This window comes from Ylistrum balloti, unplaced genomic scaffold (assembly GCF_031769215.1).
Source record: "Ylistrum balloti isolate Yb309-2 unplaced genomic scaffold, AGI_CSIRO_Ybal_v1 Utg370614, whole genome shotgun sequence".
NCBI lineage: Eukaryota > Metazoa > Mollusca > Bivalvia > Pectinida > Pectinidae > Ylistrum > Ylistrum balloti.
The window spans coordinates 823,052-895,140 of NW_026782377.1; the positions used below are offsets into that span (position 1 = coordinate 823,052).

The 72,089-nt window shown below is 33.8% G+C and overlaps 5 protein-coding genes across 5 annotated transcripts in view; 2 read left to right on the top strand and 3 right to left on the bottom strand.

Moving 5' to 3' along the window:
• Positions 1–11,422: 11,422 nt before the first annotated feature.
• Positions 11,423–13,646, bottom strand: LOC132557037 (uncharacterized). The gene is made up of 3 exons (XM_060221502.1): positions 13,453–13,646; positions 12,839–12,909; positions 11,423–12,334 (listed from the first exon to the last, which is right to left on the bottom strand). Exons 1-3 carry the CDS (start codon positions 13,644–13,646, stop codon positions 11,970–11,972), a joined length of 630 nt encoding a protein of 209 aa, XP_060077485.1. The 3' UTR covers positions 11,423–11,969.
• Positions 13,647–17,224: 3,578 nt separating this feature from the next.
• On the top strand, positions 17,225–27,917 carry LOC132557036 (uncharacterized). Its single transcript, XM_060221501.1, has 10 exons — positions 17,225–17,336; positions 18,571–18,714; positions 19,276–19,359; positions 19,709–19,788; positions 21,661–21,714; positions 22,316–22,408; positions 23,963–24,084; positions 25,198–25,288; positions 25,778–25,867; positions 26,453–27,917. The coding sequence occupies exons 1-10, from the start codon at positions 17,325–17,327 to the stop codon at positions 26,514–26,516; spliced, it is 834 nt and encodes a 277-aa protein (XP_060077484.1). The 5' UTR covers positions 17,225–17,324; the 3' UTR covers positions 26,517–27,917.
• An 8,091-nt stretch (positions 27,918–36,008) lies between these two features.
• Positions 36,009–41,481, top strand: LOC132557039 (tetraspanin-11-like). Its single transcript, XM_060221504.1, has 8 exons — positions 36,009–36,155; positions 37,341–37,541; positions 38,211–38,285; positions 38,649–38,765; positions 39,414–39,507; positions 40,039–40,190; positions 40,992–41,075; positions 41,403–41,481. The coding sequence occupies exons 1-8, from the start codon at positions 36,009–36,011 to the stop codon at positions 41,457–41,459; spliced, it is 927 nt and encodes a 308-aa protein (XP_060077487.1). The 3' UTR covers positions 41,460–41,481.
• Positions 41,482–48,115: 6,634 nt separating this feature from the next.
• Positions 48,116–59,381, bottom strand: LOC132557033 (peroxisomal biogenesis factor 3-like). Its single transcript, XM_060221498.1, has 13 exons — positions 59,197–59,381; positions 57,530–57,614; positions 57,081–57,127; positions 56,658–56,739; positions 56,192–56,235; positions 55,798–55,919; positions 55,546–55,621; positions 54,037–54,091; positions 53,054–53,216; positions 51,972–52,039; positions 51,402–51,509; positions 50,969–51,065; positions 48,116–49,995 (listed from the first exon to the last, which is right to left on the bottom strand). The coding sequence occupies exons 1-13, from the start codon at positions 59,267–59,269 to the stop codon at positions 49,894–49,896; spliced, it is 1,122 nt and encodes a 373-aa protein (XP_060077481.1). The 5' UTR covers positions 59,270–59,381; the 3' UTR covers positions 48,116–49,893.
• Positions 59,382–70,975: 11,594 nt separating this feature from the next.
• Positions 70,976–72,089, bottom strand: part of LOC132557035 (cAMP-specific 3',5'-cyclic phosphodiesterase 4C-like) — a 99,514-nt gene continuing 98,400 nt past the window's right edge. Inside the window, exon 14 of the mRNA XM_060221500.1 lies at positions 70,976–72,089. This exon is cut by the window's right edge and continues 1,663 nt beyond it. The gene's annotated coding sequence lies outside the window, so the exon portion shown is untranslated.

Below are 72,089 nucleotides of genomic sequence, written 5' to 3' on the forward strand. Positions count from 1 at the left end.
GTTACAAAGGTAAAAAAATAACAACAATTTGTTGGCTACCTTCCCTTAACATTCCCACCAAATTTTAGCTCAATGGCACAAGTCTAACAGGAGAAAAAGTTTAAAATATGTTGTTCAAGATGATAGCAATGGCGACCATCTTGGATATGGATTTGTTTGATCTTTGTATGTTCTTTGAAAGTTGGATCTTTTCCCTTCATTTCTCTTCTCTTCCCTGTTTTAACTCTTAATGATAAGACATTTCAACATTCCTTTGCAGAAATAAATGATAATCTTTACCTGCCAAATACAAAATGGCCACCTGGAAGCCATTTTGTTTATTGAATCAGCCCCAAAATCACACGGGCACAACTAGGGACCAAGGGGAACCTACATATGCAATTTGAGAAAGATCCATCCAGGACTTCTCAAGAAATAGCGATAACAAAAATTGTTTACAGACAGACAGACGAGGGACTATGGATGCAGAGCGATTTGAATAGACCACCATTTGATGATCTGAAGAAGAAATTGATGGATTTTTTAAAGTTTCAGTGTAATATTGTGTAGGGGTTGCTTCCCTGTACATATCAACACCTATACTGAGACCAAATGGAGTGGGCTCAAATTCACTGGAATCTTTGTTGTTATATAAAGTAATTACCAACAATGTCATATCAATATATCTATTCATTAACACAAAAATCATTTTTGCATCAGAACTTGCACTGTAAAATGTTCAAAATAAATATTATTTAAGCCAAAAATATAATTTAAAGTTTTATTTGCTACAAACACATATAGTGTATATACCTTAATTATTCAATAAAGATATATCAATGTCTTACATCCTGATAAAGCCATTTTATATAAAAACAGTGTCGGTAGATAAATAGGGCACTGAATGAGAGTCTTAAAGGCACTAAATGGTTAGATATTCGTTTCATAAGTGATATAAAGCATTATAACATTTAAATATGTTAAACGTTGTGTACTTTTTGTTGATTTTTATAACTTAAAAGTTTGCATAACCATTTTATCAACAACATCAAAAAATCAAAATAAAAGAGGAGCGACCGAGCACTAATTCATATCATTATCATTCAGAGAGTGTAAGCAACGTCTTTGCACATGAAGTTTTAGATTCAGATTGGTTCAAATTCATTTATTTCGCTGTGTCACGTGTATATTATGAAACAAGAGGTCATTTTACGAAATAATAATTGAAACATAGCTAGCAAATTAAGTTTTGGCTAATTACATAATTATACATAGTAAGAAATTATATCAAAACAGCGAGATAAAGCAAGGCTCCAAAAGGTCACGTGATAAACTCAGCTATCTCCGATCAAAACAGTGATGGGTGGTAGACAGAACAGCATGTAGACTAGCGTTAGTTTTAAGCTGATCATCTTTATTAATCTCTCAGAAAGTGTCATAATTTTGTGTAGAGTCTAATTTTAAGTATTACAATGTCCGAAATAAAATGCATGGGGAAAAATACGAAATCTAACCATTTAGTCCCTTTTCAATGCAACTGTAGTGAAATGTCAAATATGTTGACACCATAAACTACATTCTCCTTATCAAATAATATGGGCATAAGCCAGTTTCAGTCCAAAGAAGTAAATCAGTCTCAATGAGTGATTGAAATCTTAAAGTCATGATTATTTCGGAACAATAAACTTTGTATGTGTTTTCAATAGGCCTAACGTTAGCTGGCATATCCTAAACGTTTGTGTGTTTCAATGGACCCTAACGTTAGTTGGCATATCTGATATGATTTGAAACCATGGCCATCATAAGTCGTGTAAGAAGTTGTTGGCTTTCCATCATATTTCCAAAATATTCCACATACATATCGACATTAATTAAAAATCGAGTATACCTAATAGGCTAGATTTCGCTAATTGGTATTAACCAGACAACCACGTGGCCCGGCTGCGATTTGGGATTATCGTTTTCAGCTAATCTGAAAAATTTTAATGTATCACTGACCAGAAACTTACCTTTTTTGTCACTTTCTAGGACAAACTGCAACTAGTCACTACAGTTGCATTGAATTTGTTTCCGAAACTGCCGCTTTCTTGACTTTTTCGTCGTTTCGAGATAATTCAACCATGCAGGTGCCCACAGGGTGAAATGTTCGGAACACCTCTACATTTTACCATACCATATTGCAAGGAACAACAATGTGAGAGATGAACAAAAGAAGAACAGAACCGTTTTCCTCTATAAATTATATGTAGTTTTTTTTATAGAAATAAAACATAAACAATCAACTTGTTACTATACATCTATTGTTTTGAAAACATCTTGAACTGTCGTTTTTATACTAATAGTGCTGTACTTTCTAGCTTATTCTATCACAGTTCCTTATTTCTTGCGCTCATATATTTTCATTTTTGAAGACTATAAGTAGTCTCTAAAATAAATTGTCGGGTGTTCAAGCGTGTTTATGCATTGCCATTTGAAAGGTACGTTATGTAAAACTTAATTACTTTGTGTAAATATTGCGTTCAAATTTTCGGCATCCAAAGCCGTTGCGGGATGGCAGCCTTTCAGTAATTTCACCTGTTAAATACACAGGGCAAATGCTTGAAAATTGTAACTATCTTTGAATGACATGAATGCACAGAAGTATTCATAAAGGTTATTACTGACAGCACAAATAAATGCAATGTGACAACCTGTCAACAACAAAGAGAAATTTACATCAGGTGTCAGTAGCACCATAACCAGAATGCCTATCCACGAGGTAACCAATCAATTTATGTAAATAAGGTCTCGAGATTTCGTCATTTACGTGAACGGACATTCATGTTTCGGATTTTCTAGGTAGATATGTCGGTATTTCTTTGCCTCACATCGGGCACATAGCTATTTGTAGAGACATTGCACTCAAAGGAAACTTAAAAGAAACATTCTGCTTGCAATCAAAGCAGGATATTTTTCCTGAAGAAATGTGCATGATCCGGAAATGGTCATCATCGTTATTTGAAAATTAAGGTTAATCGTCAACGTTTTATAACATGATTTTGCAGAATTTAAAACATTTCGAACTTATTAGTATATTCGTTTTACAAAATCAGCGTTTTCCATATACACGGGTATCTGGTGTGTGAGGAATCAAGTTTCCGCCTCTCGTGTTCTTATCAAATCAGTAAAATCGACTAAAATCTTCACAATTCCTGGTAACTGATTAAAGTTATTGCTGTTTCGTAGCTTTGTCGGTGCAAAATGAAGCATTTCAAACGCTTTTTGGTAACGACTGACTAGGAAATAAAACAACTTTTATCGCTTTCTGTTTGACACTATCGATTTTTTAAGCTTCCATAGGTTCATAGCACCAGGCGTTTGTTTTATCTTATAAGTGTCGTGATATGGTATTCATAGTCGTTTATATTTGCCGCGAAAATCCCTGTCATTTACAAAGACCATATATGACATAACGAGACAGTTCAATGGTTATGCTAATGGCAAAATTCGCACGGCAGATGTCACTTAACGTAACATAAATCACACTTCTTTCAAAACAATTTACTATACCAAATGTAATTAATTATCGGAATTCTCAGTGATAAAAATTATAATAGAGAATCACATCAAAACAGCTCCGAAGTTGTCTGCTGAAATGCTCGAATACACATTTAAACTTAAGATGTAAAGAGTTTGTGGAAAACCTAACCATTCTTCAATTTTCTCTTGCATGATGTTAGGTTTATTTTAGTCTCTGCTTTCATTATGACTTGGGTAACTGTTGAAATACAGCTAATTTTTTTTCATTGCTGGTCTCATGAAATCCATGTCATCATGCACCATAATGTTTGATATAAGAAATTTAAAACTGACACTTTGCATCTTTCCAAGTGAAAATACTAAGTTACAAATTATGTAAACTTGCTATCTGATACCGTGATATTTCATACAGGGACTGGATATTGTAGTTCGCCAAAGGCGATTACTACAACTTCATCGTGTGAACTGGCAGTATTAGTTTACGAAGGGAGATAACTACAACTTCATCACAGGAGCTGGTTGTATTAGTTTACAAAGGGAGATAACTACAACTTCATCACAGGAGCTGGTTGTATTAGTTTACAAAGGTAGAACTACAACTTCATCACAGGAGCTGGTTGTATTAGTTTACAAAGGGAGATAACTACAACTTCATCACAGGAGCTGGTTGTATTAGTTTACAAAGGTAGTACTACAACTTCGTCACAGGAGCTGGTTGTATTAGTTTACAAAGGGAGATAACTACAAATTCATCACAGGAGCTGGCTGTATTAGTTTACAAAGGTAGTACTACAACTTCATCACAGGAGCTGGCTGTATTAGTTCACAAAGGGAGATAACTACAACTTCGTCACAGGAGGTGACTATTAGTTTACATCGGGAGATGACTACAACTTCATCACAGGAGCTGGTTGTATTAGCTTACAGGGAGATAACTACAACTTCATCACAGGAGCTGGTTGTATTAGTTTACAAAGGTAGTACTACAACTTCATCACAGGAGCTGGTTGTATTAGTTCACAAAGGGAGATAACAACAACTTCGTCACAGGAGGTGACTATTAGTTTACATAGGGAGATGACTACAACTTCCTCACAGGAGCTGGTTGTATTAGTTTACAGGGAGATAACTACAACTTCCTCACAAGAGCTGGCTGTGTTAGTTTACGAAGGGAGACGACTTAAACTTCGTCACAAGAGCTGGCTGTATTAGTTTACGAAGGGAGACGACTTAAACTTCGTCACAGGAGCTGGCTGTATTAGTTTACAAAGGGAGATAACTACAACTTCATCACAGGAGGTGACTATTAGTTTACATAGGGAGATGACTACAACTTCCTCACAAGAGCTGGCTGTGTTAGTTTACGAAGGGAGACGACTTAAACTTCGTCACAAGAGCTGGCTGTATAAGTTTACGAAGGGAGACGACTAAAACTTTGTCACAGGAGCTGGCTGTATTAGTTAATGAATAGAGATGACAACTTCATGACAGGAGCTGGTTGTATTAGTTTACAAAGGGAGATAATTTAAACTTCTTCACAGTGGCTGGTTGTATTAGTTTACAAATGGAGATGTCTACGACTTCATCGCAGGAGTTGGTTTTATTAGTTTACAATAGAGGTACTGGTCTCACCACAGTAGAGGTACTGGTCACACTACAATAGAGGTACTGGTCACACTACAATAGAGGTAATGGTCACACGACAATAGAGGTACTGATCACACTACAATAGAGGTAATGGACACACCACTGGTCACACCACATTAGAGGTACTGGTCATACTACAATAGAGGTACTGGTCACACTTCAATAGAGGTACTGGTCACACCACTGGTCACACTACAATAGAATTACTGATCACACTACAATAGAGGTACTGGTCACACCACTGGTCACACTACAATAGAGGTATTGGTCACACCACAATAGAGTTACTGATCACACTACAATAGAGGTAATGGTCACACCACTGGTCACACCACATTAGAGGTACTGGTCATACTACAATAGAGGTACTGGTCACACTTCAATAGAGGTAATGGTCACACTGCTGGTCACATTACAATAGAATTACTGATCACACTACAATAGAGGTACTGGTCACACCACTGGTCACACTACAATAGAGGTATTGGTCACACCACAATAGAGTTACTGGTCACACTACAATAGAGGTACTGGTCACACCACTGGTCACACTACAATAGAGGTAATGGTCACACCACAATAGAGTTACTGGTCACACTATAATAGAGGTACTGGTCACACCACTGGTCACACTACAATAGAGGTATTGGTCATACCACAATAGAGTTACTGGTCACACTATAATAGAGGTACAGGTCACACTACAATAGAGATAATGGTCGCACTACAATATAGGTACTGGTCACACCACTGGTCACACCACAATAGAGTTACTGATCACACTACAATAGAGGTAATGGTCACACCACTGGTCACACCACATTAGAGGTACTGGTCATACTACAATAGAGGTACTGGTCACACTTCAATAGAGGTAATGGTCACACTGCTGGTCACATTACAATAGAATTACTGATCACACTACAATAGAGGTACTGGTCACACCACTGGTCACACTACAATAGAGGTATTGGTCACACCACAATAGAGTTACTGGTCACACTACAATAGAGGTACTGGTCACACCACTGATCACACTACAATAGAGGTATTGGTCATACCACAATAGAGTTACTGGTCACACTATAATAGAGGTACAGGTCACACTACAATAGAGATAATGGTCGCACTACAATATAGGTACTGGTCACACCACTGGTCACACCACAATAGAGTTACTGATCACACTACAATAGAATTACTGGTAACACTATAATACAGGTACTGATCACACTTCAATAGAGATACTGGTCACACTACAATAGAGGTAATGGTCACACTACAATAGAGGTACTGGTCACACTACAATAGAGGTACTGGTCACACTACAATAGAGGTAATGGTCACACTACAATAGAGGTACTGATCACACTACAATAGAGGTACTGGTCACACCACTGGTCACACTACAATAGAGGTATTGGTCACACTACAATAGAGGTACTGGTCACACCACTGGTCACACCACATTAGAGGTACTGGTCACACTACAATAGAGGTACTGGTCATACTACAGTGGATGTACTGGTCACACTACAATAGAGGTACTGGTCACACTTCAGTAGAGTTACTGGTCAAAATGATGTCATCCTAGTATATATGAGCTGCGATATACTGTTTGGCTAGAGAGAACTTCTCTTCAGCTCAAATATCAAGCCTTGAGGTCCTGGGTTCAAATCATAAATGACATTTTTTGCAAAGATATATATAGATATTAGTCTGAATTCTGTCCTACCCCTGTGTGGTATATTGGTTTCTGATACATATACCATGCATGGGCACCCATCTGTTCTCTCTCACACATCACAAAACTAAATGTGACAGTGCATGATTAGCATTACTTTCAAGTCATATCATAATGTCAGATTATGTCGTCAGACATGTAAAATTGTTCTTTCGCTTTTTTTACTACGCTCTAGTGTGGAATGTCTCAATCTTTATGAATCATTTATCTTTTAAGGAACAAAGTAATAAGGATAGTCGAAGGGAAGCAACTCCTATCACAGTCAATGCAGAGATTGTCACTAGTGTTTACATTTTATCCAGGGGACATAGTAAGATTCACGAGAGCTGTACATGTATATATGAATTTTTTGTTGTGAGCTTAGACATCTTAATTAAGTGACAAGGTAAAATACCATTCAATTTTCACATATCAGACACAAAATCTCAAAGTTTGATATTTTTAATTAATTTCCCTGAATAAATAATTCCACAATTTACATACAAATGTATAATAGACATCCCATTTCAGTCAATTGTAATTTCAAGCAATTTCTCTTCCATAATTACACATAAAAACTTCAATCATTATGATTTATTTCATTTAAACACATGAACATTATTCCAATAAAGAAATTGACCACAAAAATAAAATCAATAAACACAATGTAATGATCAATGTTCATGCATAATCTAAATCAAATATCACCCATTAACCCTGTTCAATTTTATCAATAAATCTAAATCAAATATCACCCATTAACCCTGTTCAATTTTATCAATAAATCTAAATCAAATATCACCCATTAACCCTGTTCAATTTTATCTATGAATCTAAATAAAATATCACCCATTAACCCTGTTCAATTTTATCAATAAATCTAAATCAAATATCACCCATTAACCCTGTTCAATTTTATCTATGAATCTAAATAAAATATCACCCATTAACCCTGTTCAATTTTATCAATAAATCTAAATCAAATATCACCCATTAACCCTGTTCAATTTTATCAATAAATCTAAATCAAATATCACCCATTAACCCTGTTCAATTTTATCTATGAATCTAAATAAAATATCACCCATTAACCCTGTTCAATTTTATCTATGAATCTAAATCAAATATCACCCATTAACCCTGTTCAATTTTATCTATGAACCTAAATAAAATATCACCCATTAACCCTGTTCAATTTTATCTATGAATCTAAATAAATTATCACCCATTAACCCTGTTCAATTTTATTTTATCAAATATCACCCATTAACCCTGTTCAATTTTATCTAAATCTAAATAAAATATCACCCATTAACCCTGTTCAATTTTATCTATGAATCTAAATAAAATATCATTAACCCTGTTCAATGAATCTAAATCAAATATCACCCATTAACCCTGTTCAATTTTATCTATGAATCTAAATAAAATATCACCCATTAACCCTGTTCAATTTTATCTATGAATCTAAATAAAATATCACCCATTAACCCTGTTCAATTTTATCTATGAATCTAAATAAAATATCACCCATTAACCCTGTTCAATTTTATCTATGAATCTAAATCAAATATCACCCATTAACCCTGTTCAATTTTATCTATGAATCTAAATAAAATATCACCCATTAACCCTGTTCAATTTTATCTATGAATCTAAATAAAATATCACCCATTAACCCTGTTCAATTTTATCTATGAATCTAAATCAAATATCACCCATTAACCCTGTTCCTGAATCTAAATCAAATATCACCCATTAATCTAAATAAAATATCACCCATTAACCCTGTTCAATTTTATCTATGAATCTAAATAAAATATCACCCATTAACCCTGTTCAATTTTTCAATTAAATCAAATATCACCCATTAACCCTGTTCAATTTTATCTATGAATCTAAATAAAATATCACCCATTAACCCTGTTCAATTTTATCTATAAATCAAGTAGTTTGATGATATTGTCTAATAAGCAAAAAGGATTATTTAAAACCAAACATGTTACATCAATTGTCTGTACATGTACATGAAGAACAAAGTGTTGTGTACCTTTATGATCATAAACCCCATAGCACACTTTGTATGTTGTTTTCCATAACATTAAAAACACAGTTATTGCAGCTGGGAAGCCAGTTTTACACTTATATATAGCAAACAGATCCGACACCTGGCACCTGTACACTATGAAATACGCACCAAGAAACTTAGGGAGTTTTATGACTTGTCAGTAGTGCTATTGGCGTGGTAGAATTAATTGAAAATCTGACCTTCAAAACCTTCTAAAACTTCATTGCAAGGTGGTGTTAATAGGGAAGCTTACAATACAAAGACATACAAATACAACAAAAGGAAAATATTTTTTTAGTTTTTTTATCACACTTACAGAAATTATAGCCTTTAGGTTTAAATCACATAGGATTTCAGTAAGAAAAGAAAAAACTATTGAGTAAGGAAAACTACTAACCTAAATCACAAATAATCTGATGCCTGTCAGCCAAACCTAGTGACTTATGATCTGATGCCTGTCAGCCAAACCTAGTGACTTATAATCTGATGCCTGTCAGCCAAACCTAGTGACTTATAATCTGATGCCTGTCAGCCAAACCTAGTGACTTATGATCTGATGCCTGTCAGCCAAACCTAGTGACTTATGATCCTATGCCTGTCAGTCAAACCTGATGACATATAATCTGATGCCTGTCAGCCAAACATGATGACATATAATATGATGCCTGTCAGCCAAACCTGATGACATATAATCTGATGTCTGTCAGCCAAACTAGGTGACTTATAATATGATGCCTGTCAGCCAAACCTGATGACATATAATATGATGCCTGTCAGCCAAACTAGGTGACTTATAATATGATGTCTGTCAGCCAAACCTGATGACATATAATATGATGCCTGTCAGCCAAATTAGGTGACATATAATATGATGCCTGTCAGCCAAACCTGATGACAGATAATTTCAGCAAAACTAGGTGACATATAATCTGATGCCTGTCAGCCAAACTAGGTGGCTTATAATATGATGCCTGTCAGCCAAACCTGATGACATATAATATGATGCCTGTCAGCCAAACTAGGTGACATATAATATGATGCCTGTCAGCCAAACTAGGTGACTTATAATATGATGCCTGTCAGCCAAACCTGATGACATATAATATGATGCCTGTCAGCCAAACTAGGTGACATATAATATGATGCCTGTCAGCCAAACCAGATTACATATAATATGATGCATGTCAGTCAAACCTGATGACCATAATATAATGCCTGTAAGCCACACTTGATGACATATAATATGATGCCTGTCAGTCAAACCTGATGACATATAATCTGATGCATGTCAGTCATACCTGATGACCATAATATGATGCCTGTAAGCCACATTTGATGACATATAATCTGATGCCTGTCAGTCAAACCTGATGACATATAATCTGATGCCTGTCAGCCAAACTTGATGACAGATAATCTGATGCCTGTCAGCCAAACTAGGTGACTTATAATCTGATGCCTGTCAGTCAAACCTGATGACATATAATCTGATGCCTGTCAGCCAAACTTGATGACAGATAATCTGATGCTTGTCAGCCAAACTAGGTGACATATAATAAGATGCCTGTCAGCCAAACCTGATGACATATAATCTGATGCCTGTCAGCCAAACCTGATGACAAATACTTTCAGCCAAACTAGGTGATATATAATATGATGTCTGTCAGCCAAACCAGATTACATATAATCTGATGCATGTCAGTCAAACCTGATGACAGATACTTTCAGCCAAACTAGGTGACATATAATATGATGCCTGTCAGCCAAACCAGATTACATATAATCTGATGCATGTCAGTCAAACCTGATGACCATAATATGATGCCTGTAAGCCAAACCAGATGACATATAATCTGATGCATGTCAGTCAAACCTGATGACATATAATATGATGCCTGTCAGCCAAACTTGATGACAGATAATCTGATGCATATCAGTCAAACCTGATGACATATAATCTGATGCCTGTCAGCCAAACTAGGTGACTTATAATCTGATGCCTGTCAGCCAAACCTGATGACTTATAATATGATGCCTGTCAGTCAAACCTGATGACTTATAATCTGATTGATGCCTGACAGTCAAACCTGATGACTTATAATCTGATGCCTGTCAGCCAAACTTGATGACAGATAATCTGATGCCTGTCTGCCAAACTAGGTGACATACAATCTGATGCCTGTCAGCCAAACCTGATGACTTATAATATGATGCCTGTCAGCCAAACCAGATGACATATAACATGATGCCTGTCAGTCAAACCTGATGACATATAACATGATGCCTGTCAGCCAAACCAGATGACATATAATATGATGCCTGTCAGCCAAACCAGATGACATATAATATGATGCCTGTCAGTCAAACCTGATGACTTATAATATGATGCCTGTCAGCCAAACCAGATGACATATAATATGATGACTCTCAGTCAAACCTGATGACTTATAATCTGATGCCTGTCAGCCAAACTAGGTGACATACAATCTGATGCCTGTCAGCCAAACCTGATGACTTATAATCTGATGCCTGTCAGCCAAACCAGATGACATATAACATGATGCCTGTCAGTCAAACCTGATGACATATAACATGATGCCTGTCAGCCAAACCAGATGACATATAATATGATGCCTGTCAGCCAAACCAGATGACATATAATATGATGCCTGTCAGTCAAACCTGATGACTTATAATATGATGCCTGTCAGCCAAACCAGATGACATATAATATGATGACTCTCAGTCAAACCTGATGACTTATAATCTGATGCCTGTCAGCCAAACTTGATGACAGATAATCTGATGCCTGTCAGCCAAACTAGGTGACATACAATCTGATGCCTGTCAGCCAAACCTGATGACTTATAATCTGATGCCTGTCAGCCAAACCAGAAAATGCCGAGATAATTAGTCAGTCTCCATAAATTCTAAACACTGTCAATATTAAATGTATGGCATGCTACTTTTACACTCTATCATACAATTAGATTTTCAATTTTGACTAAATCACAATCCTCGAAAACACAAAACTTATTTCTCCCATGGTTTTTTCAGTCTCTCCATTTCCGGTGGATTTGGATCTATATCTAATGGTTTGATATCTAAATCCTCAACTCCTGGTAGTTTCAATCCTTTTTCAATCATTTCTGCAATTTCACTAAAATCTAATACAGAATTTGAAGTGATATCCAAATTATCTCCCTTATGTGATGCTGACTTTGATTTATCTATATCATTCTCATCACCATCTTTACAATCAAGATTGCGAAGTTCAACCGTGTCCAACTGTGAGTCATTTTTAGAAGATTTTGTGTCAATTTTCACAAGATTGTCATTCTTTGAATCAGAGTGTAATTCCAATGAATTTTCTTCGTTTTCTATTTTAGAATCCTCATCTGAAGTAAGAAAAGGAAACAAAATTATACATAAATCATGCTTTAGAATCAACCTAGAATTAGCATTGTTCAAATCTATAAGCCGTCTTTATTTTACAACAATAGTGAAACAAGTTACTGTGTATTTGCTTATAGCAATCATGCTTGTTAACCTAGATGAAGTATTCTGAATTATTCTAACATTCTATCAACTTTCTTATATCATCATGAGTCAATGAACATCAAAACTTCTGCCCCACTTTCAATCCACTTACAGCACGCATGTGAAATGACAACTTCTTTTCACAATTACTTGGTCACCGATTTTCCTCACTTTATAAAGAGCCAGAGTTCTGATAATCAACTCCTGACCAAGTGTATTACCACTTCACAATGTGGTCACCCTATTAGTGAAATACAACTTAATTGAAAATTTAATAGTTGTATTCATAGTCATGAAAAGTTACATGTATATTGTATATCATTAAAACTTTTCTTTTGTGATTTTAAATAATAATGACTTACCATTGTGTTTGATGTTGGAATGCTCCATCAGCCACTGATCATAACCTTCTTTCGTGACCTTTTCATACAGCCTGAAGCATCCACAACAACAAATAACATAAAATGATTACTTATCTATAACTCTACACCAAAAACAAAACACAAAAAATGCATAACACACTAAAGGTTCATGTATCTGTACGAAAAAAAAACCAGCCCACATAAAAAATATTATAAATCTGTACAAAACAACGAGATAGGGTATGAGTTGAAATCTAGAGATGTAAGTCACAGACATGTAACCCCAACTCTCACATAATAAAAACAATGTCCAACTAATATGTCCTTCTATCTACCATAAATACTTTTTTTCTACAGAAAACATGCTGACATCAAAAAACTGCTGCAAACTTTGTACAGAATTAGCTGATGTAGTATATGTTAAGGTGTAAAACAAACACAATCTGGGCAACATTTCAGTGTCGGATTTAAATTTAATGAAAAATAAAACAAAAATATGGTTTACCTACATGAGATATATGTATGGACTCATCAAACCACCACATCATTTTTTCTATTTTTTTCATTTACATAGGACATCTGTTGATAATTGAAATGATAATTTAATTTCTTACTTTGAGTAAAAGAAAAGTTTTGCTTTCAGACATTCAGCTTCCCTTCTTTCATCTGGAACTGCTGTTACAATTCTACTCCAACCTGCCTGAAATTTCATGTCATCTTGAAAATCAAATGTATGGAACTTCTGGTAAATATTGTCTCCTTCCTCTTTGGCATTAGTTTGTTCTGCGGCTTGTGATTGGTGTGTCATTTTGCAATCATTTCACAAGTATGCTACCTACAATATAAGCATACAACATGCAGATCTAGACATAGAGATTTATCTGACACATTTTGGCACCAATATCACCTGTTCTCAATCAATTTTCTTTCACATTATTTTGTGAAACTTGTTAACACAACGTGAATTTGAGAATTTCCCTTCTTTCTTAAGTTGGTCTTTTTTAGTCTTGTGATTTCCTATCAGATTCAGAGAATATAAGAAGAACGGTGTTTGTTCACTGAGCTGTGAAGCCATCAACATACCTTCTTCTAACTGATGTTAACTTTTTATCTAATCTAACCTACCTTTGCCCGATCAAATGTCGTAGTTAGTGTAGACCTTTACAATGACCAGCCTGGTCAGGGCTAGTTTATCGATCAGTGAGAAGTAAATTTTATTTTTTGTAACAAAAATCATAGTAATGTAATAGTGAACTAAAACCAGTATCACAAAACTTAAATGTACATGAATCAGGCGTGGAATTACTCCACCTTAAATACGGCTTTCCTCGTATTTCAGGCTGACAGAGGTGTGCAAAATAGGGTGATGTTTCAATTGTAAATAGTTTCAACATACATCTTGTTTTGTAAATATCAAATGTTAACAGTAATTATTTAGAGCTATTTTCAAGACACTAATTATTTACCTTTGGATAAAAGTGGTACATAAACACACCAAGGCTCGTAAACTTGAATTTCATAGCTAGGCCCTTGTAGCATTACATATATATATTACGTTAAGCATTTGTGCTACTGCCTTTGATTTGCGACAAACTTACCATCGTCTCCGGTCAAAGTGAAAGTAATGGGAAATGGGCCGACCATACTTCCGTTGTTATTAGCCAATGACTAAACGTTTTACAGACGTTACACTAAATGCAACAAATTCCACTTTCTGTATTGAACAAGCTAGTTTGCGTAGCATAAGAAGGGAGGTAACTCCGGTAGATTAGAATTGGACGGAAGGTTCACTTCATCATAATTGAATACAAACAAAAAATCGACAAGGTAATTTGACTGTAATGAAAACAATCTTACGAGTAGAATAACATTTTAGTATTATTCAAGTCATAACTTACGTGGACAGACGTGTGTTAGACATTTCGTCTCGAAGTTGGTTCGCGCCATGGCGCTTCGCACCCACATCAGACGGTTCGCACCAAAATAAAAATTTATAGATGACGTTTCGCCCGCAACTAAAAATTACTGGCATCAATTGTGGAGAGAAAATACATGTTTGCTCCGAATTCTTAAATAAAACAGTATATGCTAAAATAATGTTTTAGAGACGAACATAATTTGAGATTTTTAAAATGTACGAGTCTGCCTGTTTACTGACGAGGTCGGTATTGCCTTTCGAGAGCCTAAAAGTACAGGTTGAAGCCACCTTTCCCGGAAGCCATCTGCATATTTTTCGCTGACTTTTTGAAAGTGTAAAACCATGTTATCTTTTCATGTACCGTAGTATTGATGAAGAAATATTACTGTTAATGATGTGGACACACGACACACGCCCGTTCTTGCGGCACGCGCAACATCGAGCCGTTGTTTTCTTAATTTACTTCAAAATAACGTTTAACAATATTAAAAAAAAACTGTTGAATAAGTTATTTTATATGTTGTAGTGAACAAGTTTATTTATGAAAATTCATAAAATCCCAACGCTGTCATATCCGTTGAAGTTTGGAACCACAAAATTGCTGCAAAATATGATCAAAAGAAAGATTTACACGCAGATTCCTGAACAAGTACAAAGAGAATAAGATCATGTGTTCCAGAATAGTACACGTCTTCTGCTTCATCGCCGGTGACGACACCCGCCCTATAAACCTTGGTTAATCCAAGTAAGTAATGTCACATTCAACAAGATATACAATAACGGAACAAACAGGCAAACTAACCAGCATCAAATACACCCAGCTTCATATTGCACATAGGATCACAACGGCGACCAAAAAATCCCCAATAAATTTCATCAACCTGCATCTTTTAAAACTCTGTGTTACGAGTGTGTTCGTCAGTTGACGACTTCTTGCACGAAAATCGTGATAATGGGAATAGACCCTTGAATATCGAATCAACTGTGACATGTAAATACCATAGGTTGAAGATGCATGGATTTGTTATCCTGAATTGGGAAAATTCATAAGAGGGAAATTAAAATCACCACTTTTATCATATAGCTTGGTTGAAAGTTGTCCACGTTAGTTTCGTTGTAGACCCGAAATTATTGGTCATAAAATTTGTGTAAATCAAAAATTTCCTCTGACGTCTGACATGTGATTGCCACGCTAAAAAATGCTCAAAATGCTATCAATTCAAAAATACTATACTGCTTATTCCAACCTAACACCACAATGTTATAGACGAAATTTATTTCTGAACACCGGTCTTAAGATCAACAACACTGTCATGGTAACAAACTACTTACAATTATGCAAATTCCAACTCGGAATTCCTTCACAACATGACCACGTGTAAACACTCAGATAATTTCACCACCTCTAAATCTAGTTTTTGATGTGTTGACTGCCTAGATACTTAAATCCAACACAATGCAAAAATATTTTTCTGAAAAAATATGAAACCCCACATTGTCCGCTTCCTAATACACTTCTTGTGATAATGCCTAAATCAATGTACTAAACTTATACGGTTAACCTCAGCTAATTCCGCAGGTACTCTTTATTGTATGGCTGTGGTTTCGGAATCAGCCGCATTGTGACGAGTGCGCTAAATCCATAAATGTGACGTATGTATATACCTAATACATACATATATGTAGGATCTTTATGAGATTTCATAAAACAAGTTTTAGAAGTTTACAATCTGATTGAAAACCAGACCTGCCATTCCACTCCATCTGCGTTCCTGTCAGAGTGGAATGAAATGTATGTTTTAATCAGATTGCGAAGTTTATGTTTTTGTGTCGAGACGAATTTAATAAAATTCCACAGGAAATAGAATCAAATTTAAGATTCAATTTCATCTCATATTTTGAAAAAAATTAAAGACGCATTGTGGCCGACAAAATCAAACTGAAGCAATCATTTTGTTAGGCAATATTCAATTAATGATGTAACGTCATTATTGACTGGCGCTGCAAATGACGTCTTATGGTATATAACGTTAATGATACAAATGTAAAATACTACACGGGAGAGAATTCATTTGATACCAGGCCGATTATATTATCAAAGTATTTTGTTTTTCTGTCCCGAGCCAATGCTGATTTTTTTCATTATTGTCGACACGTTGACTATGTATGATATTTGTCGAAAAATATAGAAAATTTGGAATTAACAACTGTGTTAACCTAAGTTTGACGTTACGTTGATTTAGACTAGATGACGTCTAAATAATTGCTTTCGCTAATGAGTTAAAAATTCAACGCGTACAATTAATCATTTTTATGCTTTAACTATACCTAAATATATCTTACTGTTTGTCTTAATCGAAAACAATAATTGTCTGTACATACAGTAATTATCTTCAACTCTGTTAACGACAGGTAAAATAACTAGATCGAGATCTACTCGAATTGGATTTTCACGGTACATGCCATACAGGTCGTGCTTAGTAAAATATTGCAGGACCAATCAAAACTCTCGTAACATATTCGCTCTGTTGAAGGAAAAGTCGACTATTTACAAGTGGGCAGTACATCATGACATTTCAGGTAGGTAATGATAGACTCGAATGACTGTTTGTTTATAACAAAAATGACAACGCATATGTTTATTTGCTTTGATAACTTATTTACTTTATTTAATTTTCATTTTTTTGTTTTACCCGTTTAAATAGTTATCGGGCATTAGTGATTTATGTAAGACTAAGAGTTCGTGCTACGAATTCGACGTTCACCAGGAGCAGAAAATGGAAGTCTATTTATTTGACTATTATTTCTAATTTGATTTTAAATTTTATGGTGTTCATTACATCAAGTGCATCAAAAGTTTTATCTGACACAACGACAAAAGATTTATTTTTGTGAAGATGATGCGTTAAAGTTGGTAGTCTACCTAAGCACATACATGTAGTGCTTACAAAATGGATTAGAATTTCCATTTAGTATGATCTGATAATTTATTACAATGAAGGCATTCATATTTAAGGATTCAAGATACTTGTACTATATGTCAGTGGTTTGCCGCTGTGTCTTTATGTGTGGGTATTTTTTTTAAAAATTTTGATCATATCTTGAAAAGATAAATAAAATGTGAAGTTTGGAACCAACGATGGGGTGCCAAGAGGTTACTTTTGAGGTTCCAAGCTGTGGGTGTGGATACCATAGGTATGCAGGGTGGTTGTATGTGGAGAATAAGATATGAAGTACAACCTCAACACATTGTGTTCAATACATAGTGGTGATTAACAGGTTTCACATCTTTAGTGATGCTTCATCAGAGTCGTCATTTACATTGAAGTAGTTGGTTAAAGTACAGTTCAGGCATTTAATGAGTTTAGAAATAGATCTAACAATTGACGCTATAAATAAAACAATATAGAAAACAGTTTAAAATAAATGAAACTTGAATATCTAAAAGTCATTGTTTTAAACAAGCTTGGATGTAGGATTCTTATGAATGAGTGTATGGAATTATAGTCTATATAGAAAGTAAAACTAGTGATGATTGAGATTAAACAGTCATTTAAATATGCTGTATACAAGGTTTCCAGTGTGAGGTTTTGTACTGGGGAACTTGTCAATGTCGAAGGTGTCCGAGCTGTCTGATACTCTAGGTGGCTCTGCTGGGCTGATCAATTCACTCTGTGTGTAGTATGGAGTGGGGTCTTCTTGGAGAAGATAAACTAGAAAAAAAGTAATGACAAACATTCAGTTCTGTTTGTGATCTTTCTGTAGTATTTATTTGGAACTACAGTTATATTTTCATTAAAATCTATTGTTGTAGGGAATCCCTTGGATACTCTATGAAGACGACAGCACACGATTCTGGGTCCATTATGGTCTTGTCATTCTAGGATTTGTGTTAGCAACCATTACAGCAATAGTCCAGTGGAGAAATCCAGCACCTTACGGCAAACATGAAAATAATGTATGTTGGTATACTAACAAGTCATGTTTAGTTATCATGGCAACTAGCACCAGTCCCTGGCACATTGGTCCTAGATATCATGATGTCTTAAGATCTAAGTGGCCTAAAGTTGCCAATGATTTTATTAAAATGTCATGAATGTCATATTCTTAAAATATGTTAAACAACAAGCTATTTCCAATAACTTGAAAAACACCAATCTGTCTGCATATGTCACAAACACATTTTTCAGTAACCTTCTCACAAACACATTTTTCAGTAACCTTCTCACAAACACATTTTTCATGTTTATACTCCATGGGATCCTTAGATTTCTGAGATAGATTTGGAGACAGAAACAAAGATATTAAGTGTGGCCATGTATAATGAGTTTGAAAACTGACTGTTGATATTTGTATCACCAGTTCAAAATATTTTAAAAGATTTATATATGTCTGTGTACATATTTTCATAGAGATTCAAGATCTGCCTTTATCATAATGAACTCCAGGGTGCAACAAACAGAAATTGCTTTACCTACCTCTGTTCACGTTATTATTTTTTTTTTAATTTTGAGCACAGGAGTTGAACTGGGGTCCACAGATTCCACAGCGCTTGGGACACATTCTGTCTGATGCCACTCCTGGTGTTGTACTTTTCTTGTTGGTAAGTTGCTCATCTGTAATGAAGAAGTACAAGACTAGGAGTGTCCTTTCAGTCACTCACAGTCATTGTCACATTTTCAGAAGTATGAAACTCTCCTGTACTTCTACTTTATTTATTAATTTCCATACTTACCACATATAATATGACATCAGTTATGTTTCTAATACAAAGTACTGTAATAGATTCACATTTTTATGATGGGTTTGGTTGTAGAGAAACCATTGTCAATATTTAAAATATGTGATAATTAATTAATTGCTTTATCATTTAGTGTGTTCTTCAGACTTAATGACCCATATTAAAAATCACCTTCTGTATAAATAATATGATTTTTGTATAATTTTTTCAGGTGTTCTTTCTGTATGGAGATTCCAGACACTACACCAACTATGTGTTTTTAGCTCTATTTCTTTGTCACTATATCCAACGGTAAGTATGTATATTCATTACTTTATTATTGTACCTAGGTACACAATGCAAGCTACAATTATTTGTTAAAAAAAAAAAAAATATATCCACGGACGTCCAGTTAAGATACTTTCGATGGTTAGTTTCCCTTGGATAAAAATTCTTGTAAAACTTCCTAATGGCAGATTTTTCTTTTTGGTTTTTTTTGGGTTTTTTTTGTTCATCAAACATTTTTCTACATTATTTATATAAAACCTTGTCCATACTGTTTGTATGGATCTGGTTTAGGAAGGTTACATTGGTGTCATGGCTTTAATTATATGAAAGGTCAATTTGGTTTTTTTTTTATGAAATAAGTCTCCAGATATTAAAAAACAAAACCTATCTCCCCCTTACCCCCTCCCACCTCCACCTAAATCACAGAAAAAGTATAGATTCTTCCAATTTAGATGTCAGCAGATATTAAGAAACTGGAATACATTGAGAGAATCAACATTCTAATGGTATCAATAGTCAGGAAGATTTATTTAATATTACATATTTTTAAGATGATAACATTAACATTGTAGCACTGTGGTATGACTACTGGATGTGTACCACAGGGTATGCTGTAGAGATAGTCTCACAATCTGGTGAACAGAAGTCTAGGAATAATAGATCTGTGATTACCATTGTAGTTGTGTTTTTGTTATTGTCAAAGAAATTGTCTACATGTTTCCACCACTAGGCAGTTATCATGAGGACAATTTTATATACATAAAGTTTACACTTCAGTAAGATTTTATGGTAAGTAACAGAACCTTTTAGACTAAAAATGAGTCAATAATTAATTTGATTGGAATTTGTCATATACAGAGTAGATTATTATGTCTGGTTTGTTAGAATAATTATTGTTTATATCAAGACATAGAGTATTCTCTAAGTTATGGGCTGAAGAATTCTAAAGATAATTTGGTGCTTTTGGGTAAGATACATAATTAAATGCATGTACAGTAATAATGACAGTTTCTGGTGTCTTCATCTAATGTCCTTCATCATATGACGGTCTTCATCATCTAATGGTCTTCATCATGTGATGGTCTTCACCATATGATGGTCTTCATCATGTAATGGTCTTCATAAGATGATGGTTTTTTTAACATCTGATGGTCTTAATCATCTTGTGTGGTCAGATAGCAGCAGTAATGCAATTGCCTTTTACCTAGCTGTCTGGAGTTTGATTCCCGGAATGGACATGAAAAGATAAGGGGACAGACCAGTGGGATTTCCCTGGTTACTCCATTTCCCTCCTACACTAAGACACCCTTCTTGTGGTTTGAGGTCTACATCTGGATTTCCCTGCATTTTCGCATATTTTCCTGGAGGGCTGACTAGTCTAAATTTTTTTGTTTTTGTTTTTTATTTCCTGTTGATGACAGCATAGTGGTCAAAACATGTAGGCAATCTCTTTGCCAATTATAAAAACAAAAGTGCAATAGATATTAGGAAAATTTAATTCATGGAATCTTGTAGTCATTATATAAATATTAAAAATGTGTTATAGGAATCAAATTTGATTTTTTGATGTGATGGAAGCTCAATTAAGAAGGAAGAAATTTGCCCAAAACAGAATCATTGCTGAACTACCAAAATAAAAAAAATAATTGTTTTACAAAACATTGATCTGTAGTAGTACTCCTGCTTTAAGGAACTAAAAGTTCAAGATATGACCTCTTAATTCCAATTCAAAATATTGCTGATATTTCTGTTCAGTTTATGTTGGACAGATTTTATTTTAACACAATTTTGTTAAGATTATTAGATATCCTATGTTTAACTGCTGCTGGAAGTAACTTGGATTTTAGGACTCAATCTTTGGAATATTTTCATCATGTATGATCGTGTTTTTTTCAGTGGCATCATACACCCACTAATAATGAACTACCGCAGTGCCAAGGTGCCCATTGGGTAAGTCACTAAATTCACACAAAAGCAGCCATTTGAAATTTGGTCATGAGTTTTATGTACCCTGGTAATTGCTGAGATTTTATAGTATATTTTTATGCACTTTTCATTTATGTGCAACAGATGTTAAAGCTGAAAAAGCTACCATGGAGCCAGTACTATTTGGTAAGATCAAAGTGTGATGTAATTATCAATTCTCTTATTACAAAAACATGTTTTGTGAATATTACAGAAACAGTATCATTGGAATGTTGTGTTCTGTGATTTTTGATTTGTCAAAAAACAAGATATATTTTGATAGCATATAGAGTACAAGAAGGCATGACTAACTAGTGACTACTTAAATGCTTACCTTACATTATCTTAATGTCATCAAATTATATACAAGTCCTTTTCAGTTGACACTATATGTTATCGTAATGTATCCATATGATGTAAGGTGGTTTATACTAGATTGACCAGAATTGGTAATAGAATGAAATCTTTCAGACTTTAGTCATACTCATCTAAACACATTCCGTAGGTATGATATATATACATTTTTATAAGTTTTAATGAATATAAAAAATATGACATACCGGTTAAATGTATTTCCTCTTGACAGGATAACACTTGGAGGATTTTTCCCAAATTGCATTTATCACTTCATCAATGCTGATTTTGTTGGATCAGCAGTTTTCAACACAAATTACTTCTAGTAAGTATTTAGCATAAATTGAAGAAAAGATCAGTTTTACTTATTTCATCTCTTCAAATAACATGTTTCTTTATCTTTATGCATCCACAATACTCCATGGGTTACAATCACTTTTGCTGTCTGTACCCTTGGAACATGTCATGGCAAAACTGAAGGCACAAGCCTGATATACTCCTTTTGAAGACTACAAAAAGCACCCAACTGCAAAGCCATTACAATATACCGTTATGTGACCCTAAGATTCATTTGATGTACATCAAAGAATCAATCTACCTTTTTGTCTTGTCCACAAGATGTCGCGCATGGAACCTTCAATTTTGCCATGACAAGTTCCATGGGTGCAGAGAGCGAAAGTGATTGTAACTCCTGGAGTATCGAGGACGGACCTTAAGTAATTCATGTTATGTGTTGTCATGTATTTGCTTATTCAAAAAAGGGTTTCCCTGGATGTACAAGGGAGATCAATCTCATTAGGTGTCTGACTGATGTGTACGTTTCATGAAATGATTTTGACCTGTCTTGTTGAAGATTTCACCTGTGACGTTAACCTCCAAGATACATATTGATTTTGTAGATATTTACAAGGTGTATGTGAACAGCTCTCGTTTCAAAAAATAAATAGCAATCAATGCTGATATGTATAACTTATTAAAAGTTAAAAAGAAGTGTAGAATCAATGTTTGAAAAAAAGTATTCTGCCTCCCACTGCTGAAGAAGTTCAGTGATTTACAAATAAGGGGTGACCCAAGTTCTTTCATATTGAATTTATCCATTATTGAAAAATAATCAAAAACATCTGGAAATGTGGGTCAATAGATTTCTGTATAATTTTTTGATGGAGCATTCTTAGACCAAAGTAATTTGTGTTTATTGTGGAGAATTTGACACACTGTGGGGCAAATGAATGAAATTAAAAGTTGTAAACTAAAGTATATGTCAGTATACAAAGGTTAGATACAAACAAAATGATAGTAAATTTGACATATACCTAGGTTGTCAGGATAAACTTCAGCAATAATGTGACCCTACAGAACTGACAAATACATTGTAGATAGTATATATTTCTTAAACAACTTAAATACTTAAGAAGTCAGAAGAATTGTGTCATGTATTGAATTGTAAAGGAGCTGAATATTTTTGTGCTGAGACTTTCAATGACCTCATCTTGGATAGTTTACAAGAAGTGAGTGTCTACTGAATTAGCAATTCATTTGGACCAGTAAAAAAGTGATTGTCCATATTTGGATAAGTAAAAAAGTGACTGTCCATATTTGGACCTCTAAATTAGTTTTTGCCCATATTTGGACAACTTAATATGTAATGATCCTTATTTGGACTGATTAATTCGTAATTGTCCATATTTGGTCAACAATTGGAAGAGAATTAGTACTTGAGCCTGGTTTAAGTCACACAATTAAAACTGTTTGTTACATGGGGGTGAAAGTAAATCTGGACAAAAAAGAAATGACTTAGTAAAGCTGCATGTAATCTTAAGGCAACATTGTTCTGTATATTTTGAGAGATATCGTCATATTTTTTCTTTTACCATTACAGTGATCCTAGGTTCATCATTGGAATACTGCTATTCTTGTCTGGATTTGTCATCAATCGTTGGGCAGACTGGAAACTCAAGTCACTCCGCAACACTAAAGGTGAAGATTGTAAACTTGAAGACGGTAAACTTTATTTTGTTATCATTTAGTCTACACTTGAATGGTACCTTTTTCTGTTTTCTTTTCTTACTTTGCTTTATAAGTTATTTAGTATTTCTTTTTTTCTCCTTTTTAATTTTTGAAAATAATTTATATTAGTGATAATATGTTTTTGATGGTCAGGTAGCTTCATCATAACAATATTAACAATTTTCATAGGACATTAGAAAGTGGCTTTATTGCTTAATGTGTTTGATTTTGAATAATTTTTATCTTTTTACCACAGGTTGTAATGAATGTTTACCACAGGTTGTAAAGTATTTTACCACAGGTTGTAAGGTATTTTTACCACATGTTGTAAGGGATGTTTACCACAGGTTGTAAAGTGTTTTTTACCACATGTTGTAAGGGATATGTACCACATGTTGTAAGGGATGTTTACCACAGGTTGTAAGGTGTTTTTTACTACATGTTGTAAGGGATGTTTACCACAGGTTGTAAAGTGTTTTTTACCACATGTTGTAAGGGATGTTTACCACAGGTTGTAAGGTGTTTTTTACTGCATTTTGTAAGGGATGTTTACCACATGTTGTAAGGGATATGTACCACATGTTGTAAGGGATGTGTACCACAGATGGTAAGGTATTTTTTACCACATGTTGTAAGGGATGTTTACCACAGGTTGTAAGGTGTTTTTTACCACATGTTGTAAGGGATTTTTACCACAGGTTGTAAGGTGTTTTTTACCACATGTTGTAAGGGATGTTTACCACATGTTGTAAGGGATGTTTACCACAGGTTGTAAGATGTTTTTTTTACCACATGTTGTAAGGGATGTGTACCACATGTTGTAAGATATTGTTTACCACATGTTGTAAGGGATATGTACCACATGTTGTAAGGGATGTTTACCACAGGTTGTAAGATATTTTTACCACATGTTGTAAGGGATGTGTACCACAGGTTGTAAGATATTGTTTACCACATGTTGTAAGGGATGTGTACCACAGGTTGTAAGATATTTTTTACCACATGTTGTAAGGGATGTGTACCACAGGTTGTAAGATATTTTTACCACATGTTGTAATCGATACTATGTTTTATACTGTGTTAGATTTCTAATATTGTTTACCTCAGGTTGTAACGGATACTATATTCCCTATGGTGGTCTGTTTGAGCTCGTCAGCTGTCCTAACTACTTTGGTGAACTGGTAGAATGGCTGGGATGGTAAGTAGAATGTACAATAATGAGACTTATTGATCTATATATTAGATCTATATGTCATGTTTTGGACTAGATGTGATACAAATAGCATTATTTTGGATTTATGAAATCTTCATAACACCTAACAATTGGTTATCTTTGTCTTTTAATTTAGTTAACTTGGTACTCCCTGAAATAATCAGAATTAAAACTACAAAATGGCTGTAGAATTATATCAATACCCTTCCAAAAATTTGTGATTATTTTTTTTTTTTCATCTTAAACTCTTTTTTATTTAAATGGTATTTAAATCTCATTTCATTTAGTATATATAATGTCAATTAGTGTTTGTTTTGTGTTATAAATCATTTAACTTTGTCTCTAGAGTTCTGAAACTGTGAAGTCTGCACACTAGAATGCTGGACTGGCATTATCCATTGTTACAAGCAGTCATCTGGAACAAATTTTGTAACACTGATGTTGAAAAGTTAAAAAGTGAATGTTTGTTTACAGGACGATAGCAACATGGTCACTGTCTGGGCTTGTGTGGTGTCTCTTTTCTGCTGCCACATTTATACCTCGTTCACGGCATAACCACAAATGGTAAGTATATGATGAGATGGCATGCTGATATTTTACATGTCTATATTTACTTACAGATTGACAAATCATTGTATACAATGCTTCATTATTTCAGAGCTTCTATTTTCTATCATAATTATGTTCACTCGAGGATAGCTATGAGATCTTCATAAATCTGTCAGTATCACAGATTCTGTCAGCTGATTCCCATGTGTTTACTCTGAAATTTATATAATTCTTTTCCTGGCAAGTTCTAGAGATATTTCAATGCCAAAATATGTTTTTATATAACTAGATGGTAATGGAAAACATAGTTTACCAGCATTAGTGTATAGAAAATGAAAAAAGTTTTAGACATGTTAACATCAACGTTAAATCGACACCACCCTCAGCCCTCTCTCTACTTTTTACATTTTGGAAAATGTTACAATATTTTAAAGAGTATGCAATAATAGTAAATGATTATTATGCATGTTTTTTCTGCATTTAGAAACCTACTGTAATGAGTTGTTCAGGATGTTCCGGGAGTTCCTTTTATTTGCTTGTAGGAAGTGATGATGGCTGATTTATGTGTAGTTTTTACTAGTTTATGTATTGTACTTTCAGGTACAGACAACAGTTTGAGTTATACCCAAGAAATAGGAAGGCTTTGGTCCCATTCATCTTCTGAAGAGAGAGTCAAGATATAATTGTGTTTATTTCAAAGACAGGTATCAAGTATTTCAACCACAAAAACCACTGAGGTTGAATTCAACAAGAAAATACTATGACAAGGATATTATTTCATTTTCAATGATCTAATCTTCACCATAATGTTTATAAAATGGTATAAATATGTGTTTAGAACTTTATTTGTCAAAGAATTGAACTACTGCCAAGTGTGTTATATATAAACAAACCAAATCTGTGATACTATCAAGAGAATTTGTGTATTTGTATGTCTATACCTTATTCACTGCTGTATGTGTAGATTCTAGCTTCATCAGCTATCACACTTAATCATGATGCTACTGTTGTAAGTCTGACCATTGTTTCATCTGCGATACCCAAACTAAATACTGAAGAATCCACATGTAACAGAGTGTAACCAAGGGAAGTAACTCTGGTAGATCAAATATATTAACATGTGAGAGTATGTGGTTGTGTGTACTTTATTTTTACAATAATGTTATATCCTATATTGATACTATCAAGTTGACATGGACAATGTTAAAGTCGGTGTGGACAGTATTAAAGTCAGTGTGGACAGTGTTAAAGTTGTTGTGTCCCACCTTAAAATGTCAGAAAAATGGGGGTTTTTTTTCTAACAGTTCTGGATTGCTACTGTTAAGAAACAGTTGATTGTTATTTAAAACAAACAAAAGTCATTATCAACATACTAAATCACATCAGTTATATCTATGAGGCCCAAAAATGTTTTATAATTTCTGATACTTTTATTGTTTGTAGCCAATCTTTCTCATATTTGTTTTGATTTTTGTTTTTGTTTTCTCCTATTGTTTTTGTTGGTTTTTTTTTTTTTTTTTCTTCACTTCTTCGGTCTTTCAGTGTTTCAAATAAGTCTGCATCTTCAAGTTACATCAACTGGTATTCACATAGAACACATCATCAATATACATTGTAAGTAGTCTGTTATTCTCAAACAGTTCTTATTTTCTAATTCTTCTGTTTTGTTTGCGTTATATTTGTATATCACCTAGACAGTGTCTCCTACAAATGTTTTAAAGTAGGCATGAACTACAGGTATGTAGAAATTTTAATATAATGGTTGATTCACAGAAATTGATAGATGACTGATAGTTGTAATTGTAAGAAGCAGGTGCATGTAATATAAATAGTTGTCTTTTAAAATACATACCTAGGCACGTTTAAGTTTTGTTATTATACTGTCAAATTGAAATTGGTTTTTGTTATGAACTACCATTACATTGCCATTGAAGTCTTTTGTGACCTTGAATGATGGTCATTCCCTTTGTTTCCACTTGTTGGAATCAGTTAATAATTGTAAAACATGGGTGTAAATCTAATCGGAATTTGTCCTTGTATGTAATTTATCTCCTGTCTTGATTTGGTGCTGTTATGTATGATTAAACAAAACAGAGGGTGCTACATACGTATGATATGTATAATGACTTATTGTGCTTCTGTCTTGAGTTCAGACTTTACAAATCATTTTTCCACATATGTGCATACAAATGTACTTTATAACCCTTCCTTTTTAATAGGAAGACTGATCCTATCATTCAGCCATGATTTATTGATTATTTTCATAAAGTGCTTCAAATTTTTTAAAAAAAAATTGAGTCTACAAGAAGGAACAGCTTAATAAAAAAATCATGTTTCAAGATGTTCAAAATCAGGTCTATAATGACTTATCTGAAGCTGGAAGTTTTGAACATGTCCCATCTCCCCCAAGGAATTTTTTTTTAAAAATGCCAAAATATGTACTTCCTGTAGTCTTTAAACCATTCATGCTTTATCTAATCTGTGTTCTTAACTGTATGGAATACCTATTATTGTCTTGTGTGCAAATACCTTGTACTTGTTGACCAATGATGCTCAACTCCATGTCATTGATATTTTGTTGAATGATCACAGTATGATTGATTGGGAGACAAAATACAGTACACTGCAAAATCTATCTCTCCTGAAATTTGTATTTTCAATATTGATAAAGGTTGCATGCATTCATGATATGAATACATATTACGGGTATGTAAATAAATAAACGAGCTTTAAAACTGTTTCATCTGTGTCCTACTTTACTGTTCACTGAATTTAGAAATATGCTGTGTATTGATATCAAATATAAACTTAGTTTATTGTATATTGATATCAGAAATAAACTTAGTTTACTGTATATTGATATCAGAGATAAACTTAGTTTACTGTATATTGATATCAGAAATAAACTTAGTTTATTGTATATTGATATCAGAAATAAACTTAGTTTACTGTATATTGATATCAGAAATAAACTTAGTTTAATGTATATAGATATCAGAAATAAACTTAGTTTACTGTATATTGATATCAGAAATAAACTTAGTTTACTGTATATGATATCAGAAATAAACTTAGTTTATTGTATATTGATATCAGAAATAAACTTAGTTTACTGTATATTGATATCAGAAATAAACTTAGTTTATTGTATATTGATATCAGAAATAAACTTAGTTTACTGTATATTGATATCAGAAATAAACTTAGTTTATTGTATATTGATATCAGAAATAAACTTAGTTTACTGTATATTGATATCAGAAATAAACTTGTTTAGTTTACTGTATATTGTATATATGATATCAGAAATAAACTTAGTTTACTGTATATTGATATCAGAAATAAACTTAGTTTACTGTATATTAGATATCAGAAATAAACTTAGTTTACTGTATATTGATATCAGAAATAAACTTAGTTTATTGTATATTGATATCAGAAATAAACTTAGTTTACTGTATATTGATATCAGAAATAAACTTGTTTACTGTATATTGATATCAGAAATAAACTTGTTTATTGTATATTGATATCAGAAATAAACTTAGTTTACTGTATATTGATATCAGAAATAAACTTAGTTTATTGTATATAGATATCAGAAATAAACTTAGTTTACTGTATATTGATATCAGAAATAAACTTAGTTTAATGTATATAGATATCAGAAATAAACTTAGTTTACTGTATATTGATATCAGAAATAAACTTGTTTAATGTATATAGATATCAGAAATAAACTTAGTTTATTGTATATTGATATCAGAAATAAACTTAGTTTATTGTATATTGATATCAGAAATAAACTTGTATATATTGATATCAGAAATAAACTTAGTTTATTGTATATTGATATCAGAAATAAACTTAGTTTATTGTATATTGATATCAGAAATAAACTTAGTTTAGTTGTATATTGATATCAGAAATAAACTTAGTTTATTGTATATTGATATCAGAAATAAACTTAGTTTACTGTATTATTGATATCAGAAATAAACTTAGTTTAATGTATATAGATATCAGAAATAAACTTAGTTTACTGTATATTGATATCAGAAATAAACTTGTTTGAGTATAAAGATATCAGAAATAAACTTAGTTTATTGTATATTGATATCAGAAATAAACTTAGTTTACTGTTTATTGATATCAGAAATAAACTTAGTTTAATGCATATAGATATCAGAAATAAACTTAGTTTACTGTATATTGATATCAGAAATAAACTTAGTTTACTGTATATTGATATCAGAAATAAACTTAGTTTATTGTATATTGATATCAGAAATAAACTTAGTTTATTGTATATTGATATCAGAAATAAACTTAGTTTACTGTATATTGATATCAGAAATAAACTTAGTTTATTGTATATTGATATCAGAAATAAACTTAGTTTAATGTATATAGATATCAGAAATAAACTTGTTTAATGTATATTGATATCAGAAATAAACTTGTTTAATGTATATTGATATCAGAAATAAACTTAGTTTACTGTATATTGATATCAGAAATAAACTTAGTTTACTGGATATTGATATCAATAGTAAACTTAGTTTACTGTATACTAACGGAAAAAATAAAAAGTTTTTGTCCGGTGGTAAATATTTCAAATGATTTATAGATGATCATATCATTGTTAAGATGTTTATATTAATTCCTCATTACTGATTAAAATTTGAGAAGTTCTGTTGTCTTAACACAGACGGCGTTGGCATGGATAGCGTTTAAACGTGGATACCCTACGCCATTTCCTGATCAAAATCAATAGCGGGTGTGCCCACCTCGAGCTGCAGTCGCTGCTCTAACTCTCCTTACCATTGACCCCGTCAAATTGTTTATGGTCTTTTGTGGGATGTTATTCCACTCCTGAAGAAGGGCCTGCGTGAGCTGAGCGACGTTGTTTGGGACGTTGACGCGCTTCCTGAGCCTCATGTCCAGCTCGTCCCACAAATGATGAGCCTCATGTCCAGCTGGGACGTACGACACACCCACAAATCCTGCTGCAACGATTGGATTAATGGAAGGACATGAGGAACGAGGACCTGATCCCGATATCGGACGGCGGTAAGATTATCTTGGATGATCACGAGAGGTGTTTTCACGCCATGAGAAATCCCCACCCCTAACCATAACAGACCCTCCCCCGAATCTGTCGTTTTCTTTAACGCGTGCATCAAAATATCGCTCACCGCGACGTCGATAGCAACGTTTTCGTCCATCTGACCTGTACAACGTGAACCGAGACTTGTCCGTGAATAACACACGTCTCCAGCGGGCTAAGCGAAACCGATTTGGTGCATGTGCACGCAGCCATTGCATTCGACGTTGACGTCGCCTGGGTGTAAGTTGCGGACCAACGTAGGGACGTCGTGACCTTAAATTGAACTCTCGCTACCGATTCCTAACTGTTCTTGGACACACACGGCGACTATGAGTGCCTACAATATGACTTGCCGTCTCCGTCGCCGTATGCCATGATCTTGACGTGGCGTCGTAACGCGTGGACTTCTTTCCTGGGACGGTCAGCTAATCTTCCCGTGGCCCAGAGACGCCCAACTAATCGAGCTATCGTTGACTCATGGACCCCAAATTGCTGGGCGACGAGACGATGTGATTTGCCCTTTAGAATTCGGGCAATAGCCATACCCCTATCAACTTTGGACAGTCGCGGCATGCTGCTTTTTAATCGCCTTGGAATGAAATGTTGTGCACTGGATGTGTGCTGTTCAAAACTTGGATTTGGTATGGTTTTCAAATTGATAACACGTGGTAGTCCTACGGACGCACTCTTTGTTGGAAAATCCGTTCAAATCATGCAGCGTCGCCTGTGGTCACGGTTGACCGTATTTAAACCGACGATTATTTGGACAGTACACTGAGGTATTTATGTGTCACATTTCACAACATTTGGTCTACGGATAAAAAAGTTATATTACCAAAACTGAACTTGCGTTTCTTTTTCCGCTAGTATAGTATTAAGGTATTACGAATGAAAATAGTTTCGATATTTCTATTGCTAAGACTTTATAGAACAGAAAGAGAGTTTGAATGGATAACGGGTCTCATTACTTTGTTTCTTTGAATATATTCAAAGGTGAGGCAGAAACCTCGCGCTTCTGCCGAGAATATTGAGGCGTTGTTCGGTAGTCGGCATCCACAGGTTCATCTTGTGTAATCATGGCCGCAGCAACCATATCATTACCTTTTGAACCATCAATATATAAATGTAGAAATGTTTCATATTTTAACTGCAATTTCGAGAAGGATGAACGAAAGGTGTAACTGTCTGTGTCTGATTTAACCATTTCATGAAGTGAAAAGTAAACTTCAGGTGAATTCATGAGCCAGGGTGGAATTTCTATTGTTGCAAATGACTGAATTTGGTCAATATCAATATTTGTGCTTTGTAAAAGAGCGGATATTCGAATACCAAATGAATGATTTTTATTTTTTTGGTTTGTTTTGAAACAAGGTTTTATATTTTGGATCAAATACAGGGGAAAAGCAGGATTTGAAGGAGTTGACTTTAGCTGAATGGTGTATTGCAAAGCCAATTTATTTCGACGACTATATAGTGATGGTTCGTTAGCCTCTGCACAGGGGCATGCTGTAGGCATGGTCTTAAAAGCTCCGAGAGCGAGCCTGAGACCTTGGTGATGAATAGCGTCTAATAATTTTAAGTATGAAGGTCTAGCAGATCCATACACGATGGAATCATAGTCCAATTTTGATCTAATAAGGGCTTTATGGAGTCTTAGCAAAACTTTTCTATCAGCTCCCAACCAGTGTGGGACACAACCTTTAGAATATCCAGTGCCTTAAGGCATTTGGCTTTAAGGTATTTTATATGTGGAAGGAACGACAATTTCCTGTCGAATATTACACCTAAGAATTTCGTTTGCTTAACAACCAGAATGGGTACACCACAGAGAGACAGACATGGATCGTCGTGTTGTTTCCGAATTTGACAAAAATGCATACAAACTGTTTTTGATTGTGAAAATTTAAAACCATTTTCATCTGCCCAAATTTGTAGTCGATTCAAACATTGTTGAAGTTGTCTTTCGATGGTATTCATATGCATAGATCGATAGCATATGATGAAGTCGTCGACATAAAGAACGCTCTCCATTGAAGGGATAATGCTTTGACAATACTGTTAATTTTAAGTCCAAAAAGTGTAACCGAAAGAATGCTGTCTTGTGGCACACCCATTTCCTGCTGATGAACATCTGAAAGGGTCGTTCCATTTCGGACTTGAAATACTCTATCTGATAGAAAATTTGAAATAAAATTTGGTAGATCACCTCTAATTCCTATATCGTGCAGATCTTTCATTATGCCGTATTTCCATGTTGTGTCGTAAGCCTTTTCCAAATCGAAGAAAACAGCTACCAAGTGTTCCTTCTTTAGAAAAGCCTCACGCACAAAGATTTCAAGTCTAACCAAATGATCGTTGGTACCTCGCTTAGATCTAAAAACCGCTTTGTAGGGGTGATATTATGCGATTGGATTCCAGATACCAAATTCCTATAGATGTATATGGACTTTCGAAGTTTAGAAGACGAGCTCTTTAGAGTACGCCATTTCAATGTCTTCTACAGTTATTTGTAAGAGTAAATCTTTAATGTTCATCAGAATGAATTTACGGAAAACAACTGAAATCTAAGTAGGTCACTTTCGTAGTAATGCAATGAAATGGATTAAAAGTAAATCCTGATATTTTGATTGGTAGAACCAGGTGTGTGTGTGTGTGTGTGTGTGTGTGTGTGTGTGTGTGTGTGTCTCCGTGTGTGTGTGTGTGTGTCTGTGTGTCTGTGTGTGATATACGTCTCTGTAGAACATTACCCTTGTTAGTGATTGTAGGTTGTAGTTGGGAAATAATTCTCCTTTGCAAAAATATTGATAATATATCGATCAATCTAGAAAATTAATTACGAAAATGTCCCTTTTTTACGAGACTATATCCCATTATTCCACACCTATTGCTTATTTCCAGAACGTATTACGTTTGGACGTGTCAGAATAACACCTCGAAATTCAAAACGAACTCGTTAGTCCCGATTTTCATGTTGGTAATATATTTAATATATATATTATATTAGTAGTATATTTGTATTCATGCGAGTGTGTCGAAAGGCTTTTCAATGGAAACAACAAGTCATGTAATTCAGGTCGAATGGGTTGTTATGAGATTAGGATTTGCGCGATTTTTAAAAATCTTGATTTTTTTCAAATTCTGACCTCAAATCTTGGTATGTTGGTACCTGGGGAAGTTGACAAATTAACAAGCTGGTTATAACAAAACCCCCTTTTCAGAGGTGCGTTTTGAATTGATAACACAAAAAAGAATTCTATACAAACGGTTTCGAAACGTTTGTAGGAATGACCACGGACTTGATATAGATATTGTCCAAGTCCGTCGCATGGATATTTAGTAGTCATAAGAAAATATATTGTGGTAAGATCCTATATTAAGAAACAAATTTTCTTTAAATAAATATTTCCGGTGTATGTGTGGTTGAAAGTTTACAGCTCATCATGGCGTGATCTTCAGGTTTTCCAAGAAAATAAAATTGGATGGATGGTTGTCGCCCTTGTCATACAAACAGGTGGCGCTAATCGAGGCCATAACAAGCGCTGTCGACACAGGTGAGTGATACAGGTAAATGTTGTTATCTGTAACCTTGATATCACGATATCACTATCTTGTGTAACGTAAGATGTATTCAGGATGTTCTCAACCTGAAAAAATTGTCACAGAAAAAATACCGTAGATGTTACCGTTATTCAGAAAACTGTTCAGTGTGACGTGGGAATAGTCCGTTTGATTTTGTCAAGGTAAACAATGTCGGCCTACTGCCAAATACAAGCGCTACCAAATGATTGTTGATACGGTGAACAACAGTGTAGTTTTTAACCGTCTGTTATAAAACTTTTGGACTTACTTTATGATGCTGTGTACAAGATGACATACAATGTGATGTATTTACTCTGTAAGTGATTCCGTGGACAGGTAGATTATGAGATCTTGGTACTGAAGACAAAAGGCAAATTTCCATATTGTCAGCTGGTCGCAGTAGTGTCCCTTTTGATTATCGTAATTTGAAACTGTACAACAGGCACAAGTTTGACAGATTCAAATAAATGTTTATGTCATTATCAACTTTTCTGATATATAATCTGTCAGTATATGCTATAGAATGTTGATTAAATATGCTAATTAATTATTGCTGGTCTGATCTAAAAATACAGTACAGTGTACATTGTATCCAACAAATGGTTAATTTATGTTTTTCTCTATCAGTGATATTGAGGACATCAATGGTTAGTTATTCATAAATTCAAAACACAACCTGATTTTGTCTGTGGAGATCCTAACTATAAAGCATTACTTGCATACACTTAAAAACTTTCATTTATCCAATGAACAATAGATACCCTATTATATGTGGGACAGTATAATTTGTTGGAAAAATGTAAGCGTTTGCTATCCACAGTAGTGACCTGATGTCAATCAATTTGAATATAATAATTAATTAATCCTTCACAATGGAGGAGAAGGTAATCTGAAAGGATTTGGGGGGTGGGGGGGTATTTCTGTCTTATATTGATTACACAGGTGACCTACATTTTCCCCTTTGAAATGCATGTACATCGAAGAAAAACTTTGTTCATACTCTGTCTCTCCTACAATACTTCTGAAAACTTATATTTTGGGATCACCTTTGTGAGGTGGTGTGAAGTTTATCAAAAACGGTCATGCTGACTTATATTTTGACCTCTGACCTACTTCAAAGAAAAGGTTTGTCTGCACTCTATCTTCTTCACTCTTGGTCACTGGAACTTCCTACTTCAGACATGACTGTTCACCTGGGTGATGTGATATGTCAGAGTGTAATTCACCAAACTGTCTTGTTTCCCTAGCATTGTCATAGTTTCTATTGATAAACAAAAATGAACAAAACAATTTTTTCTTCTGTTTCAGTCCTGTGTAACAGATAAAGTTAGTCTCCGCCTAAGATGGACTTTGAAAGGCCTGTGAAGTTGTGAAATAGTAACAAAGTTCCAGACAGTTTCCTGTGGGTTTCTAACAGTTTTAATTGTTAAAACTCTAAAGGGTAGAAATATCACACAAATCACCAACATGGGTAAAAACATGTTGCACATCAACCGACCCAAGCAGCAGTCTGACGACGAGGTGAAGATAGACAGTATTCATTTTGAGGAAAAAAAATCCAAGCCTTTTCGGATGGTGCGCCTCGTCCTTATTGTTCTTCTGATCATAGTTCTGGTTAGTATATCAAGGATTTCTCACCTGATAACTTTCATGACGAACAGACGAGATGGTAAACACTATGGTTTTATTACTGTCTTTTACACATTATACATTTGTGAAAAGATGTTTTTACACAAGTCATTTGTCTGCTGAAGGTGACATTTATACGTATCCACTGGCTGATTTGTTCTCATAAGACACTTATCTCTGATTTAAACATTCCGATAAGACACTGATATCTGACTGATACATTCATATGAGACACTGACTGATACATTCAGATAAGACACTGATATCTGACTGATACATTCATATGAGACACTGACTGATACATTCAGATAAGACACTGATATCTGACTGAAACATTCAGATAAGACACTGATATCTGACTGATACATTCATATGAGACACTGACTGATACATTCAGATAAGACACTGATATCTGACTGAAACATTCAGATAAGACACTGATATCTGACTGATACATTCAGATAAGACACTGACTGATACATTCAGATAAGACACTGACTGATACATTCAGATAAGACACTGACTGAAACATTCAGATAAGACACTGATATCTTACTGATACATTCAGGTAAGACACTTACCTCTGACTAATACATTCAGGTAAGACACTGACTTGTGATCAGTTGATGTCAAGTCTCTGAACCCTTACCTGACATTCATTAAGAGTAGATACTTACCTTCAACTTGAGAATCATTTGACAGAGGGTCTTGATATTCGGCCTGTAGCTTGCTTCCTCAACAAGCAATATGTTCGGAACAATGGCAATTGTGTAGTGCATGACCAAAGAATATGATTTTTAAGTTTATAGAAAATGTCTTTATGAACCAACAATCTTTTCTTTGTAAGCTGTAGAGTAGTTCAACAATTTAAATTAAGCGTATTTTGCCTCTTTCATATATAGGCCTTTATAATCAGATGACAGATAAGGCCAGTGGGCCTCTTGTTAATATAATAATAAAAACCTATTTGTATTTGCAGTATGTATTTGAATTGTTAGATTATGGTGTATAGCCATGCATACAAAATTTTTGTACATTGAAAAGGTTTTGAAAAACTTTCAAAATTTACTACTGGAATTCATTGAATAATGATATCTATGATTAAAATGAATCTCACTTTATAATATACTTAGATCTTCATCAATATTTGAAACACTTAATTTTTGACAGGTTGGAAGTTTGGCAGTATTTTCTGTTGGGGTACTGACCCATGAAGTGGAGTATGGCAGTAAACAGATCTCCGACCTTATCGGAGTGGCCATGTACCAGGTCGATTCTATCATGATGATTGCTGCCGGAATGGCGGCTTTCCTCATCACCATCCTAGGCCTCATAGCCATCATGAAGAACCACAGATGCCTCCTGGGATTGGTAAGTACAAGAATGGTAAACTTGTAGTATGATAGAATTGTAAACTGTGACACAACTGTTTACTTAACATTTTGTTGATGTCTATATATGTAATTATTTTCCAATATCCCCAGTACCTATTTTCTATTTTACCTTAATGTGTGAATTGCTAGTTTTGCTGTTGTATATTTGTATATAGAAAATGCAAAATGGAACCTCTTTTACACTTTACTTTTTATACCTTATTGGAACTTGTTCCATGCACATTTTATCAAAACTTTAGAATCCTATCCTAAAGCCTTCAAATTCTAAGCTAATTAAATGTGATACAGTTTCAGATTTCTGTATATATTTACTGTGATCAAAAAGTCCAACATTCAATGAAAATCTAACTCAGAAATAAGGACACAAAACCTGTAAAGAGACTACAGTACAACCTCCCCAAACCAATCCTTTTCAGTTCCAAATGCTTAACAGGTTTTGTGTCCAAAATGATTGAAAGATACTGAAAATCACTGCTGAAAGATACTGAAAATCACTGCTGAAAGATACTGAAAATCACTGCTGAAAGATACTGAAAATCATTGCTGAAACATGACCGATCAAGACCTGAGTTCCAACCAGCAGATATAGTTGAAATTAATTCCAAGTGTATTATATTTTATTACATAATGCGTTTTTGCCTTTCAGCATCTTGTCATCCTGGCTTTCCTGTCAATCATGCTGTTTGTGGGTGGAGTCTTGGGATATATCTTCATTGCAGAGGTAATTATTCACATCATTGTGATGGAAATCATGAATTGTTCATTTGAAATTAATGAACGGTAATTAAATAAATCAATGTCAAGTTGGATTTATTTATAAACTAGTCGTAACAAGTATTGATTTTTTTTTAAATAACTCTCAATCAGTATATTTGTACTTTGTGTAGTTTCAATTCAATTCTTAATTGACTTGTGAAGTAGTTGTTAAATCTGTATTTGAAGAAAAATTTCTGGTATGGGATATTTTGTTTTTATTACTTGTTTTTAAGGGAGACACATATATATATATATATGAAAAAAATGAAAACAGTCTGTAAACATTACCTGTAATATTTTGTATGATAATTTATGATAACTTTGTTAGCTGGAGGATACAGTGGAGCGGACTTTTGAAAACAGCATCAAGAAAAACTATGGTGTGAATCTTCACTTGGACAAGAACCGTGATGTGACAAGGGCCTGGGACAATGTACAGCAAACTGTGAGTTTTTTATCTGCATTAATACATATGTTCGTGTAGAAGGACTACATTATCTATATTATACAGTGTACTGAGTAGTGACAAATATACGCAAAGTTGGGTTCTTTTATGTGGATTTTGAAATGAAACAGGAGATGTGCACCTCTACTTAGTGATGGGACGGTTTGTGCATATAATCAATTATCCAATTGTTTACTTCATCACCTCATCAGATGTGATGATCGATTGTAGTCATTTAAGGAAAAACAAATTTATATTACATTTAGTAGAGATACCAACTGCTATTCCTATGCTAAGTCTAGGTAAGTAGAATATCTTATGTTAAATTTAGAAAAAAACAATCTTACTACCGCAGAGAATGCATTAATTTTCAATGAATATTGACTACACCGTCAACCGATTATGTAATCAAATAACTATATTGAAAAGCCTATTTGATTACAACAGATAATCAGTTGTGGGTTTTGATTGATTTCCCATCACCACAAATGTTCTTGTAATGATCATGTTCTCTTGTTTAGGAAAACATTACTTTCTGTGTCAACCTCTCCAGTCAACAAATTAAGGGAGCTTGATCGTCAGAATTAGGGCTGATACTATATTCCATACACTTATGCCTACTTTTACTCATTATTTGTCTGTTTACAGTTTGGCTGCTGTGGTGCCTATGGTAATATTAACAGCTCCACATCCTGGGCCATTTACAAGAAACATTCGTACTGGTACCTGGACGGAATAGCTAGTATGTATTGAGTGCTCCTATTTCATCAATAATACCAGTTTCTGATTTTGAAAACTCAAAATCTAAATGTTTAAAAATCGATAAAGATGGTTTGTAAAATGAAAATGAGTGATCAAATTTATAACCAATGTTTTGCAAACTGAGAATGAGAGACCAAATTTATAAGCATATGCAAAGAATGAATGACCAAATTTACAAACATATGTAAACTGAGAATGAGTGACCTCTATGCTTGTCAATCTTAGATTAGCCTTGTAGTAAGTTTATGTCATAATAGTGGTTCCATAATACTGATTATTATTTTTTGGGACACGTGACCATTTTGTGTTCAAATCTGGTGATAAATTTGAAACTGATACATTGTCTTCTTGAAAAATGTCCAGAACTTTTGTCAAAGTTTGGAAAACACTCGAATTTAAAGTGAATTCTAGATCTATTCATTATGTGTCTCCACTTATTGGTTAGCCGACCTTGATTTCTACAAAATTTACAATACAACTAACCTCCACTTTTTCTCACCTTGATGAGCAGATGGTAGCATGGTGCCGTCAAGTTGCTGCGGAGAGGGAGACAAGAATTTGTGTGTCGGAGGAGCCAATAGAACATCACAACCAAATGCTGCGCCATATGTTGGTCCACCGTCCCCAAATTTTGGCAATGTAGGCTACACACTTTACACGGATGTAAGTCTTGCACTACAAACTGTATTAACATTCAGATCCAACTGTAAACCAACACTGGGTAATTCAATAGAAACGTTACATCATCTTTTTTGATAAGGACCTATTTGTTAATCATACTTAATACTTAGTTTTTAGGGATGAAGGGGGTGGGAAGAGAGCATTTGTAGGTGTCTGCTAAGCTCATGTGCAAGATATCTCATGAACTCCTGAACAGATGTAGTTCTTAACCCACTATAACATCAAACTTTTGAGTCCTAAACCTTATGTTATTTTGATGGTTATAGGTCAAGGTTAAAAGTCTGAGGTAACCATTGACTTCATTTCAAATAAGAAGCTTGTGTACAAGAAATTTTACTGATACACATATTTGTGTGCTTGAAAAATGAATAGAAAATTGTTATGTTAAAGTTGTTAAAGTTAATAGAAAAGTTACATTTGAAATACATATATTCGCCTGGCATATAATTTGTGTATTTATAAGGAATACACACATATACAAGTGTATGAGGTTTGTAAATGTTTAGCACTCTGATATAAGGGTTTAAAGTTTGTGATTTAGCTTCAGAAGTAAGTTATTTCAACCACTCGTCTTATATGAAACAAATATATGTTTGTCTGCAATATCTTTCCTACCTGAATCTCACAAAAGCATGTGTCTGTATAAATTTGGAAAATGTAGTAAAGTTTGGTTTAGAACTGAGGAGATAGTCTTAATTTTTCCCCATGTTGGGAAAGTAACACACTTTTGACTGTAAAGCAGGCCATAAAGGTAACAGATGTGATCATCATTGTACTTTGTAGGGTTGTTATGACAAGCTACACTCCTACCTGGTACAGAACGGCATCCTCATCGGCACAGTTGCAATCATTGTTGCTGTTTTCATGGTATGCTATGAAAACATTTTATTATCAGAATTTATTTGTAAAAGATGAAACATTCTGTTCTAGTATTTTGGTATAACCTATGTGCTTTTAATTAGATTCCAGAGTTCAGTGGTATAGATGTATCCAAATTAATCCTGTAACTGAAAAAGTTCATCTAATACATAAATTAAGCATTGATGACATTCAAATATTTGGACTTGTTTCAGGAGCTTGTTACGAATTAAAAGTTTCTTCCTAAATCACTTTAAAACTGAAATTTATCATTTAGATATTTGAACTATTTCAGGAGTTTGTAACAAATTAAATGTTTCTTTTGTTCTTTCGTAGATTATTCAGATGTCGTTGAGTATCTTCCTGCACAGAAAAATGAAGTACATGACCTAGACAGAGACCCTCAAAGACACCCATCTATAGCTATCTGTGATCTATTTTATCAATTCACAAAGCCGCTGGGCTACTGTGAGCCAGTGTGCTGTGGTACCATGTCTTTCGTCTTTCATTATGTCAATATTTTTACTTGCCATATGTGGTGTAAATATTCACAAATAAGCAGAATTTTCTGTGTACTAAGTCTTTAATGTCAGATTTTTTTTTTGCGAGATGTGTAGTGGCAAGCCTCAATATATAGAATTAGACCAATTTGCAGTTCAGGCCTGTAGGTGTTTTTTTTTTTTTTTTTTTTTTTTTTTTTTTTTTGTTTATTTTTTTTTGCTTTGAAATTTTGAAACCACACCAAAAAGATCTACAGATAAAATATATAAACTGAGGAGAGAATACTCAGTCTGTGAAAAAAACGGCCATTCTGATGATTTGACACAGACATTGTTGTATGTAATTATATACAGAAACACTTTTATAACCTGCAGTGAATGTGATGTTATTTTGACGACAGTATTACTTTAAAATTTTTAAACTGAATTGTAATCTTGAGGAAATACTCTCCTATTTCCGATAGCTTTATGTAATGGGGAAAAAAGGATTGTCAATAGGATGATCAATTCCGATCAGCTTTGTTTGACATGTTTGTCAATAGAATGATCAATTCCGATCAGCTTTGTTTGACATGTTTGTCAATAGAATGATCAATTCCGATCAGCTTTGTTTGACATGTTTGTCAATAGAATGATCAATTCCGATCAGCTTTGTTTGAAATGTTTTGATTCTTATTGCAGGCCATTTCTTAAAGCTTCCTTAGGCTTCAGGAAGTCAACAATGTAAAAATGGTGACATTTTATTTAAAAAAAAATGTAAGAAAAATAATAAGATGTCATGGTTTTGGGAAAAAATATTAATTTTATGTTGGTAAAGGTTTTGATATTGTTAAAAGTACCTGGTAATTTTAGTAAAAACCAAAATTAAGTATTGATATTTCATGTGATCACTAACTAAATGTTGGTATGTTTTTATACTAACATAGAAACCAGAGTTACAAACAGATCAAAGAATATTGTATTTATAAGTAAATATATTTATAAATTAAAAAATATTTATAAAAGGATAAATATATTTATAAATAGCTAAATAAGATTATAGATGGAAAATTTTTAAAGATTTGATTGTTTGAATAGAAAAATATTGAATAATTTGATTTATTTTGTTAAACTATTTATGTTAATAGATTTGATATATAGATAAAAAAAATGTCTATTACTGAATATATTTAATGTAAAAGGAAGTAGTAAATTATCAAGGCTAATGTATTTTGTTGGACTGGATACTGACAACTTTCAAACTTTACCATGATTTCACTTTGGAAAATTTAACTATGTTTATATACGCATGATGATGTTATTTAAGTTTAGTATTTTATAGTAATTCCATTTTGTTGAATTCTAGGAATTTCTTTTTCTCTGATCAAATGTAATTGTCTCTCCTTAAGGCTTATTTTAACTTTCCATTATTTTTTCATTTTATTTTAAATGAGTATTTTGTAAAAAGTACCTAATTGAGTGTTGACCTTGTGTTGATGTTCATGAATAGAATATATTATTTTCAGTAAGTCATCAACTCCGTCCAAAGAGTTACTGTAACATCAGATATTTTCGTGGGGCTTAAATTTTGTGGATTTTCAGTATTTACAACTCATAGATATAGGACTTCACTGATTATGAGTACAAAGTTAAGGAATGTAAAAACCCTGCGAAAATTAATGATTTCACAGTATATATATATAAAAAACTATTGTTTCTCTATATTTTCCTGTTTGAAATATTTTGATTATTTTGCAGTTAGCCAAAGGGGCTTATGATCAAGGTACAGGGTGGGCTTATTATGGGACCGTGAAATACAGTATTAGTTTTGAATCCCACTGATCAACAATAGTTTTTTGTTGGAGGTGACATTCTCGATAATTACAGAACATGTGTTAAGAATGGGGATGGGAGTTTCTGCAATTGTTGTGGCAATTATATCTCACGAATTCTTAAACTGTTTGTCTTACAAATTTCAAAACTTTTCAAGTTGATGTGATGAATAGACATTTTAGTCCTAGTCATTTGTTAGAGGTGGTTTATTGTTGTCTCCTATGAATAAATCTCACCTCAAGATTCTTTCCTTATTTTAAATTTTTATGACATAGTGATTCTTATAGATGGATTTCTTTTTTCAAGTATTTTACTGATGTGTTTTTTTTCTCTCTTTTTTTCCAACTGTGTGATGTGCTGTATCAAGTCATTTCATCACTTGTTATTCATTTATTAACACAATCTTGTTAATTCAGCATTTTGTTTTGTATGTGTTACCTGTCTCTACATGTAGAATATTAAAAATACTGGAATTTTAATATATACTCATAAAATCTAACAACTTTGTGAAAAGATTAACATAATCCAGAACAAGATTAAAGTGTGTTAGGAAACGGAAAGTAGGGTTAAGAGCATCCACAAAATTCCTGGATTATCCTTATTTGTGATCTGTGAAGAGGGTGGTTTTGGGTCCCTGTGTTTTTGGGGGTGCCCAGGAGTGTGGTGCAAATGCAGTTTGAACATTGTCAATATTCTTGGTGATGAAATTTCTGCAGTAATATCGTTGTAAAAATTTATTTTTTGTTTCTATATACACAGTATATTAGGTCAGAAATCTGAAATAGATTTTACCTGGAATTTTTATAAACAGAAACTTCACTAATGTTATTTAAGGGTATAATTTTTGTTTTGTAAAGTTAGAGTATTAATTACTGTTGATGAAGGAGAAATTCCTGATTTGTTGTTTTCGCTAAGGTGTACATTCATACTTACTGAAATAGAGTAGATCTTCAGTCTGTTAGATTTGTTTTATATAGTAATTAGAAATATGCAGTTGCAAAAGATGTGGTACTGAAATTGTAAAATGTTTTGTAATTTGTATGTAGAGTTAGACACTGTTGCAGTTTTCTATGTTTAAAAATAATGTTTGCTCAAAGTAGTAAATATTTCGGAGCTATTGAACCTCCACTTGACTCATTCAAATGCATAATACTGATAGTACTGATGGGAAGTAATTTCCTAGGGCAAAGATTTGTACATTTCAAGTTTGTAATACTAATCATTATATAGACTTGCAATTATGTTTCATTTAAACAATGTATGTTTGTTAATAATCAGGGTATTGTTTTCTCCTGAAGATGAAGGTTTTTAAATTTAGCATTTTTGTACATGTCGATATCTTCACACCAAAACCATTTCCGATGTCTGATAATATCAAGGAAATTTCAGTGAAGATTTTACAAACAATAATTTAAGTTTACTGCTCCAGTAAACAAAAATATATTGGTAGGTTAATTTCATTCCTTTGATTAAAAGCTTCATATGTACAATATTTTCACAAATAAAATACATTTTTGGTGCCTGAAATTATATAACAGGTTTTAAAACTTTGGCTACAATATCTTTATGAATCGAGGTAGTTTTGTTTGAAAAGTAAAAAAACAAGCAATTATTTATCAGAAAACAAAATGATTCTGTCAATAAATTTCAAGAAATATATTTTCATTATCACACTATTTTTTCCAAGATCAAAATAACAGAAAACTTTTATAGTATAATACAATGTCAAGTAAGCTTGTCATCTCTATTGAAGTAGTCATTTGACCCTGACTTGCCTTTATGTGTCGTTTTTTAAAACAGTGCTGCATTTACATAATTTATATTAAGGAACACTGCTGATGAGTCATTTTTTTCTATCTGAATGAATTTCATATTTGTAACTTGAGGTCAGCAGATGTTATTCTTTGTTAACACTGTATTATGAAAAAATTCATATAGACACAACATCTTCAGACATAATTTGATAGAATTTATTTTTTTTTCATGTTTTGCAATTTTTTTCTCAGGGGTACAAATTAATTGTTAAGAAATAATAGTTAATTTGAGAGTTATATAATCACTCCAGGTAAACATATCAGAAACAGTGGTATGACATCTATTGATTGACGTGATGCTTCGATTGATTATTTAGTTGTATGTATATATATATCCAAGTTTTCAACACTTAATCACCTCCATCTCTTTAAAGATATAAAGATATTTCAGCTCTTCAATAAGTACAGAACTATAAGTTTTTGTCTCACTGCAATCAAGATAGGGAAGAACACTAAATTATTTCTTTCTTATCCCTATCCAGAATGGCAGAAAAAAGGTGAAATTTAAGACATTTATGAAAAATCTAGATTTTTTCTCTAATAATTTCAATACTTTTTGACATTGTGAAGACCATCAGCAAGCAGTAAACTTGAAGCAGATAAAAAAGGCTATTAGCTCCACAAATCACTATTTTCTAAATATTTTGCATTTTAGAGCATTTTCCATAAGGCAGAAACATTAGGCATAATATCGAAGAATTTTTATATAATATGGGTGTGTTATTGTGGTGTAAAAAAGAAGTCTAAAACCATAGTTATTTTCTTCTGTATTTGTGCATCCCACCTTTATTGAACTTCGGTACAAATGATAATTTCTTGTCGAGAATTGTTGGACATTCATCTAAAAAAATATCAATATGGTGTATTAAAAGTTAGGAAACAGCATTTTCAAAAATTGAAATTGGTTGATTATTGCCTTGTGTAATATTCAGTGAACAAACTTTTATATATTATAATGTTTTATTAGCAAATCTGATAAAATCTAGTTTTATTGAAATTTAATAGATAAAACAGATTTATTACCTACATTTTGTTAACAGTACATACTACTTTTGTCTGTTGTATAGTGATCGTCATTTTCTGGTCAAACTTTCTCTGTGATGAATGTCATTAAATGTTTTGCAGATACATCAGTGCTTTTGTTTTTTTTTGTTTTTGTAGCCATTCTATCTACCAGAGTTACTTCCCCTTGTTTATAAGCTAACAAGGCAATCCTGTGTAGGAGATGCGCCAAGGATATAGGAGGTTAAATAAAAGAAAATGACTTAGTTATCAGATAATTATCATTATCAAAAGGATGAGTGATGATTATACTTACGCACCACAAGATTTATTTATGAAAAATAAACACTTGGAAAAACTTCATTTAGGAAGTCTTAGATAAAGATCCGAGTTGTGTGGTTTGTCATTCCTCTCTTGAGGTGTTGTAAAAGGTGAGAAACTGAACGGACAAGACACTACCCTAGCTGCCAAGGATGGCTTGCGACGAGACTCCTGTATGTTGTTCAGCAAGGAAGACAACTATTATATTATAAAGACACCTCAATTCAAAATGGCCTTGGCTGTACTCTGAGTGATAACCACAGCAAAACAAACAGCAAACATATCAGGCTTGTCAATTAAAATACAGATCTTAATTCACCACTCCAATACTTTATGCTCATTAAGGGAAGGCATTCGAGTGGTAAATTAAGATATGTATTTTAATCAGATTGCCTGGACTGTAGGTTATTTTCAAGTCCCTGTGACAAATCTGGATAGATCCATATTCATCTTGACTGTAACAAATTATCAGGTCCCTGTGACATGCTAGGATGTGTTCATATTCACCTGGATTGTAAGTAAGTCTCATGTCCCTGTGACACAGGCAAGTCTCTTTCTGCCACCAACAGAATGTTTTCACTTTGTTAGACATATGGGACTCACAGAGATGTCAACACTTGTACATAAAAACAGGAAGATGATACTGACATGTAACAAAATCATAATTCTAACTGAAAATAAAACAACTGAAAGATAATAAAAAAGGGATTGACACAGATATCCAGGAAAAATAGAAAATATGGTAAGATCTAGTGTCTCGGACAAGTTTCCAGCCTCATCAAAACACTCATGATGTAAATGTATAAAGTAATGAAAGGGTCAAACTAGTGAACATGCATTAATAAAAAATTTCAATGTATAAGACTTTGAAAGTATGTCAAATCTATTCATTAAAACAAAATAAAGTCATTCAGTCTACATGAGATAATGTAATAATGTCTGTTTGCTTGCTGGGTTATCTCCCTTAAGAACTCCTTGCAGTAGCTTGTGGTTACCTCACTGAACAGTATATGGGAGGCCCATCATATGTCATTGCGGTAAGGTGTCTTTCCCAAGAACACAATCTTGACAGCACAGACTGACATGTTTTTCATTTTCCTGAGAATCTCAAGCTGCTAGTATCTAATGACACACCTTTGATTTTTACCCAAGGGTGGGTTTCTTGGGGATTCAGTAGATTTTACATTTACATTACCTTAAACACAATAAACTTTCACATTAAAAGTTCGTCAAGGACATTCACTTGGATCCAAACCCACATTCATGGAGTCAATTTTGCAAAATATATCTTTAGACCTCTGATACAAAAAATATTCTCACTTATTAAATTAAGTGGTAAACTTGAAATTGGGTCAAGGTCATTTATTCAATTAATCCAATCATACTGCTAACCAAATTTCATGATTCTGGTCAAATACTGATCAGTGCAAGTTTGATTAAACGCTGATAACAGCAGTTGAAGAGTTTTTCCCTTGCCACATGAGACAGAGTTTTTAAAAGTGTCTCATCAACAGCCACGGTTGTTTTTTCGTGGGCCCTCCATGTAAAAGGAGATGAATAAAACAAAGCCACAATCAAGATATAAAAATTGTATTAGATATGAAATGTCTCCTTCATTGTAGGAATTGTGAGATCAAAATCTATCAACATTCCAGAAAATTTGAATTTACAAAACTATTCAATTATCCTTTCGTGAAATATTTCATGTTAATTTTGTAATTCAGAATCTGTGTTGGCAATTATCAAAATTTGTAATTTCTTAATCAGAGTATAAATTCAACAGTCATTGATAAACAAAATTAAATAAAAAAAAAATCTTCATTTTCTGTTTATATAAACATCTTGAAATTTCAAGATAATTGTTTACAATTATTTGGAAAAAATATTGAAGACATGTATTAAATCAATTGTAAATAACTTATACTTGTAATGCTTTGTATATCATGTACAAATGCATTATTACTATTATGTACAATTCTATACAGAAATCTACAAGTTCAGACAATATACAGATAAAACTTGTCAAGCCAAAAAAGGCTTGGTATGAGTTTTATAATTCAGTATGCTATGATTTTATGTGTAAACAAACAGTGAGTTTTACAACCGACTTCATGAAATATTCCACATACATCCTACTTCTGTTAAAATAACGTCAGTTCATTATGGAAGTTTCAAATATTTCTCACCATTTATATCTTAACAACTTCATACACATACCAGTATTCACGGTCAGTCACATATATGTAGTCACCCAAACCTCCTTTCCAATACATATACATCATCACACACATACAATTACCCGCAGTCAAACACATTTACACAGTCACCTGTACAAACCTCCAACCCAATACACACACATCCTCACACACATACAATTACCCGCAGTCAAACACACTTACACAGTCACTCACACAAACCTCACCCCAATACACATACATCATCACACACATAAAATTACCCACAGTCAAACACACTTACACAGTCACCCGCACTAACCCCCACCCCGATACACATACATCATCATACACATACAATTACCCACAGTCAAACACATTTACACAGTCACCCGCACAAACCTTCACACACACCTTCACACACATACAAGTACCAAGAGTCAAATACATATAAACAGTCTCACCCACACAAACTTCCACCCTAATACACACACACCTCCACTTGCATACATATACACACAATATATTATGTACACATTTTTTATCCTGACATAGCCTTACATTAACACCACCTTGTTAGAGAAACTGCCTGTATTTTATTGATTTGAAATCATAGCCCTATTGTCAACTATTTTCTTTCTGTGCCAATCAAGTCACGAGGTCAAAATCTTTCCTCTGTATACGTTCATTAAACAGCCATGTTCTCAATATTTCCTCTGTTTAAACAAATGTTTTCATTTCTATCTTCATCTTAGAGTGGACATTTAAATTTTCATGCATACACTTGAAAGATTTTTTTTAAAAAGGGAAACCATGTTAATATAAAAACCAAGGTTTTCCCTGGCAAAATACATCACTGTAAACATACAGATTTTAGCCATAATTTTGTTTTAGTGCTTTTCACGCTGAAAGCATAGTGCTAAAATATGATAGCATTAATTATTGTTTCTGTATGTTACTTATATAGTATTTATTGTGGATACGCCGATTTGCCATAAGGCAATAATATGGTAAAATTTGATTGCACTAAATTAAGTAGGTTTACAGTTAGCTTAAATTAGCCAATGGAAATGCTCAAGGTTCAGAATAAATTACTACTGATGCTGTTTTAATCAGCATCATATTTATTAATCAAAGTTTTTGTCGACAACCATTCTACAACCTCAGCGACAGGAAGTTTTTTTTCAGGCTATAATGAGTGTATTCAAGTTTTCTGATCAACTCCTGATGCCAGTTCCTCCTGCTGGCTAAATGCCTCATAAATATTAGCCGCCAATGTCTTAGCTTGGTCAAGCAGCAGTAATTCCTACAACAGAAGAATCTGTACATTATACAGGAATAGTTTTCATTTCCATTAAATATCTGAAGGTTTTAGAGAACCGTCACTGTATAAAGTCCCACATTAAATATCTGAAGGTTTTTGATTTAAAGAATCGTCACTCTATAAAGTCTCGCATTGGTAAATGGATTTAAATATAAACATTATTTTCAGACTTCATTTTTATACTGAAAGTTACATATATATCTGACAATGAACGTTTGTCTGGTAACAAGCCCACCCATATACATAAACCAGATATGTATTATGGTTTAGTAAAATTTTAAACTAATTTTCTTTTTCATTTCAATGTCCTTTATTAAGCACAATCTCCGACTTTAAGTAAGAAATATTCTAGATTAATGGTGGCTGGGTAGTAAGAAAGCTGGATTAGAGTGGCTAGATATTAGTACAGTTGGATTAGTGGTGACTGGGTAATAAGAAAGCTGGATTAGTGATGACTGGATATGAGGACAGCTGGATTAGTGGTGACTGGATATTAGGACAGCTGGATTAGTGGTGACTGGATATTAGGACAGTTGGATTAGTGGTGACTGGATATTAGGACAGTTGAATTAGTGGTGACTGGATATTAGGACAGTTGGATTAGTGGTGACTGGATATAAGGACACCTGGATTAGTGGTGACTGGATATTAGGACAGCTGGATTAGTGGTGACTGGATATTAGGACGGCTGGATTAGTGGTGACTGGATATTAGGACGGCTGGATTAGTGGTGACTGGATATTAAGATGGCTGGATTAGTGTGGCTGGATCATGTAATAGTTTGATTATTGGTGGTTGGATTAAAGGGCAGCTAGATTGGTGTGGCTGGGTAGTAAGGCAAGATTAGTGGTGGCTGGACAGTGGGACAGCTGGTTTAAAAGGGACGTAACCAGTCAGTTCATTATCAAGTGTGATTACAGTAGTAAATTTCTTCAACATAGGAACAAAGAATTACCTGGATCAAAGGGTTTGGTGTGTCACTACAGAGTTTAAACAGCAGACCGCTTATCACAGGTATCAGTTTGGCCATAGGTATACCAACTTCATGGAGACTTTAAAATGACAAAAAATGGCATCATAATGTGTGTAAATGACCACTTAAAGATATGTTTACTGAATGATGAAATTGTATTCTTTAAATTTCAATTTGCTCCACTGATTTTATTTGTTAAGGAGATAGCTTTACCCTGTCCTTAGTGCAACACCGCTACAATAATCTGGACCAGATAACAATGCACAATCACTTTGAGAAAAAAGAGAAAAAAACACCCCATCAACATCTTCTTTTGTAGAAAAATTCAAACTTCATTCAGCCATTTCAGATTAATTTGAACACTAACTATTCATTACTCTGAGTATGAAATTGATAACACTATGAACGGACATACTTCTGATGCTGGTCACTGGCGGTCTGTCGGTAGTGGTCAGCCAGACTATCTAACAGCTTAGCAAATCCCCGGTCCAGACAAGTGTGGAGGACGGCATGGAAGTCGGGACTGCAAGTAAACAGTTTTATTTTCTACACTGGCTGTGGACCCACTACCATGATTTTTTTCTGGTGAGACGATGCACATGTGATTTTTGTGATCATTTTGCAGATATCAATTAACAGAGACATGTTATTTTGAATTAATAGAAAAACCAAATCTGTACTTCTCAGAAAACATGGTCATAACTGTATGTTTGTTATTTTTGCTCTGATTGGCTATAGCAAAATGCCAGCAGAGTGTTACCCCAGATATAGCATTGTCAACTTCTACACTAGATTACCATAGAGGAAGCTTCAATATCAAATAAATGAAAGGAATTAATATCAGATTTATGCTTGCTTTCCCATCTGGGATATGATATATGTATGTGTTACATTGCTGAAATTGAATAACAGTTAGTAGTCTTATTAAAAGTAGCAGCTGGGACAAAAACTCCTTTTACTTGTTTTTATTTTTCAATCGGTTTACCTCTCTAAAACATCCCTTGTTTCTTGAACCAGCTGATGGTACATTCTCTCTTCAGCATTTTCAGTATTCTGTAAAAAATCAAAACATAAGTGTAAACACGTTTTCATTCATTTAAGCAAAGTATACCTTAAATAGTAATTGTATGAAAGTTAAAGTCTTTGGAAAATCTATTCATGCGAGCATTAAAATGCTCCGATTATTTACTTAATTTTTTTACCTTTCAACATATTGTTCATCTTTTTCCAATGGTTATTAGGACAAAATATCATTCATGTATTCTCATACCTCTGATATGGCTTTCTTAGGTTTTAGCAGATACTAACTTCTACAATCTACCAGGTAACTAGAACCTTTATACCACTCATACCTCTGATATGGCTTTCTTAGGTTTTAGCAGATACTAACTTCTACAATCTACCAGGTAACTAGAACCTTTATACCACTCATACCTCTGATATGGCTCTCTTAGGTTTTAGCAGATACTAACTTCTACAATCTAACTAGAACCTTTATACCACTCATACCTCTGATATGGCTTTCTTAGGTTTTAGCAGATACTAACTTCTACAATCTAACTAGAACCTTTATGTAACATTTTGTGCTAAATTTCATATATATTCAACTGTATGCTAAAACAGACTGATGTTCTATTGTGCCTCCAAATGATTTTGTTTTTGTAATACAGTACTGCAATACCCTTTTTTCCTTGTTAAGTTTTGACTTTAAAACCTTGCAAGGTAAAACCTGGATCCAGTTCTTGTAGATTTTTGTTTGGTTTATCACCATGACAACAGCCAGGGTAATTTGAGGCGATGTCAAAATGTAATAGCTGGTGGCTACCTTACTGAACATTCAAAGGAGAACCTTTGCATGATATCCACAGTAATTCCCGGTAAGTGTCTCGCCAAAGCACATAACCTTGACAACAATGATGGTCTCAGTTTCTCAGCTTCCTTAGAACAACAGACTGCTATGGGTAGGGAGTTAATTTAGGCTAAAACTCAACTGAGTTATCATTGCCCTTTTAAATCTTAGAGAATGTCCTGTTTTGTAATCTTCCATTATACTTCTACCAGACTTACACTGACTGTACTTGTGTGTCCCTCCGAGGGCAACATGTAGGAACACAACATGAGGGTGGGTGATTGCAGATCAGAGATCTCGGGGCTGCTCTCAATGCGCTCGCGGATCTGACCAGTAATGGCTTTAAGGTTGTGAAAGCACAAACGTTCCTTCAAGGACACACTGAAACAGGAAAATTGCAATCTCTGAATTACCAGGAAACAGATTTCATGGAAATTCAACATCATGATATTTCTGTTCTTATATACAGATTTTTTCAATTCCGAGAGAAATCACTTGGAAGTAATTTTTTTCTTTGTTTTTTAAATGTTTTGTTTACATTTAAACAATCCTATATGACAAATTCACAATACATGTTCAATACAAATTAAATTTTAACCTATATGCAATCTCAATCAAATATCTTTTGAGAAAAAAAATGGTTTGAAATTCTGTTTTGGTAAACACAACCAAGATATCAAATTGTGATCTTGGTACCCATCATTAGATAAGTGGTTTAATATAAATTGGATAATTATCTTTTTCTCTCAGTTATCTGTTACACTGGCCATAACATCTATTCAACAATATATGAAATCTACATCAAAATCCTTTATGGCAACTGGCAGCCATCTTGAATAACCAATCACACTGACCATAAAATGTGGCTATAGAGCAGAACTGGGATGATCATAAAGTTTCAAGGTCATATCATCAGTTCTTGAAAGATACTGTTGACAAGCTTCTAAAATCAAAATCCAATTTGACACATGCAAAGTAGGTATCTATGCTAGAAATATTCAAGAATATCCTAAAACATTTATTTTAGAAAGAGCTTCAACAAATTTAACCACAAAAATCCAAAATGGCTGCTGGCAGTTGTCTGCAATGACTGATCAAACATGAAAAATTTTATTAGTGATAATTTCAGCTTTACAATTAAATCCTCAAACACTCTAGAATAATCAACACTATACATTCTTATAGCTACATTTACACCAACCTCCAAACCTCTTTTTCTACTGCTCCATGGATAAGATCACACAGCTCAAGCAGTCCTGTAAAGGAAGCAACAGACAATTATCACAAAGGAGATCAATCTTACATGTTTCTAGAAAACTGTTCCTATGACAAACAAGAAAAGTATACAGCACATCTGATCCTGACTGTTCAAAGGCTGGTAAGAGACACACAGTGGTTTGTGAACGTTTTCAAAACATGAATAAAATAAAATTAGGAGCATTCTTTATCATTTCACAGTTCTGGTTTTTTGAAGCAGGTCAGATCGGTATAGTTTGAGTGTTTTTTGCATTTTAACACTCATGTTTATTCAGTAGAAGCAATTTGAATTTTTCTCCATCTACTGGTGAACTCTAACTAACCCTGGCTTCAGGAGTTAATTTTCAATGTCTACATTAAAATACTTCATTTATTCTCTTTCAAAATTTCATTTCAAAATACACTGTTGGTACTTTAACTTGTAAACAATGTATGTGAGAATATTAATGCACACTTTGAGTTTCACTGTCCTTTTCAATCCAAAAGACTGCCTGCATAATCTTTCAATGGAGCATCAAGATACCAGACACCTGTTGCAAACAAAACACTGGTCACATACAAAACACCAGTCACAGACATGTGACAACACATCTATCACAGATAAAAACACCAGTCACAGACCAGTGACAACACATCTATCACAGATAAGACACCAGTCACAGACCAGTGACAACACACCTATCACAGATAAGACACCTGTCACAGACCAGTGACAACACATCTATCACAGATAAGACACCAGTCACAGACCAGTGACAACACATCTATCACAGATAAGACACCAGTCACAGACCAGTGACAACACATCTATCACAGATAAGACACCAGTCACAGACCAGTGACAACACATCTATCACAGATAAGACACCAGTCACAGACCAGTGACAACACATCTATCACAGATAAGACACCAGTCACAGACAAGACATCTATCACAGACAAGACAACAGTCAGACAAGGTATCAGTCAAAGTCAAAAACACCTATCACAGGTAAGTGATAAGGCATCTCTCACAGACAAAACATCTGTCAAAGTCAAGTGACATGACACCTGTCACTCACAGTCAATGACAAGTAACAAGAAACAAGACATCTGTTACAGACAAAACACCTGTCACAGTCAAGACACCATTCACAGACACGACACTTGCCAAAGACCAAACAACAATTACAGAGTCAAAGTCAAGACACCTGCTACTGACAAGTGAGAAGACAGCAGCCATAGACAAGTGACAAGATACCTGTCATTGACAACCAAAGAAAGCGACAAGGTATCTGTCTGAGACAAGACACCTGCCAAACACAAGAGACAATACACTTGTCAGAGACTGTATTTACAATCGCAGCTGTCAGAATTTGGATAATTTCTGGTAGTAAAAAAATATGTTAAAAGATATTATGATCAAAATCTAAAACTGAAGCAATTTATCTGAACTCTGACAATAACACCTTACCATGATCCATGAAGTGACGAATCAGGGATAAGTATCTCTCTTGGAGTTCTTTTGGAACCACTGCCATGTTCTGGGTCTGAAATTGTCACAAGGATTTGTTGTGAAGGATAAGCATTTATTGAGAAAGATACCCTTCCATGACTGGCAACTGCACAAATGCTTTTTGATGTATTTCAAAGACCATTTCAGAGAAGCAAATAATTATAATTAAAAGAGATTTCACATTAAACAAGGGAGAGGTTAGGTACAGACCATTCCATTGCGATTGAACATGCTGTCCAGAAACATGTAGCCCCCGACGATGTTGAGCTGTACACGCAGGACAAGACACAGGATACTGCAGCCGTACAACACACAGATGATACGGGCTAGACCTGAATCAAAGTATCCACAATACAGTTAAAATTACATTATGTAGACTAATGTAGTAACAGTATTAAAATAAAAAACAAAGTTACAGTGTTAAACGAGAAATACAGTCACAGTGTTGAAGAGAAATATAGTTACAGTGTTAAGTGTTAAAAATTAAAAAAGGAAAATATATATTTACAGTATTAAAAGAGAAAAATGATCTTAACTGAAATTACATCTTGAGATCTTTTTTGAATGACTCATAAATGAGAGTAAGACTGTACCAAATACTTACTGATAACTTTCAATTCTTCCCAAAGTTCTAATTTATTTTCTGGACTGAAATTGAAACATAACACAGTTCTCTATCTCAGTAAGTAAATAAAAGATATACATACACATGTATGATCCAAAATATGCAAATAAGGAAACAATATTACTTTTGAACCAAATCTAGAATTACCTTCAAGGTTTTAAGAAAAAAATTATGTTCAAGCATATACACTTAAAAGGAATAACATTAACGGTATTACTGAAAATAATAAAGGTAAACTCAGAAGATAGCAAATCAATTCATATTTTATTGATAAACTTTCATGAAGAAGTTCATTCAAACCACATAAAGTAGGAGAGATAACCACAGCTATCTGTTGAAAAATTGTTAGGTTGGATTCACCATGTAATGTGTAATGGTGTCTATCTTTGGAATCATTTTATTTTAACAGAAACATTTTAGCTTTAAAAAGAAAAAGAAAATATACCATGTCTTCAGAGATTCTTTCACAGCATCTGTGTCAAACTTCTTTATCAGAGCTTCTCTCAGTGTTGGAAGCATTGATATCACTGAAAAAAAATATCATAGGATTGATGGATAAGCAGGATGTTAGCACCCTCATGCAACAGAACTCAACAGGTAATAAAAACAATGTGAGTGTGGCGTCATGTAAAAATGCCTCCACAGCAAACAATAACAATTTCATCAAACTCATTGTCTTTAATTCATATAACTCAAAGACCCTGTTTAATTGAAAACTTCCACTGATCTCTGCAAAACTTCACACCAAACATTCTACCTCACTTAAACTGATTACTTGGATAACTTCCATATCACCTCGACTTCAAGATAACGAGGTTCAACTGTATATGTTCTATCTTAAAATGAGCAATAAGAATTGATACTTTACCTGTCATATTACAAGTCCTTTGATTGCTGTCAAAATGATGCTGTTGTCTTTAAAAGAGGTAAAGAAAGGAAACGATATTATAGCTGACGAGCCAGTAATCAATCAGATAATCAAATACTATTATTATTTGTGTATGAAGTTGTTTAACACACTGTTCCATAAATTAGCTAATGTCTGCTAAAAAGACCATCCATACATAAAACTGTCCAGTAAAATTACTAACAAATTTTATATGATTGTCCTCTTCGAAGTATGACTTTAATTTGTATAAGAATTTATTACATATTTAATAGCTGGATAAATATGATAATTCGCATTATGAAACAAATACAAACAGGTCACCATCTTTACATACACACGTATTTGATTTATATATATAAAAAAAGTTACATTACGTTACGTTATGTTACGTTACGTTGTGTTACGTTACATTACATTACATTACACACCTGGCATGTTTCAAGCATTCTGCTGCTTCTTTTTCTTGGATTTCTTTAAATTTTCTTTGTGCATATCTGTACAAGTATACACCACCTGAAGGAAAAGTATATGACTAAAAGAAAAGAATACCTTCATGGGAAACAAAATAATACTTTTGATAAGTTTTTTTCAGATACATTTTGCCCTTTCTTTTCAAAAAAGTTCTTAGCAATAAACAACCTTTTTCAGAACAATATTATGAATCAATGATTTGTATATTCTAAAGCAAAATTATGCATAGAAAAAACTTGAGCTTCTGTTGTGAATTCTTTAGCAATTAATTCCAACTACTAATTTCTTTGAAGTATAATTTACAATTACTGGTTGTATAAATATAAATATATAATGTAGTGACATACCATTGAGTTCTTCACATATGATTTACATCCACAGATTTGGTCAATTTCATTCAATCAACAAGTCTTTTAAACATTATTTCATATTTTTTATATTATTCTACACTATTAAAAAGTAATAATAAAAATGGTCAGGTACTGGAGCACTGACAAATCTGGCTATATAGGCAGACATGGCTATATAGTGAAACCTGATTATATGTACAGTATATAGGACAAATGTAAACATACAGGTAAGGTCCAGTCACATTTCTTTCATGTAGATAAAAAAGGATGACAAACAATGTATGTCAGTGAAATTGATATTTTTGAAATATTGCTCAATTTCAGGCAATGCTTTGGAATTTCATCAGGACTTATTTTCAGTATCCACATATACTTGCTATTTAGTAACAAACTCAATGGCCGTTAGCAAGTTCATCCAATATGGCATCATTAACTTCCTATAATGTCAGCCGACAAGCGTCCCTTTGATGCAGATTTGTGCCAAAGATACACTTCAAGCATGATGTTTCCATGTAAAAAAATTAACCCGCAATTAATGTGAATTGTGTGTTAGAAGTAAGATACGAGGTGTTTTCATAATGAATTAAGGCAGTTTCATGTCTCACTATCGGGACATGTGGATAAAGGGATGCAAGTACCTGGTTGGTTGGTTGACAGGTTTTCAATTTTCATGGCTGCTCCCATTGCCATGTATCATCTCACTGACAAACGTCAGTGTTCTGACAACCAGAGAGGGTGACATGCATCCCTCTCTGAGGGGTGGAACTGTCTGTTGCAGTGTGTATTTGATTATGCTAGTTTTAGAATATGGCCCTGAGGCCTAATAAGGCCTTATCCTATCTCTAGCAGTCTGAAACATCTCCAGAAGTGGAAAGGAAGGATTACAGGCCTACGTAGATTTGGTTTGGGTTAGGATGATACTGTCCAGAAAAGATGCCCTATGACAAAAATAATTTGTCTTACCAACTCGCTAGATTTGTTGTCAATTTTTATGAATATACCGTGATCTTGACTAGATATGGTTCAGTTGTTTACATTTGCCCTATATACACGTATAGTCAGGTTTGACTACTAGCCAAATCTACCTATAATGTATATACTAGCCTAATTTGCAGGTGTCTCAGTACTTTTCTTGGAAAGGAATTAATATGAGTTATAAGCTTATTTTCCGATTCCACCTGCATTATATGTAAGTTTTTTTTATTGTTGAATATTGAATAAAATATTGTTTAAACTAACTCTTCTTGGCGCTCGTCATTTGTATAATTGTTTACCTCCAACGAGAAAACCACTGAAGATAAACTTCTTTTTGTGACGTTTGATAAAATTCCACATGGAAGAAAACATGCTTTGTGTTTTAATTTTCTTGTTCTGCTGCTACATCACTTGGGTCATCGAAAGGTTTTCTCTTCTGAAATAAGATGCATGGATAAACGTTGTTGACCAAGGTCCAAAGAAAATGCTGCAATCACTGTCACATAAAAGCTTCACTGGGGAAGTTCATAAAGGCTTTCACACTAAACATAGTAAGGACGTAAATATATGGAACCTATAATGTTAGAGACAAATCCGGATAACCAATGCTGATAAACTCCAAGCTTTTTTTGTACATTTTTCAAAGAGTGCGACTTAAACTCAGAAGAAATATTCTTAACGATGATATTATTGAAGTACAACTAATTTTTTCACTATATTTTTGGACACCTAACCATTATGTTACAGGTTGCATAATATTTCCCCAACAGTAATGTTAATAAAATTCGTTGTTTTAAAGAAATACCTTTAATAATAATAATAATAATAAATTTATTTAGGATAAAGATGTACAGATTTGTGTACAGATTTGTATACAAAACATATGAATATATAGCACATATAACATGTTATACATAATCATGAATAAGTTGTTTGCTACATCTTTAATGTATCATCTAGTGATATTTATAAATTAATATAGGTCCCCCCCCCCCCCCCCCCCCCACCCCCCCCCCCCCCCCCCAAAAAAAAAAAAAAAAAAAAAACGTTCAGCTAGTGATATTTACAAATGTATTTCCCTCAAATAATATACATAATAACTATCATGATTATCTTGCATTTTGTTTTGAAAGTGACGTTTCACTTGGATTTTGAACTTAAGCTTGTTTGGTATACTTTCAATATAATCTGGAAGAAAATTCCATTCTCTTGAGCCTGTAAAGTACATTTATCCTAGGTCAGAGGATCGAGTATTTTGTAGACATGGATTCTTGTTAAAGGAAATATACATATAGTTTGGAGCCTTTTCATGGAAAACATCAAACATATGATTCATTCTGATTTGCCTGACTAACTCTATAATTAATGTCTAACATCACTGCATCTTATACTGTGCCTATTTTGAACATTCAAAATAAATCTTATTACTTTTTTTTTTTGTGTTATCTGTAGTTTATATTTTAGTTTTTTTGACAAACCTTCATACCAACCAGCACTGACATAGTCGAAATGACAAAGAATCAATGCCGAGCAAAGAGTTTTTCTCGACCTATACGATAGACATTGCTCGTTTCTGTAGAGAAATTTTAGTCGTTGATTTACTTTTTTAACAATGGAATCTACAATTTCTTTACCTGATAGCAAATCGTTAACGTCTATACCAAGATATTTTATACACTTCATAACTTCAATGTCACGATTATTGCAAAATATTTCAAAATTCATATTTGTTGCTTTATCCAATTTTCATTTCGGACCAAAAATAATACTTTCGGTTTTACCTAAATGTAGAAAAAGCTTGTTATCCACTAACCATTCTTGACAAGACTCTAACACCAAAGACATTTTTTGTGATATTACTGCTGGGTTTAGACGGGGAAAAAGTATTGCAGAATCGCCTACATACAACATCAACATGCAGTTAGAATCAATGCAGACTTGCATATCATTGACATATATCAAGAACAGAAGAGGACCTAATAAACTCCCCTGAGGTACCCCACATTTTATCTTACATGTCTCAGATGTTACTCCATTAATATCTTTTACAAATTAATAGAATAATATCATTTCTTTTTGGAAACATCAAAGTGACAACGTAAATATTTTAAATTAAAGTGAGTCATATAAGACGCCGTTAAGTAGTATGACGTCTCTAATTCGAAATATGTATCAATAAATGATCATTGGATTTTATTCTTTGTTTTAACCGAAGCTTTTTAATTGATACATTGTAGTTTATTGGAAAGAATGATAATCACTTAATTTCGTTTATGCTTAGTAATTAATATAATCATTTTTTTTTAAATTCCTACGTATTTTCCAGTAATTGATTATGTCAAGTAACTTCAAATATATATATACATATCTTTATATGAAACAGGGTTGGTGATTTTATTATATAATCTAATTACATCATCAATTCTAATCAGCGATATTACATTTTGTAGAGAATCTCCACACGATCCGCCATGCATGACTCACTTCACGCTCAATACTCGTATCCTTTCCCACAAATTACTTCTAAATCGAACCATTGTTTTCATGATAACGTTTTAAGTTCATTGTGAGTCATCAAATAAAAGGACACAGTGTGAGAAAATCGGCAATTAAAACATTAAGTATCTGTCTAACCAGTGACATTAGTTATACGTCACTGGATTTACATGATGCTATATTTAAAGATTTTTATTTGTATCTTATGTGATCAACATAATCTGCCAATCTTCATTTCCCCTGATATCTGTCCCGATTTTCTCTCGTCAGAATTAGTAGGGAACTCCTGTAAGATCTACTATATACTTAAAACAAGTCTGATTCAGATTCTTCATTAACACGTAATCATTAAGCTAAAACGAGGAATCTACAGCAAATCTCTTAGATTCATTAAGAAATTTTAACTAATTAAAGGTCCTGTTTCCGGGTGACAACTACGTTTTGTACATCAAGAAGAGGACAAATAAGATAAATTTACAAGTTGGTATGTAATAAGTCAAAGAACAAGATGTACAAACCAATTAATGCGGAACCACTAGAGAGACATGGAAGTGGTTTGAGTTTGTTCATTAACCCAAAGACACTAATTAGCGGACCAGTAAAGGACAAAGGACAAGAATTTCCACAGTTCTATATGCACTGCATTTATAGTTCGGTGATTGCATTCACACTGTAAGGTCAATGGTGTGCTTTTGTTGAATTCGGTTTAATGAATGATATGGTTAATAGTATGCGGATTGTCGAAAGATTTTGGACAGCAGTCATTAACGGTAGTCAGGATGTATATTGCATTCATTGTCAATATGAGTGCAACATGAGTAGATACATACAATATGACAACCATTGATATATTGTTATTTCTTGTACTCTTTTAAACCAGTCTTATCTAGAACAATGTATAAAGGGCTCTCCTCTGTATGAAAATTTATTGGAAGAGATTCCTGAAAATCGTAATCAACCATATGATGTACTTTAACTCTATTGTGTTTGATGAAACTTACCCGCAGAACAATTTCACTTGTTCCACTACATTATTTCGCTCACCCGTACGTCCTTTTCGCTTGCTTTATACGTATATATGTTTTGTTTAATAAATTTGCTTCATTCTAAAATAAGAATGATTGAGGCTTCAGATACATTTAGTGTTAAATTTTAACAATTATATACAAACTGAGAAACTGTTGACAGGATGACCTACCTAATTACGTGTAAATAGACGTCAGGGGGCATGATAGTATGTTAAGATCATGGACCTAGGTCACGTTTCCTTCACCTTACCTGTATACTAAACAGATCCGACATCAGGGATCGGGCCCTAGGGATCATCCTGTTTATCAGTTTTATATCTATCATTACTCCAATGTTGATGGGAGACGGATACATTGTAGGGTGAATGATGTGGTATTGTTGTTTTCGGTTTAGTTAATGACGTGGTTTATTGTATTCGCATTGATGAAAAATGCGCTTTTGTTGAACTGGATTCGATAAATGATGCCACAGTGGTAATTTTATTCGGATTGAAGAAATGCGTGCTTTTGTTGAGTTTAATGAATTATAATGTGTTTTTGTTGTATTCGGTTAAATGAAATATGTGTTTTTGTTGTATTCGGTTAAATGAAATATGTGTTTTTGTTGTATTCGGTTAAATGAAATATGTGTTTTTGTTGTATTCGGTTAAATGAAATATGTGTTTTTGTTGTATTCGGTTAAATGAATGACGTGGTTAATTGTATTCAGATTAAAGATAGCCGACGTACTTTTTGAATTCGGTTAGATGAATGAAGTGCATTTGTGGTCTTTGAGTCGATGAATCGCACGTAGTTTGGTAAATTGACGGACGCTATCTCCTCGTTGTACAGTACTCATTAACGGTAACCAGGTCGTATTATATTCATTGTCGTTATCAGTGCAACAGGAGAAGATAAATATAATGTGACAGCTATTAAATAGTTATAGTAGTATTCCTGAAACTCTTCTAAAGTATTCTTGTTTAAATAGGTTTTGTACTTTATGTATATTTACTAGAAACCGGAAAAAATAATTGTCATAAAGCTATAGGCGTGTGTTATCTGAGGCGACGAGCAAAGCATTGACGCAATGTTTCAGTCAGCGAAGCATCAAAATGACGTCATAGTATTGTCTTGTAATCTTGAAGGTGTACCCATGTGAATACGTTCCGGATTAACACTGAGTTAATGGGATGCGTTGATTCAAAACGTAAATGCAACATTTATCTACTGAATCGCCGTTAATTCGGTGAAATCGCTCACGTCATATTGCCATATATGAATGGTGTGATGTACCGAGGAGCGTTTTACAGTTAGAACCGATAGTAATGTCATCATATGGATATTGTAAAAGGACCCACAAGTGAATAACACGATTTAATACAAATTTAGATCTAGATAAAGGAGAGCCAAACAAATAATCAAATTGCATCTTTCAGCTGTTTCGTCCTTCTAAAACTTGTCAGTGATGCTAAAGGCCTAAATTTTGAAGCCTAAGAGACGACCGAGGAAATACCACGTGATCGAAAGAAATGTTAAAATCTAGATAAGGAGGTGCACCAACCAATAATTCAATAAATTTCGTAATTTTTATATGGACAATGACGTTAAGTCATGAAAGGGCACTGACACAACATGATTAATGGGCGATTCCATTTTAGTTTGTCCTCTTTACTTCTGGTTTAAAACAATTAAGATGTCACTTGAGTTACGCGATAAAAAGTATCAAACATTCTTTCCAACATATAAAATTTATGAAATTCATCAGGAAGTTTGATTTTTACTCGTCAAGGCTCGAAGGAATAAATATTTTTAAGATCTGTTTGATAAATTCTCATATGAAATGAAAATCCTATTTATATATATTGCATTGATGTGCATTGACCTATGCTTTTTACATACATGACATGGAACGTCATACCCATTTCTTCACAACCAATGTTGCATTGTCCGTCAGAAATAGTTTTAGTCTAAGCACGAATACTAAACTACATTTGTTGACCTGTGTATTTAGGCCTATCTTGACGTGTATATAGCATTTGCTTTTTTGGGCGGGGGTTCGAGTTTATCATTATGAAACTGATTCTGATTGTCTATTTTCTCATATGCCTTTGGCGAAGATACCAAGTACTCGACTCCGAAATATGGCGGTCACCTGTACGAAGTATCACTATAAATACTTTTTGTTACTATCGCAAATTTGTTCAACCGGATCTAAAATGAGCATCCGGAGGTTTTTGGTGATGTGTAATTATGAGATGTGTTCAGCAATGGAAAATAAGAAAATTAAAATCATGACGTGCTTCAGATAACTAAATGGAAGGCTGTAACTGTTGGTTAGGTTGTATATTGGTGAAGAAGATAGAAATATTCTCGAGTTCTACTGTAGGCACATGCAAATAACGTTGTCAAGAAATAAACACAGATATTCACTAACACTCCAAAATTTACGTCAAACTCAACAACATCGTGACAAACATGTTTTCAAGGAGGAAATAAACAACAGCTCTCAGCTAAGTGGACCAAACCATGGCAAGTGAACAATTACATAGTATAAGAGATCGCCATTGCAGCAGGGGTTTCACCAAAAAGAAGTCTCATAAAGGTTTCGATTGATTAAAACATAATTGTTGTTAACCTTACAACAAGGTTCGAGAAACAAGGTTTCATAATTTATCTATCCTCCTCCAATTATATATTATCAAAGAAAACGATTACTGTCATGGAAACATGAGTATATCTACCAATATTACAGAGGTATGGTGCTTAGCTAAATCTGGAGCCCATATTTCAGTTCAGTGCCTAAAATTCGATACGTGTGTGCCATCATTGCATTTGAAGCCGGGAAAACTGTCATATTTTATTGCATGCTGCTCAGGGTAACTTTACCGACATGTAAAAACTAGCATATTACATTATATCCAAGTTATTTATCAGATAATCAGAATTTTTATAAAAATCCTGAAATCATCGATCCGAATTTGCTGAAATAGAAAATGACGTTTAACATTTCATTGGTGATCAGAGCTGAGCCTAACCAGGCCGTTACACACCGTACCTCTCTTAGATAAGGTACCAGTGAGAAGCAGTAGGTCTTAACGATGTTATTTACAATAATTACCTAGACTCGATCGTGGAGGGCACGAAAGGTCAAAAAGGGGTCACAATTTCGCCTCTTTGCGATATGTACTACAAGCGCATTCTTTCCCTGGTCCTTTGTAGTTTATATGGGCGCAGAAAGATACAAGAACATGAATAGATATATCTATATATAAATAAAATAATAATAATAATAAGAAAAATAATAAAAAAAGAAAAAAAAAAAAAAACCCGTCCATCTTTTGAGTTTGTGATCAGAATGTTAGGTTTCAGATTTCTAGAGTATGAAACCAAGAGGTATATGAACGTTAGGAGACCAACGTTAGGCTAATGGTTATCAAGACATCTTTATATGACTTTCAAGTTAATTGACTGACAAAGGGAGATAAATGATTATCAGAAATTAGTCATTTGTAAGAAAATGGCTTCATGTCAACAGCTTATATAACTCCTACATAAACACAAACCTAAAAACAATCCCAGTAGAATAAACATGTAAACTGCCCTCTTTGTTGAAGGGGTGAGGATATAGATTATCATCTCCAAGTGCCACAGTCATTGCCACTGTATGTGGTCAAAACATGACTAGTGGTTCATTAGAAGATACTTTATTCCTAATTTTCTCTTCTGTTTAATCAATTTTGAATTAGAATTCTATTTTTTATGAAAGGCTCCCAGCCTTTCAAGTGTTCTTGATTCATATCAATACTAATATTAAGTGTTTTGATGTTTGTGTCGGATGATTGAAGCAGAAAGGTCACAAATATTATTTACAAATACTAGATGTATATTTATAAGTTGAGAAAAATATGTCTAAGTTGTGAAAACTTTATGCTGAAAAAGGTTAAATAACAATGATAGTGAAAGGAAGTCACCTTGGAGTAGGCAGTGATCTTTTGATCTATATAAAAACAAGCTGTCACCAACAACAGTAATGAGATGTAATCAGCCTTAAAACTGGTACAACTGAGAAAGAATGGAAGATTTTTACCATTGTCATGCTTATCCAGTGTATAAGTACACTCTGGTCAGTGGTAGTAGGTCAACACTAACTTCAGCCTACACTGGACATGTTTCCCTTCTGTATATTATATGTCACTTTATATGGGTAGATTTAAACCAAAGTTTGTCTGGAAAATGGGGTGGAGGTGGAGGGAAGGATGGTTGTATAAGGTTTTATAATTTTCTGTGAATGAAGTTTATAAAGCACTGGGGTAAGAGAAGTATAGACAGGGAGGATAAAAGCTGGGACTGTGATTCAAGATGCTATTTCACCTTTCTCCTGTATGCCTCAGAAGAATTTCAGTAGCCTGAATTACTGTATAAAATGATAGAAATCATATTTTGTATAAATAAAATGGTGAGAAAGGGCTTTCATAGATATTCTCCCACCCCCTTGTTTCTTCTGAATCTATTAAGGAATTAATATATGAAGAGGTTCCTGAGATATCTATTTACAAGGTTTTTATTTCAAAAGTGGTGCACAATGACCTTTGACCTTAACCTTGACCAATGACCAATATAGTCTTAGTCTGGTTTAGAATATGATAGTGTGATGTGATTATGAAGTAAAACTGTTAAGGAGTTCAGGAGATGTCGTGGACACAAGGTTTTTTTTTTATTTCACAGTGACCTCTGACCTTTAACCTCAACTCATGATCACCAAAATCTAATCAGACATTGACCTTGGAGAAGTGAAGTCATGTTGTGAATATGAATTAAATCTGTGCAGTGGTTCAGGAGACACAAGGTTATCACAGACATACATATGGAAGGATGCATAGATAAAATGATTACTTAATTCCCCTCCTTACCTAAGTCGAGAAACAATGACTTTGATGACGTCACCTCGGCAGGCAGGATGAAAGTCTATGAGGTAGAAACTTAGTTTTGCAAGAAAAAAACAGAGTCAATTTTCAAAATGTCTGGGAAATTTTTACCAATCTCAGTATGAAAGATTGTTTGGGAAGGACAGCACATGTGGTATCAATAGACGATGCTCTCAGCACTTACGGTTTGGGAGGGGCAGACAAATAAATAGAGATTTAAAAAGTTTTGGTCACGATGCACTACTTCACTTTGTGTATGGGTGGATTTTTTTCATATTTGATCTGAAAAATTCTTTTGAAAATTAATTCACATCTTCTACTGGAAAAGTTGGAGATAATAAAGAAAACGGTGCAAAAGATAAAACATAAGGGTTATAACTGTACTCCAGGTTAGTAGATGTGGTAATCTTTAACCAAAGTTAGACTTCAAGGTCCTCAATAGTAGGTATTCATACTGCATACAAACTTTGTGAGAAAGTATGTGTGTCAGAGGGAGAGAGTGTGTGTATGAGTGAGTGTGGGATAAGGTGTGTATATTGGGGGGGTGGGGGGAGGGGGATACTACATGCCAATAATAATCCATTGAAGGGTGGGGCCAATTGTACTGTAGTTACTTAAATATGAAAGTAACTTTTTATGTCTAATTGATTTCCTAATCACATTTAAATTTAAAACTGATTTTGATTTTGAAATATGAACAGGCAAATGTCTTTTTGAAACTGAAATGACATGTACAAAAGGCAGCGATAGTTTGCTTTACTGTAAGTCACTTATATTTAAAATGGGATGTATTTTCGTGCTAATATGCGAGGAGAACCAAACACCAGTTCAAAGCACCTGCAATAATATGTGCGAAACTCTTGATGACATCCTTGTAATACCATTGTTAGCTTGATTTTACAGGCACTTACGTTGAATTTATACATAATTATATTATCACAAACAAATCCACTAAACATATTTGTCTCCCTGTGCTATTTTTGTTTAAAACATGTAAAATATCTATTTTATCTTTAAGTACAAAAGAACAGTTGGAAAACCGTTGACAATATTACTACTGGGACAACTGTAGTTAGTATAAACATGGTTATAACATTACACAATGAGTCTGGCCTATTGAAGTCCTGTCGACTTCCTCTGAAAACAACTCGTCTAACTCTACAAGCATATACATGTGGAGAAGTCATGTTTATTTTGTTGGGTGGTCGGGGTGGCGCAGTGGTAGCGCACTCGCCTTTCACCTAGCCGACCGGGGTTTGATTCCCGGAACGGACGTGAAAAGGTAAGGGGTCACCTACCCGACCACGTGGGTTTTCCCCGGGTACTCCGGTTTCCTCCCACAATAAGACCCCTCGCGCGCTTACATCCGGGCCAACAAGAGTGATTAGTATAAGTTGACATAACTTGTTTCGCAATTGTTGTAAAATATATAAAGTTTATATTATATATATTTATTTTATTTTGTCTGTACTCTGGAGATACAAATCACAGTATCAGATGATAGAATAACATAACTCTCCTCAGCAATGGCGACCAACATGAAGCTATAGATTGCTGTCCATGTCTCTAATAGCTCATCGTTTGTGAAGTCTTTTGTAGATCAGCATTTGTGGAATCATGTATTCGCAAATATGTCTGTAGAGTTGAGTTCATGAATCAAAGTATCCACAAAATCTACTATTGCTCATTTTGTAGAGCAATGACCTGTGTTACCTGAGGTGAAGATCAGAAAAGGTAGGACACTTCCTGCCTATGAAGGTGTGTGCATTGTCCTGGCAAAACACTTTATCCTAATTGCTCTGAATGGCCTCAAGTTTGTTGTTTAGTGAGATACTAATTACTACAAAGAGACCCTACAAATGAACCTGGCTGTTAAAGGGGTGATGAACCCAGCAAACAAAATGTTGTTAAAGTTGAGAGTACAGGTCACTTTACTAGTGGGACTTTCCCTTTAGTCAAGCCGTAGAGTGTCTGGCTAGAGACCAAAGGGTCACTAGTTCAACTCCTGGGGTGGCAGGATGTTTTTCATTACTCCTTACTATTACAATATCATAGACTGCCCTGCAGGTAGTGCATCAAAGCTGTATACAAGCCTTCCATGGTATGATCAAAGAAGGCAAATGAACTTTGGATCTTGTCTTTTCTCTCACCTCTAAACACCTTTTTTTCTTGAAGTCTCTCTTGATACTAGCTTCTTTTTATCCTTTGTAATGAGTGTCACCAATGCGATCTCTCCAGAACAACGAAGAAAATACTGACATGTAAACAGAAGCTTAATTCACTCAAATTGTATGAAACTAAGGTCAAATGTCAACAAATAAATAGAGATTTACCTGGAGATTCCTGAAAAAATGCAAGGATAATGAGACCAGGTGTTCTGGAAGGTAAAAGTCCTCATTGATATCATTCCCCTTCCCCATGTAAAACCTTGGTCAATCCATGTCAGTTATGTCGAGTTCCCAAATGAAAACAATGGTAAACAATGATGGAATCTCCTGGCATACTAACTAGAAATAAACATTTCCAACTTCATCTCATACAATAAAATTCAATATTTCCACATGAGGTCTTTATGACAACAGTAACAAGAGACCCAATAGGCCTGCATTGCTATGTTTTTCAGCTTACACAGAAAATTTGTTCCTAAGTCAGTTTCTGCAAACTTACACGTTATTTTTGAGCATGCTATGGCACAAATACCATGACCAAAGACATATTGCTTTTTAAAAAGATTTTTTTTTTTCTATTCACATTTGACCTTGAGATCTGGGTCAAGGCCAATCACTTAACAAACGTTGTAGTCCATAATCCAATCATGCTACAGTCACTATCAGCATCATGTATGTTTTGGATACTGAAATGAAGTAATTTAAAGGTTTTATCCCCTGACCTTGAAAGAGAGTTAAGATCAATAATTTGAACAAACACCTAAGCCCTTCATCTGAGCATACAACTGATCCAGTATCAGCACCCTGGATCTTTTCGTTGTTTGACTGGAAGGACAGAAGAACTCAGATGAATGGCCAGGCGAGCTTAAAATTGTTCCTAACCTTCACAAACCTATATCTCCCAAAACTCTGTTGTGAGTCTATCTGTCAGCCCTTGACATCTTGCACGGAAATTGTAATGTTTGGAACAAGCCCTTCCCTTCAATATTGAATTAACATGTAAACATTGTAGATCAAGCTTTGTCATATCAAAGTCACTACAATGTATCTTGTGCTTCCTAATTGTCCCTAATCACATCAAATGGGTTGCAAAAGAAAAAGGATTAGTTCATTGCAATTATAATGTCACCAGGTGGAGTGTCATGCTATTATGTCAAACTTCCAACATTTCAGTGTGATGGCACTATAGAGGTATTCTTGACTGACCCAATCATTCGTGTGAGCCTGACTGTTGTGAGGACATTAAAACCAGATATAAACATTTATCGGACTGTGATTACTGTAAAATGAGGTAAATTTTACAGATCTTGTGGATCTTTAACATGTAAGATTAGAAGCCTAGAAGATCCACAAAATTCACTCATTCAATTACTGTTGAAATATGGCATCATTGACAGACAGATGGACAATGGACATAGTGATTTCAACAGTGTTCACTGTCAGATGGTAAAAAATCAACAGATAAAAAGAGAGAAAATATTACTTTGAACTTATTCCACTTTATTCATAATAATATATATAATTCTTAATGTATAATATTTCCAGAAAATCTCAACAAATATCTGTAATAACTTAGCCAATGATATAACAGTCAACTTGGAAGTAATTTACAGGCAAACCTGTCCCCCTGCTCATACACCAAATCAAAAATGTCTTCACATTGTTATATCTACAATTAAAAAATCATATTGCCAGAATATCTCCAATGTCCTTTAAGGAAAATGCAAAACAATTTAAAAGATTCAGACAGAAATGGGACATTTTTACCATAATATTACTTTATTACTTGTTTAAAATATAGAATTTATTACGCATAAATTATGTACACAGAGAAACGAGAATTTTACTGTGTAAAATTACCTGTACAGATATACTGAAAACAATGCTGGTTTTCTCCATAAGTCACTAGAATTTACTATATTAAAAAAGACTGACCTAAAAGAAAGAAAAGATTTTAAAGGAGTGAATGAGTTGCCTTTCCAAATACTTCAAAGAGAAATAAAGGCCTTTTTTCATGTCAAATGTTTTCAACCAACAACAATGAATTTGAATTGTGATAGGTCATATAAATACTTTTATCTGAAATGGTGAATTTCAAATCACTACATATGTTTTCAATGTCTTTAATGAAAATTAATTCCCAAGTATATATGAAAAACAATGTTACAAATCTTAAAGAGCTTTCATGACACGGATTCAATGATGATTAGGGTATTCACAGACAAAGACAGGTTTCCATGTAAATTGACTTAGTTTGTTCTAGCCCTTTCAACCCTTAAGTCCAAAAGCACATACCTGATTTCCTACCGATAAATTGGGGGATCAGGGAAAAAAAGGCTGTAAAATCACAGAGCTCTACAAAATCACAAAAAGCACAGCTTTGCCAATCATCATGAAAATTTTAACAAATTTCATAATAATGTCGTAAAATATTTCAACATTCAAAGAATGCTGAAACAAGATTTAGTCATGAACCAATGTAAGTTAATAGTACATAAATGTAGATCTTGTAAACTTGGAAGAAAAAAATCTACAAGGAACAAATTGGATGTATAGGAAACATTTCTACTTTCTACCATGAAGTGTAGAAAAT

Bases quoted from the DNA above. Each gene is read 5' to 3' on its own strand.
- LOC132557037 (XM_060221502.1), bottom strand. From the start codon at position 13,646: ATGACACACCAATCACAAGCCGCAGAACAAACTAATGCCAAAGAGGAA. The intron at 12,910-13,452 runs GTAAGAAATTAA...TGGATGCTTCAG, and splicing joins AAACTTTTCTTTTACTCAAA to GCTGTATGAAAAGGTCACGA. The intron at 12,335-12,838 runs GTAAGTCATTAT...TTCTTACTTCAG, and splicing joins TTCCAACATCAAACACAATG to ATGAGGATTCTAAAATAGAA.
- LOC132557039 (XM_060221504.1), top strand. From the start codon at position 36,009: ATGGGTAAAAACATGTTGCACATCAACCGACCCAAGCAGCAGTCTGAC. The intron at 36,156-37,340 runs GTTAGTATATCA...AATTTTTGACAG, and splicing joins TTCTTCTGATCATAGTTCTG to GTTGGAAGTTTGGCAGTATT. The intron at 38,766-39,413 runs GTGAGTTTTTTA...GTCTGTTTACAG, and splicing joins GGGACAATGTACAGCAAACT to TTTGGCTGCTGTGGTGCCTA.
- LOC132557036 (XM_060221501.1), top strand. The intron at 19,360-19,708 runs GTAAGTTGCTCA...TAATTTTTTCAG, and splicing joins GTGTTGTACTTTTCTTGTTG to GTGTTCTTTCTGTATGGAGA. The intron at 21,715-22,315 runs GTAAGTCACTAA...TCCTCTTGACAG, and splicing joins AGTGCCAAGGTGCCCATTGG to GATAACACTTGGAGGATTTT.
- LOC132557033 (XM_060221498.1), bottom strand. From the start codon at position 59,269: ATGTTTTCTTCCATGTGGAATTTTATCAAACGTCACAAAAAGAAGTTT. The intron at 56,236-56,657 runs GTATATTTTCTT...TTTCAATTTCAG, and splicing joins AAAGAATCTCTGAAGACATG to TCCAGAAAATAAATTAGAAC. The intron at 52,040-53,053 runs GTAAGTCTGGTA...GATTTTTTACAG, and splicing joins GACACACAAGTACAGTCAGT to AATACTGAAAATGCTGAAGA.